At 34.6% G+C, this 62,434-nt stretch overlaps 4 protein-coding genes across 4 annotated transcripts; 2 read left to right on the plus strand and 2 right to left on the minus strand.

Moving 5' to 3' along the window:
* Positions 1-28,883: 28,883 nt before the first annotated feature.
* On the plus strand, positions 28,884-34,963 carry LOC115725446 (uncharacterized). The gene is made up of 2 exons (XM_061106245.1): positions 28,884-29,015; positions 33,110-34,963. The coding sequence occupies exons 1-2, from the start codon at positions 28,884-28,886 to the stop codon at positions 34,961-34,963; spliced, it is 1,986 nt and encodes a 661-aa protein (XP_060962228.1).
* A 16,942-nt stretch (positions 34,964-51,905) lies between these two features.
* On the plus strand, positions 51,906-53,522 carry LOC115702648 (UPF0496 protein At1g20180). The gene is made up of 2 exons (XM_030630067.2): positions 51,906-52,097; positions 52,232-53,522. The coding sequence occupies exons 1-2, from the start codon at positions 52,049-52,051 to the stop codon at positions 53,338-53,340; spliced, it is 1,158 nt and encodes a 385-aa protein (XP_030485927.1). The 5' UTR covers positions 51,906-52,048; the 3' UTR covers positions 53,341-53,522.
* Positions 53,032-55,887, minus strand: LOC115723416 (uncharacterized). The gene is made up of 6 exons (XM_030652905.2): positions 55,641-55,887; positions 55,487-55,535; positions 55,260-55,386; positions 55,095-55,165; positions 54,922-54,994; positions 53,032-54,123 (listed from the first exon to the last, which is right to left on the minus strand). The coding sequence occupies exons 1-6, from the start codon at positions 55,819-55,821 to the stop codon at positions 54,010-54,012; spliced, it is 615 nt and encodes a 204-aa protein (XP_030508765.1). The 5' UTR covers positions 55,822-55,887; the 3' UTR covers positions 53,032-54,009.
* A 2,194-nt stretch (positions 55,888-58,081) lies between these two features.
* On the minus strand, positions 58,082-60,432 carry LOC115723402 (peroxidase 64). Its single transcript, XM_030652880.2, has 4 exons — positions 60,006-60,432; positions 59,719-59,907; positions 58,915-59,077; positions 58,082-58,826 (listed from the first exon to the last, which is right to left on the minus strand). The coding sequence occupies exons 1-4, from the start codon at positions 60,213-60,215 to the stop codon at positions 58,429-58,431; spliced, it is 960 nt and encodes a 319-aa protein (XP_030508740.1). The 5' UTR covers positions 60,216-60,432; the 3' UTR covers positions 58,082-58,428.
* Positions 60,433-62,434: the final 2,002 nt, after the last annotated feature.

A 62,434-nucleotide genomic window follows, 5' to 3' on the forward strand; every position in this document is an offset into this window, starting at 1 on the left:
CCTTGTGGGATTACTTGTGGAGCTTCTCTTACAAGGTGTTACTTATATCTTCTTTTGCCAGTATGTTGATGACCCGACCAGATGCTTCATGGATCATCTGTAGCTTATGAATGTTAGCTCCATATGGGACCTGCTAGGCACACTTCTGTCCGGAAGATTCTTGTCATGTTAAATAGTTGGCTGAATTATGCCACGTGTAAGTGTCAAGTCAGATGTGTAAACTTTGGGATAGCAAGTATGTTGAGGGAATGTCAAAGTAATGGGTGTTTGCCCAAAAATGTGATTTGCTTTTTGTTGTGCGTCTTTCCAAGGCTTGACACAGGGGATAAGCCGCTAGATTTTTTGAGATTCTTGTTAGAGTTGTGCCACATAGGATGGTTCCCAAACATTCATTTTGTATCCTTCCCTAATGACCCCTAAAGGTATCCATCTTCATCCCTTTGGGTACTTGTTGACAGAATAAGTTTTGGCCTTATAGATCTACACGTTCAACTTAGTCATTGTGGACAGTGGTGGAATCTGGACTCTTTGTCCAACTCTGCTCATGGACCGAGCGGTCACTCCACCTTGGCTTAATGAATGGGCATGTTAAGCTAAATGGGGAGATCTGAATTTACACGTGAGGCGGTAGATAGTAGTTGATAAATAAATACAAATTAAATACTTTTCACCCTTTTTACTTTAATGATTAAAAAACTATAATGTAAATATAAATTATTATATAAAAGAAAAAGAAATTCTATGATTTATTAACCAAAAAAAGGTCAAAGATAATTAATTTACATCAATTTATAAACTAACATCCACCACTTCACTCATTTCATAATAAAATTGAATAAAATGTGATGGAACTATATTAGTGTAAAAACTATATTTTGAAAGGTATTATTAACAAGCCATACATTATAAGGGGCACAACTTGATAATATAAAAAAATTAAGGTAAACAATACTAATTATTGTTAGAGAAATTGAGAATCGCAAAGGATTCTCTTAATAGTGGCTCTATCATAAAGCCAATAGCCATGGCCATTGGTATTGTGTATCTTGGGGCTTGAAGCTGAAAAAATCTAGATTTTTAGGGCTCGTTTGGTACGTCGTATTGTATTGTGTTGGATTGTATTATACTGTTACTACAAAAAATTACCCTATGTCGGCGGTTAAAAACCCATGACATAGACCTATCTCGGCGGTTCACAGCTGCCGAGAATCTGACCGTCAACATAGATGTGTTGATCTATCTCGGTGGTTTTTAACCGCCAAGATAGAGTACCCTATCTCGGCGGTTCATAACCGTCGAGTTAGGCTATCCTATGTTTAGTATTAACTTGTATTAAAAGATTGTGTGAAGTTGTAATATATTTTCAATAACCTTGACCCCAACATCGACTCCAGGTCAGGTCAGGTTTGGGTCGCGGTTCAAAGTTTAGGTCTGGTTCTTAGGTTCGGGGTTAGGGATCTGGGTTTGGGTCCCAAGTCCCAGGTTTGAGTCCCGAGTTTGAGTCTCGGGTCATGGTTAGGGTCAGGGTCAGGGTCCTAGTTCGGGTTTGAGTCTGGGTCTAGGTCTGAGTTTAGGTCCTAAATCTCGGGTTCGACTTAGAGATTGAGATTGGTCCCGAATCTTTTGTAAATATTATAATACAAGCTAATACATACCATTTATTATGTATTAAATAATAAAATTTATATTGTATTAAAAATTTTAGTTGTAATAATTAATTTAATACATTACTTTATTTAAATATAATATTATTTATTATTTAAGGCTTATTTGTATCACAGGTCCCTAAACTATACATGTTTTGGCAAGTTGGTCCTCAGACTTTATTTTTTGGTAAATTAGTCTCCAAATTATATAAGTTTTGGCAAATTGGTCTCCAAACTTTATATTTTGGTAAATTAATCCCCAAACTTTTATTTTTTTAGCAACATTAAGTTCCCGCTATTAAATATTGATATTTTTATTATTTATTTTACTTACTTTAATTTATGTTTTTGTGTTAAATTCAAATAATTTTATTTTTTTAATTTTAATATTTTGAGAAAAATAATTATATTAATATTTTTAATACTTTAATTTATTATATTCATATACATATATAATAAGAAAAAAAAAGATAAATACTGGCACATATAATAGCTAGACAGAATTTTAGCCCCTCACATTTTTATATTTTAGCATTATATATATTTTATTATTGATTTATGAATATGTGGTATTATAATTTTAATAAGAAAAAGAACAATTGAAAATACTTAAATAATAATGTATTTTTTTTTTTATTTTTTATAAACTACTAAAGTAAATTATATTTTAAAATTTATTTTTAACTTATGTTTCGCGACAAACCTATGAAAATTTACCATCGTAGATACAAAATTTAAATAATCAATAAATATATATAATTAAAAAATTATTAAAATTATAATACCACATATTCATAAATCAACAATAAAATATAGTATAAATGCTGAAAGATAAAAATGTGAGGGGCTAAAATTCTTTCTAGCTATTATATGTATCCGCTAGTATTTATTTATTTTTTCTTATTATTAATGTATATGAATATAATAAATTAAAGTATTGAAATATTAGTGTTAATATAATAAATAAAAAATATTAATATAATTATTTTTCTTAAAGTATTAAAATTAAAAAAATTAAATTATTTGAATTTAACACAAAAACATAAATTAAAGTAAGTAAAATAAATAATAAAAATGTCAATATCTAATAGTGGGAACTTAATGTTGCTAAAGAAATAAAAATTTGGGGATCAATTTACCAGAATATAAAATTTGGGGACCAACTTGCCAAAACTTATATAGTTTAGAGAGTAATTTGCCAAAAAATAAAGTTTGAGGACCAACTTGCCAAAACATGTATAATTTAGGTACATGCGGTACAAATAAGCCATTATTTAAGGAAAATTTACATAATATATTAATTTTTGCTTTACATAAATACTGTCAGGTGGTATTTTTTTTTTTTTTTTTTTTCATTTTTACTGTGTATATTGATTAAGTTTTATACAACAACCTTTTCCTAAACCTTTTTATATATATTTTTGATAGTGACATGAGGTGTCACTTTTAATGAAGTTTCAATTTTTTTTAAAATATTTTTTAATATGATTTATTTTTTTTAATTTTTTTTACTTAAAATTAATAATGATAAAGATGAAAATATATATAAAATTTTGATTTGATTGATGTTGTCACATTGTGACAAGTTTTTTATTTATTTATTTTTATTTTTTTTTAACTTAAAATTAAAGATGATAAAAATGAGAGTCAAAAAGTGTTTCATTTTACTTTTTGATTGTATTTCCTATTCTTTTTCTCTCCATGTTCTTCTTCTTCATGGGTATCTTTTTTTTTTTTTTTCAAAATCCATACACTTATCATATTTTTTCTCAGTATCTTCTTCCTTAAGTTCTCTTACTCTCTCCATTAACATATAAATTTTTTATTTTATTTCTTGTTCAGTTATTCTTCTTTATCTTCTTCTCATTTTCTTAGTTTTTCTAATTTTAAGTCACACTTTTAGGGGAAAATAAGAGTGTGTTTTTTTTTTTTTTTTAATTTTGATTTTCTAGATCTGTTCTTGCAAATATAGCTAATGTTGCATTTGGTGTTGAGGCTGTGCAGAAGATGGTTAGTTTTTTTAGTCATTTTTTCTTTTCTTTTGTTTTTTTTTTAATTTATTTTAGTGTTGTTTTACGGTTGTTTTGCCATAATTTATTTATTTGACGTAAATTTCATTGCTCTTACTCCATCTCGTCAGAATTAATGGTTGTTTTTCAAGTGTTCTCATGTTGATGTGATGGTTTTATACGTGTTTGTGGTAGATGGAGGCTATAAATATAATTTATTTCTTCCTTCTCTATGACTGTTTCTGTGTTTTTTTATTCTTATATATTCTCCTATAAATACATTTGACAAGCTTATTGGCAAATTTTTTTTGAGGAGTGTGGTTTTTTTATATATATTTTTAAGTGGTTATATCTCCTTTATTGTTTTACATTTGTTTTTGTGTTGTTTTAGTAGTTATTTTATTTTGATTTTCTAGGAATGGGCTTGCAAATGTAGCCGCTATTATATTTAGTATTGAAGCTGTGCAGAAAATGGTTAGCTTTTTTTTTTTAATCATTTTTTTCTTTTGTTTCTTTAATTTGTTTTAGTGTTGTTTTACAGTTGTTTTGTCATGATTATTTATTTGATGTCGATTTCTCTATTTTTGTTCCATCTTGTCAGTATTAATGGGTTTTCTTTAAGTGTTCTCGTATTGCTGGGTAGGTCTGTCTGTGGGTGTGGAAGATAGAGGCTTGGTATGTGATTTTTGGCATCTACAGTATAAAAGACAAAAAAATGGCAAAAACAGTATAAATGTAATTTTTGTCATGTGACAGTATAAATGTAAACATTTACTAAAATTACAGTATTTTTATAAGTTTCCTTATTTAATACAATATAATCTTTATACATGGCTTCGTAAACAATGTTTTAATTATTTATCCAACTTTTACAAAATTTCTGTATTATTCCATATTTATGCAAACCAGTTGATAACAAAAAAGCCCAAATAACTATATTGATGCAGAGTAAAAGATGTATGGTTGGTCCACCATGAGTCATCGCGCGTGGCTCCATTACCACTTATGTTAATCTGGGCTTTAGTCCATTTTGACTTTCCCCATTTCAGCCAACTAGACTCACAAACTCAAGCCGATTTTGATAACAACATATTTAGAAAAAGAGTCACAATTCTTTTCCATCATACAAAAGTTGTCTAAAACATTCATATATAAGAAACCCAATAAAATAAATGGTGCCAGTACTCTTATAAGTTATAATATTCTTATTGGTATAATTTAATAAAAATTATAAAAAATCACTAACCAATTATAAGACGTCATGTCATAAAGGTGTTAGACATCTTAGTGCCTCATATCAATACTCTTTATATAAAAATAAAGAAAATTTACAAAAGTACTCCAAATTAAACTTTTTTTAAAAAATATTTTTATGGGGTTAGAATTATAAGGAGTTCATTCCTTAATTAATTTTAATGTTGTGATCGTATTTATGTGTTGAAACTAATTTAATTTTTTCCATTAGTCTTGTCTTTTGACATGGTTCTTTAGTCTTGTCTTTTGACATGGTTCTTTAGTCTTGTCTTTTGACATGGTTTTTTAGTCTTTTCCTTTTAATTTTTTCTGGTTCGAGTCTTGTCTTTTGGCATGGGTTGTGTAGCTTAGAATTATCATGGTGCTATAGAAGCATTCAAGAAGGAGAAGATTGGATGTGTTCAACTCGAAACTGCTGAGATAATAGGCATTAAAGAAGCATTGAGTTGGATTGCAACTCATTCGTGAGATAGAGTCATGTTGGAAACATATAACTTGGTGTCTGTCTAAGCGATTTAGAGCGGTATTTTGTGCCTTCACAATTTGTGTTTTGTAAAATGATCTGCAAATAGGTTGACTTATTGCTTGGCAAGAAACTCTTATTTCTCTACAGGTTGTGTGCTTCAGTTGGAGGACTATTCCTTTGAAGTGCGTTCTATTATTTTGAACGAATATATTAATTAATAGAGCTTATGATTTTTATTAAAAAAAAAAAATTATAAAAAAAGTATATATTTTTACAGATTCTTTATGTATACATTTACGGATCATTATTTTTAGGTATTAACAATGTAAAAATAATGAAAATATAAAATCCATAATAATATATAAAAGAAAATTGTAGATTCATAAAAAATATACATCAAGAACGCTAACGCAATTGGCTCTCTCATGCGCAAAAAAAACATAATTATTTTTTTTTTAAAAAAAAACATTGAAAAGGCTAAAATAATTATTGAACATTGTTAAAATTGGACCTATATGGGGTACCATGAAATAATCTCTATAATTAATTTAGAAATCACTTTTATTTTCAAAGACGAAATTATAAAACTTATATTATAAAAGTTCATTGCAAAATGAAAACTTCAAAGAAAAAAGAAAAATGGATTGTTAAAATTCAAGTATTAAGTACATCTTCTGCATAAATAAAGAAAAAAAAAAAGAAAAAACTTATACATCAGGCATAAATATCCTCAAAATTGTACATGATAGGACCTCATTCGTCTCTATAAATAGAAATTATTTAGGTACCGTTTGGTAATACTTTTGTTTTTTAATTTTTTAATCACAAAATAAAAGTAAAATTTTTGTTTTTAAAAAGTTTATTTTTGAAAAACAAAAATGCCTTCTGTAACCACTTTTGTTTTTCAATTTTAAAAACAGAAAACAAAAGTGTGTTCTGTAAAGTTAATTTTTATTTTTATTTTTTGATTTTATTTAAGTCGGGTCTAGGTCTAGGGTCGGATTCGGGTTCAAGTTAGAAGCCGGGTTCAGTGCCAGGCCCGTGGGGAGGGGATTTGGGTCCGGGTCTAGTCGTAATTCTAAAAGATTGATTAAGAAAAAAAAACTGTTTAAAAAAATATTGAAAGTGATTTTTTTTTGTTTTAAAATTTTGATTTCTAATTATAAAATTGAAAAGTAAAAACAGTTTTAAAGAACATATTTTTGAAAAATATTTTTACTTTTCTACTTTTAAAAACAGAAAACTAATTAAAAAAGTGGGCTACCTTAATATTCGAAAGCACTCAGTGAACTGGAATTAGTAGCAGGGGATAGTAAATCTAACTTAGTGGAAACTCGACCCGAAGCCTGTAACGGTGACCATTTCATCCAATTATTATGCCTTCTCACCTTGTCACCCTGCAAAAATTTCAACAGTGTTGTGTTAGACCATGCCAAGACTAGAAAGAAATGATCAGCAATTCTGAGTAGTTTAGGTGGAACAAAATAGACTTGGACTTCCAAAACTGAAGAAGCTTTTAGGGAGTTCAGTATTAACTGCATATTCTTAAATTTTTTCATCTGCAAGACCGAAGAGCATTTGATATGATAGGGAGAAAAATAAAAGTAGTTTTACAAAGATATTTGCACCATACACAACCAATACAATATCATAGACAAAGACAAGATATCGATTTGGCTCTCTTCAAACACTTAAAGTAAACTACAACATTAGCCATCCTAAAAATTGAAAATTCTCTAGTTTCATTTTTAAAATTATTGACACATTAATAAGTACTGGCATTCTTTCTTTTCACCACCACTAACTTGTCAATAAGGACATATACCACATTCAACATCGTGATTATTTTATTATTCGATGTTTAGATGTATTAGAGTTCTTTAGTTTCTCTTACTCAAGTGGTCAATTGGGTCGTTCTATTTTAAGCAAATCATATCTTGAACCAGAAACAATGAATATATGTTTGTAGTATTTATGTGAAGAGAGGCAATAATTAAAATAATGCATAATTGAAATCCATCAACTGTTTGGAGAAATAAACAAACAAACAAAAAACAGCTACGTAGAATATATTAATGTAAGAGGACAAAGAAAAAAATTGTAACCAAAGAAAATTGCCAACACAAAAGAAGTATGGCATCAACAAACCAAATAGAGAAGTACAACTTCCTACAGAAATTCAGAGAAACCATTTCTCCACTCCATACTCAACAATACTTGTGAACTGTATCCCAAAAAGCTCAATCGCAATCAAACAAAATAAATATTCATATCTCAAAAATAATTATATGTGTTATGGGGCTAGCATAAATGATGGGGAGGGTAGTCTAGTCTAGTGTAGGAAAAAGAAAAATCACAAACAAGCAAGTCATTGAATTCATCTAAGATAATTTATTTCCTCCATGTTAAGGTAGAGAAAGTAGATGCTTAATCTACTCCCTAGCTACTATAAAAGAGTATACATTAGGAAAGTTAGCAATCATCGAGATTTTAACCCAGCTCTGATCATCCATGTTTGACCTTAAAAATTGGTCTTTGACTAAGTTAGCATCGCTGCAACATTGATAAATTAGCAGTCAAATTGAGGGTAAGAAAAAGAAAATTAATAAACTATCTATATAAGAAGTGAACAAAAAAGGGTACCTAAAATAGTAATTAACTTGTTTGATAATTTGATTGGACATATCTGCAATAGGACTGTACATATTTGACGGTGGCTGAGGTGGAAAGCATACTCTGCAAAGTATTATTAGAACCGTAACTACTGTTATGTTTAAACTCACAATACTGAACACGAACTGATAATTTGTTACAAAAAATACATGCTCACCAGCAGGCAATGACAATGACAATGGCAATGGGATGGAAACGTTGATAAGAGCAGGGACTCTAGGTGGGAACGGGGGAGGCCCCATATGTGTATTAAAAATATTTTAACAGGATTTAGATTTACTACCAAGTATGTTTTATTAACATCCTAATATGAATTCTAAAACAATAAAATAAACACATAAGAGTTTAAGAAAACCTTACATTGGGTGCAGCGGAATATAATGACTCATTCCATTCAGATCTCTAGCCCTTGATTCCTTTCTGTAGCAGAGCATTATCAAGATCTGAATCTAGATCTCTTTCTCTCTTTCTTTGATGCTGATTTTCCACAGTTTTACATACTATGATTGAGGTACCACTTGATGTGTGTGTGGGCACTACTCTATCACTCAAGGGAATTTCGAAATTAGAAGAGAAGAAAAGAGAGAGGCGCGGCTAGGCTTTTTCTGAAAGAAACAAATGTGCAAAGTCATGAGTTTCCTGAAGCCAACACTTTCTATTTATAGAATGCCCTCTAGATTTAGGTTAGAATTGTATGACATTAAAATAATGGAAAAATAAAAGAGGAAATTACACTCTATACCTTTTTTATATTGTCCTCTTTTATTTTTACCCTCTTTTTTAAAGTCTATCATTTTTACCTCATTTTTTAAACATTGTACCAATTTTGCCCCTGTCACTTTAAGATACTCTCCATGTGACTCTCTTATGCCAGGGTATTTTGGGCACAATACATATAAAAAGAGGTATGTTTCAAATAAATATAAAATTAGAGGCAAATTTGATTAATTGATTAATAAAAGGGGTATTTTTCAACTTACCCCAAAATAAAATGGTAAAAGGCTTTGCATAGTGGGCGGCCATTTAAGGAAATTTGGCCTCACTTTGCAACTTTCCTATTTTGTTATTTCTCATTCCCATTTTCTCAAAAATGCCAATTTTCAAATTTAACCTTTTAAATGCCAATTCTAATTATTTAATAACTTAAAACTAATTATTAAATAATATTGTCATTTAATATATTTTTATTAATTTAGACATATAAAGTATCTTAATTAATAAATAAACCTAGAATCTCTTTTCTTTACAATTTCGCCATTGCTTAGTGAAAATTCATAAAGTAGACATAGTCTAACTTTAGAATTATAATTGATTAATTAAAATCAATTAATTGAGTCTTACAAGCAGTATGGTCTCAACTAGTATGGGGACCATGGGTCTATATAACCGAGCTTCCAATAAGTCGAACTGAATTTACCAAGTAAATTCCCTAACTTATTAATTCCTTATTGAATCCACACTTAGAACTTGGAATTGCACTCTCAGTCATATAGAACGCTCTATATGTTCCACGATATAGATACGTCATTAGTTATCCATTGTTATAATCCTAATTTGATCAATGATCCTCTATATAGATGATTTACACTGTAAAGGGATTAAATTACCGTAACACCCTACAATGTATTTTATCCTTAAAACACTTAACCCTGTATAAATGATATTTCAGCTAAGTGAAATGAGTACTCCACCATTTATTTTCGTTTGGTTAAGCTCGAAGGAAATCATCCTTTACTTTCTATTCGCCAGATAGAAGCTATAGATTCCATATTTATGTTAGCGCTCCCCCTCAATTGCACTTCCGTGTTCCCAAAATGTAGGTATCACCCTGACCCAAAAGTAGGCTTAACTAACAAATCAAAGAACACGAATAACACTCTTGAGATTGAACCTAATCATATCAGGATTAAGATCATTTGATCTAGGATCAACATGTGATATTGAATTGAATAGATATTACGGTAAATTTTAATATATCTAATCAAAGTTCAATATCGGTCCCTTTCGATGTATACTCCATACATCCGATACTGGTAAACTTTGCCAATATCCTGGAAATGACATAACACTTTTCTAAGGTGTAAGAATACCTATCGCTGATTATACCATGTCAGTATAAATCCAGTGTTCTGACAAATCAGGGAATAAACTTTCGAACATATAATTAAGATTATATTCCACTGTGCTGACAACACTATAATCATTAACAAATTCATATGTTCTGGACTTAAATTGAAATGGGTTTTATTTAGGGCACAAAACCCAACAAACTCCCACTTGCACTAATATAAAACAAAATGTGCATTTCAAATAATCTCAACACCTAGATATACAAATCAAGTGTAATAGTAGTAAACTCCTCGTAATAGGATCTGATAGGTTGAATTAAACACAACCTCTTCTCCACCATTACTCTTCCTTAATCACAAAATCCTTGATAATGTGAAATTCCTCTCTATATGTCTACTCTCTTGGGATACTGGATTCTATACTTTTGGCAACTACTTTTTGGTTATTCAGGAAGTAACACTAGTAGTTAAGGCAAGTTGGAACGGTGCCACAAATGTATAGAACTTTTCTTAGACTGAATAAGTACCTTTCCTGCAACTTTAACATTCAGTCTCTTTCTGGTAGACTAAGAGACTTCAGATAGGTTTTTACACTTCTCCAAAATTACTACTCCACCCCCAGAGTAATCACCATTTTATCAGCAGACTTTCTAGCACAAAGGCAAGTCTTGAAATCTGATGTGGTATAGTCTAAGAGTTTTAAACACACCCTTATTGACTAACATATAGTTCCTCTTCTTAATCTTAAAATTTACTTGATTGTCTTCCAATGTTCCTCTCCTGGATTAATCTGATACCTACTCATTACTCCCACTCAACAGCAGGTGTCTGGTCTAGGGCATACTAAAGCATATCCGAGACCTCTCACTGTTGATTTAAGAAATTCTTCCATGGCTTTATCTTTTCTGGAATAGTTGAGACTTTTCCTTAGATAAATAAAATCTATGCTTAGAAGTTGTGAAGCTTCTATAGATTGCCATTGGAAAGAAAATGCTTCAGCATCTTACTAAAGTATTACTAAAGTAAGTTGCTTGCATTAGAGTAAGTAATTACCAGGTATACCACAAGCCATAGGTTTAGATAAACTCAAACCTATAATACTAGGAACAGGAAGTTTTTTTAAGTCCATTGAATAGACTTTTTAACGAAAATTTCCTTTTATGTCCTTGTAATAGAAAACTTTAGGTTACTCCATGTGAATGGATTAAACCATACTTCTCTTGGCTTTCTTCTTAGTTTCTTATCTTGACAATCCATTACTTTTTTAAACTCACAATGGATTTTAATCACTACTGTCTTCCAAGTCATAAGAAGGTGAGTACTTAGAAACTCTCCCACTACGACAAGGTACCGTGAATTGTGTCTAAGAAAACTAAATGGTATTATCTTCTTCGGTTGTGTCAAGACAACAGAGGCAGTGGGATCATCATGTAAAATAAGATGATAGAACACTTTTAGAATCAAGAAAAAATATCTTCTTTATTTGCTACTTTATTTTCAGACTTAGTCATTCTCTTAGAAAAGTAGTATTTGTTTAAACAAACACTTTCTTATCTATTGACTATGGGATGTTCCACCCCTAATCACTTAGAATAGCTAACAAACATGCAAACCAAGGTTAACAGTTCTAGCTTTTCTTAAGATTTTGATTAGGTCATCCATGAATCTAGTAATGATTTACATTAAGTATACAACCATTGCATCATTCTGAAATTGTATTACCATAGAAGGATTTAGACAACGACCGACTAGTAACTAATCATCAATATGCAAATCGAATTTCTGGGGAGGTAAGTTTGGATATAATTCAAAATCAATTTAATGATCTTTGAACTGCATATCTACTAACTATTTCTCTACCCCTATCAGTTCGCAAGATCTTTAACCACTTACCTTAATGGTTTTCACCATTGCTAGAAATTCATGAAATTTTTCAAACATTTCAAATTTCTTTTGCATAAGGTAAAATCTAGAGTGATCGTTTTAAGAATACAACGAAAGCTCATATCCACCCCTGAATGTACATCCATCTACGAATGAGATGATTATACTTTCAGTGGATATAGACATATTAACTCTTTCCAGAGAATGATCTTGTCAAAACCACTATGAACAAGATACAAATGCCATAGATTTAAATAAAAATGTGGTTGTATCTTTTGATGACTTAGGTTTAGTCACATCAAAGAGTTCTTAGAATAATGCAAGTGGATTCTGGTCACAGAATACTAAACTCATACAGTTTGAATCCATTGAAAGAAAATGGTTATTAAACACTTGTGAAAGTGTAACTGTATAATGAGTAATTCTTTCTTGGACCACCACTACTAATTTAACTCTAAGTTGATTTGCCGATACAAGTAGGAGATTTCTAAGATTGAGGATATATATCAATTCGCGATAGAATTTCGGGAATATAATCATATGCGTCATTTAATTTCTTAAGAGAAAATATAGAATGACATGAAATGATTTATAGACTATTCATCCAATGATATGTTATTGAGCTAATTCGAAATGAATAAGCTAAGAGGAATTAGGATAATTTTGTTTTAAATAAGAATCCAACGATGCTTCGAGAGTCAAAGTAATCTTATTTATACAATCTTCTTGTTTTATATTGTAAATACTAGTTTGAGGTGTCATCAATTAATGAACAACTAGATGTTGCATTTACAATATTTATATTTCGAGATCTAACACTATTATGTTTGTCTAATGGTAAAAATCCATTAGGGATTTATCTCATTAGAACAACAAACCAAGTTAGACCAACAATGAAAATTCAAAATTAAACTACAATTTAATAACAGAAAATAACATGGTTCAATATAAATTCATACACAATTCAGAAATTATTAAACATATAGCAAGTAGGAATGACAAGTGAAAATACTAAAACATACAATCCTAAATAATTTCCAAGGTCTTCAACAAACTGATATCAGTGTCCTGTTTAGGCGAGAGTCAAAGCTACCATCCATTGAATAGAGTTGTCAGCTCATCTAAAATGATAAACATTCTAGCAACCTTTTATTCGATCAAGATTGGAATCCAGCGTTGTCCCGTTTAGGTGAGAGTCAAGGCTATTCTATCTTATGAGCTTCCACCATTATTTCATACTCTTGCAAGTCTTATACAGTCGCCACCATTAGGGTGATCAATACTATATAAAAAGTTTACAAAAATACTTATCTTTCGAGATTAAACGGTGCTAACTTGCTAATGAACGTTCCTCCATTAGTAAGGATTACTCACTAAAACAATAGCTATGTAAAACCAACAATGGAGATCGAATATCCTAATAATAATAAAGCTCATTATTTAATGAAAGTTGTATTTTCTTCTAATATTTATTTTAATCAATTTATTTTAAATATATATTTATTTAATTAAAATTTCCAATTTAGAATAAAAAAATTCTAAATATAAATTTTAATTTAATATTTATAAATCATACTTAGATGGATATGAAAATAACGTGAATTATTTCCATCTTAGTAATAATTTCCAATAAATATTTAAAAAATTATTCAATTTAAGTTGTTTCAAAATTAATTTAAATTACTTTACAACTCAAATTTAATTTTCTATAAATATATATTGCATTTCGAAAAATGAAGTGTATAAGAATACTATTTTCGAAAATTCTTTAAAATAAAATGAAAATAAATCCTGGAAAAATTATCTTAATTTTATGTTGGCCCAAAATTAATTAAAATTAATTTACAACAAAAATATAATTTTTCTATTTAATTAAATAAAAAAATTTCAAATATTTAAGTATCATGATGAAAATCAACTTAAATATTAATTTTCTATTTAATTAAATACACTAGAAAAATACTTCAAGCAAAACAGATAATATCTATCTAGACTTTTATTGACTAATTAATTCAATTTCTAATTATAATATATTTTAGTTCATTTATTTTAATTAATCATTAAATGAAAAAATCATTGATTTAAGTTGGTCCAAAATTAAAATAATTTTCAACTTTAATCTATTTTTCAAATAAAAATTCGAAATTTCTGCATTAAAGAAATACAATTTCGAAATTGTGGGAAAAAGATTAATAAAATAAAATAAAATATATTTTGAAAATTATTCAAACTTAAGTTATTCTGAATTAAGATTCCAAACTTAAAATAATTTCCAATTTTAATTAAATAACATGAAAATAAAAATATTTAAGTATCATGATGAAAATTAACTTAGATATTGAAATTTTTAATTTAATTAAATGTATTAAATTCAAGAAATAAATAATTAAGTATAGAAGAAACTTAATTTTTAATTCTAGTTTAATACTAGGAAAATATACTATATTTAGATTGTACCAAAATTAATTATTAAACAATTAATTTCACAATCAATGACATTTTCCTATTTAATATTAGAAATAATAACTAGTATAGAAATAACTATCTAGAATATATATCATTAACTAAGTATTTTTCTAAAATTAACTTTAGAATATTAAAATGAAAAATAAATTTCATATATTTTAAAAGTTATTTATGTTGCTAATTCAATTTTAATTAGGTTATACTAATATAATTAACCTAATACAATTATTTAAATAAGGCAAATAGACCTTCACAATTGGGGTAGTTCATGTGAGGGGGAGCTGGGTTCAGTATGTCGTACCCACTTCTATTGGCCCCCAACTCTCACATAAGGCCCAAAAGAGAGGAATTTAACCTTTAAATAAACAATTGTTATTCATTGAATAAGCCCAAATCTAATTGGGCCTAAATAAAATTACTTATGCCAATTTTTATTTTAGCAACCTAGTCCATTTACTTAGTAAAACTTAAATGGGCTTCCTATATGCATCTAAGCCCAATAGCAAACATATAGGCTCACACAGGTCAAATGATTTGGATGGGCCCTATCATGTTACTATGTTTACACAGATGAAAGAAGTACAAAAATTACCTGTTACAAATTATTCAAAAATTACCTGTAGCAGAGCATTATCAAGATCTGAATCTGGATCTCTTTCTCTCCTTCTTTGATGCTGATTTTCCACAGTCTTACATACTATGATTGAGGTACCACTTGATGTGTGTGGGCACTACTCTATCACTCAAGGGAATTTCGAAATTAGAAGAGAAGAAAAGAGAGAGAGGGGAGGCTAGGCTTTTTCTGAAAGAAACAAATGTGCAAAGTCATGAGTTTCCTGAAGCCAACACTTTCTATTTATAGAATGCCCTCGAGGTTTAGGTTAGAATTGTATGACATTAAAATAATAGAAAAATAAAATGACAAAAGGCTTTGCATAGTGGGCGGCCATTTAAGGAAATTGGGCCTCACTTTGCAACTTTCCCATTTTGTTATTTCTCATTCCCATGTTCTCAAAAATGCCAATTTTCAAATTTAACCTTTTAAATGTCAATTCTATTATTTAATAACTTAAAAATAATTATTAAATAATATTGTCATTTAATATATTTTTATTAATTTAGACATATAAAGTATCTTAATTAATAAATAAACCTAGAATCTCTTTTCTTTACAGTTTCGCCCTTGCTTAGTGAAAATTCATAAAGTAGACATAGTCTAACTTTAGAATTATAATTGATTAATTAAAATCAATTAACTGAGTCTTACAAGCAGTATGGTCTCAACTAGTATGGGGACCATGGGTCTATATAACCGAGCTTCCATTAAGTCGAACCGAATTTACCAAGTAAATTCCCTAACTTATTAATTCCTTATTGAATCCACACTTAGAACTTGGAATTGCACTCTCAGTCATATAGAACGCTCTATATGTTCCACGATATAAATACGTCATTAGTTATCCATTGTTATAATCCTAATTTGATCAATGATCCTCTATATAGATGATATACACTGTAAAGGGATTAAATTACCGTAACACCCTACAATGTATTTTATCCTTAAAACATTTAACCCTGTATAAATGATATTTCAGCTAAGTGAAATGAGTACTCCACCATTTATTTTCGTTTGGTTAAGCTCGAAGGAAATCATCCTTTACTTTCTATTCGCCAGATAGAAGCTATAGATTCCATATTTATGTTAGCGCTCCCACTCAATTGCACTACCGTGTTCCCAAAATGTAGGTATCACCCTGACCCAAAAGTAGGCTTAACTAACAAATCAAAGAGCACGAATAACACTCTTGAGATTGAACCTAATCATATCAGGATTAAGATCATTTGATCTATGATCAACAAATGATATTGAATTGAATAGATATTACGGTAAATTTTAATATATCTAATCAAAGTTCAATATCGGTCCCTTCCGATGTATACTCCATACATCCGATACTGGTAAACTTTGCCAATATCCTGGAAAGGACATAACACTTTTCCAAGGTGTAAGAATACCTATCGCTGATGATACCATGTCAGTCTAAATCCAGTGTTCTGATAAATCAGGGAATAAACTTTCGAACATATTATTAAGATTATATTCCACTGTGTTAACAACACTATAATCATTAACAAATTCATATGTTCTGGACTTAAATGGAATTCATACATTATATATATAATCATGAAATAAATCATGTGAACCATGCAACATAAAATGTTATTTCTGATCTTTATTAATAAGTAAATCTGATTATATTGAAATGGGTTTTATTTAGGGCACAAAACCCAACAATGTGCTCTCTGTGGCTTCTGCTGCATGTGTGGATTCCTTGAATTTGTGAAATTTCCACGACCCTAATCATGCCTGCCGCCATGGTGATTCTGGAACGAACCATCATAGTGGTTGGAACCAAAATTTCCTCTCCTACCAAAGTTCTGATTGAGAAACAAACCCTCATGTAGGTCTGTTGTTGAAGAAAGGCTCTCTTACGGACTGGTCAGACATTATACCCTAAGAGGAGAAAACTGATCCCGAGTAGAACGAGTACAACCGTGGTTGTTGCGGCGGCGGAGGATGATGATACGAATAGTGGCTATTTGTAGGGCCACCCCAAGCGCCACCGCCGCTGCCCCCGCCACCACCGCCGCATTTAGCAGATCTTTGCCGAAACGGTGTTTGACCCATATTTGGATTGGGGCTATCCTGTCTTCTGAATGAAGTTTGAGACTGTATTTAGTCGGTACCTATCATCAAATACATAAGAGGAACATGCATAATAACTAATCAGATTTCTATTTCTAAATCTAAATCGTTCTTCGAATCAAAAAGCACAAATTTTTCCTTTCTAAATTAAAGTCATTGTTTATCGAAAATTCTTCCAACAAAAAAATAAACAAAAGCAAAACTTGAGAATTGGAGATCGATCCACCAGTGACAGGCTTAGAATGTGAGTTTTCTGGATCAGTTGATGACTTCGATGTATGCGAAGGCTTGGGTAAGGTAGGCCAAGGACCATCGGTCATGACAGGGGAGGCATCAACGACGCTGTTTGGAACCTTATTCCTAGCCTTCTTCTTTGACTTCACTGTAATGTTGCTATCCCCATTAGAGTTCCTGACTAAGAGATGATCATTCGTCGTCGTTAACAGCGGTGAGAAACAAGACTCAAGAAAAACCGTCTCCTCTGAAGACGAAGATTGATGAGCTAGTTGGGTGGATTCAGACTCACCTTGAACGATTTTAGGCCAGGGAAGAGGATTTCCTCCCTCCAAATGGGGAGTGTCGCCGGGGTTTTCAGTCGAGATTCCTCTCTCTTAGGAAAATTATAAGAAGATGAAGAAGAAGTACACTCTTAACTCAAACTCCTCTCTCTCTCTCTCATATTCATACCACTCTCATTTTTTGATTTATGGGTTTGGTTTAGGTAGGCATTTAAAGATTTTTCATTTATAATGATACCTTATCTCATTTACATATAAACCATTCCTACTTAAAACTATTTACATTTTAAACTAAAATAAAAATTTGTCCTATTTTATTGGAAATATAGGGTAAATTCCATTTCAAAAAAAAAAATTATATACGGTAAATTCGTAAATCTATAATACATCCTAAAAGAAAAAATTTAAGGAAATTTGATTTTCACAACAAAAATTTTTAAAGACATCCCATTTTAATAATTTTTATTTTATATAAAATTTATATCTTTAATTGTATTAAGTTTTTTTTTAATTTTTTTCTTCTAATTCATATTCTTAAAAATATACCTATCAAATAAAAATAAATTATATTTTAAATATTATGAAGAAAAAAATTAACTAAAAAATTACATGAAATTTTTTTAGAAAAAAATAAAAATATATATACTTGAGTTAGAAAAATTTATGAAAATGAATTTAAAATAAGTATTGAAATTAACATAAAATAATGTGATGAAAAAATTAAAAAAAAAATTAAGAGTAATTTTTAAAAATTATTGTAGTTTATATTTTTTTTAAAATAATAAGGTGTATTTATCATTTTATGGGGTGCAAATAGATTTCTCCAAAAATTATATTTACATTACACTTTATTATTAAAAAAATTTAAACTTAAATAATTTTTAAAAATTACTTTTAATATTTTTTTAAATATTTTCTTCACATTAATTTCAATACTTATTTTAATTTATTTATATATATATATTTTTTCTAAATCATGTATTTTTTTTTTATTTTTCTTTGAAAATTTCATGTAATTTTTATTTTAAATTTTTGTCATTACATTTAATATATAGTTTATTTTTGTGTCATATTTTTAAGAATGTGAATTGAAAGAAAAAAAAATTAAAAAGAACTTAATGGAGTGCTTTTATAAATTTTTAGAATGTAAATAAAATTCTCAACAAAAAAATATATTGAGAACAAAAATAGTATACATGCTAAAAGAGTTATTTTGATACATTCTCTGTTTGTTACTGTATCTAAGATTTTTTTAGTATAATTCTTTTTTTTTTTTTCAAAAGTGCATGTTTTACACTTTTTTAAGATTATTTATAAATTTTTAAATATTTACAATAATTAAGTGTCAAAAATAAAATTCAAACAAGTTTTTTAAAAAGAACTAAAATAGTTTACAGTTATAATATTTTTTTGTGTATAATTTTTTCTTTTCTTTATATATGTGGTAAAAAAATTTATAGATGATTATAAATAACTACAAGATACACATTATAAAAAAAAAATACACTAAAAAATTCTTTTGAATCTCAAAATAAATAAGAAGTATATCAAAACAACTCTTTTAGGATGTGTATTATAAATTTTTCATAAAATATACGTTAAATTAGTAATTTTTCCTCCCAAACTTTGACATATACCAAATCATGCCCCCTGAATTTTTTTTGCCGTTAAAAATTCCCCCTAAACTATTGAGATTTTTAGATTTAAGGACTTTTGTCTAATTTCATTCAATTTTACTGTTTCAGTGATTGTTTATGTACTAAACCATGCTCCGTAGACTTTGATATCTACCAAATCATGCCTATCAAACTTTGATATGTACTAAATCATACCCCTGAACTTTCATTCATGTTAGAATTTTTTTTACTAAAATTAGACAAAAGTCCTTAATTTTAACAATCTTAATAGTTCAAGGGGAATTTTTAACGGCCAAAAAAGTTAAGTAGACATGATTTAGTACATGTCAAAGTTCAGGGGAAAAACTGCTAATTAGCCTAAAAAAAAATAAAAAAAATAATTTTTTTTGTGGAAAAATGAAATATTTTTCTCAGACAAAAATCTTACAAAATAGAGTAATTTAAGGCATAAATAACTAATTTTAACTATCGGTTGCAAATAAATACCTATGTTTAATTATTGACAATATTAATACTTAAGTTATATTTTTAGAACTTTCGTAGGTACTACTTTACACTTAACGACCACTTACCTACATAAGTTCTACAAATATAAGTATTATTATCGTTAAAAATTAAATATAAATATATATCTTTAACAGAAAATTAAACTTAATTATTTATACCACAAATTACTTTACATTATATTAATATCGGTAAAATTTTGCTTCCCTGTAACCCCGGCCTTGTCTGTTAACTTATATTATTCCTCACTAAGATACAAACAAATTCATTTAGAAAAGTAAACAAAAAATACAAACATAATTGTTTAGTATAAGCCATAAGGGCCTTCCAATAACCAGTTTACTTGTATAAAAATGTAATTATTTAATGTAAATAATTTTTTTTCATTAAAATTAATGATATCTTAAAAATTAAAATTATATTTTAGAAAAGAACATAACTCAGTATTTTAAAAAAATAAATTATATTTACACCCTCAAATATTCAATTACATATTTAATTTATTGTAAAATGATCAAAATAAATATCTTTATTTTTTTTTGTTTTTTTAAATAAGTACACCCTCACAACAACTTATTAAAAATCAATTTGTTAATTCTTTTAAAAAACAAACTATTCGTTCGAAATTCGAAAATTCTAAAATCATTCATAACAAAATTTTGATATTTTATCACTGAGGAATCAATACAAAAATAAATTCATTATATGTATAATCTTCAAACAGTAGAGATTTTATTTTTGTTTGAGCTTTATTCTGTGATACTGAATGGATATGCATGCCTTTATTTTATAGATGGTTGAGACACTCGATTTGGTGAACGCAGAAAACTTAAAGTGTGCTGTGAAGTCCTCCCGTTCTTTGAGGGTAAAAAAAGAAAATCATAAATGAGAAGTTTTGGAGTGTACTAAATAATACTCTTAGGAGGTGCCGCCACCAATTATGGAGTGCCGTGTCGTTAATCATGTGTGATTTTGATCACCGCGTCAAAAAAATAAAATAAAATAATACTCTTAGGACTCATTTGGTACGTAGGACTGAATTAGATTAGACAGACTAATTTGTCCAATCCAGTATTTGGGCATGTTAAAAGTCTGGATAACTAATTCAGCTAATCTCATCTGGGATTATTTATGTCATCCAGTAGGGTGAGATAAATAATCTCATGCAGGTGAGATTTTTTTATCGTTTTTTTAATTTTAATTTTATTAATATATTTTAAATTTAATAAGAATTTGAATGAAAGAATTATTATTAATTTATTTATAATTTTTTTTTATTGAAAACTTATTCATTAAAATTAGTAAAAATGTATAATTTTAAATTATTATACATAAATTTTCAAAATTTAAAATATTATTCATTAAACAATAGTTACTTAAATTGATTCTAAGAGAAACAATATGACAATAAAATTATATATTATTTTTAAATTAATTAAAAATTTATATAAATATTTTAAAAAAATTAATATTTATATTAAATTAGTGTTTAACGTAAACAATTTTATATTATTCATGTATTTTTATTTTACTATTTTAATTATTTATTAAATAAAAAATATGATAAACTATTTTATTATATATTTATATAATATATACTTGATTATATAGGATATATTATTTTATTTTATAATTTTATTTTTTTATTTTTATTTTTTTCTAAGAATTATTCATTTTTATTTATTTATTATTATATATTTTTATTTCAATTTAAGTTTTATTTTCTAAAAGGAAATAAATAAAGTAGTCCAGTCTATTCTTAAACCAAACACAAGATTACTTTCAGCATAATTCCAGTTAGTTCAATAGTCTAATCCTACGTACCAAATAGACCCTTTTAATAAATAAAATAAGATGGGATTATAATAAATAATATTTAATTGAAGTCAATTTAGTAATGATGTGTAGTAATAACTTTGGGGTGTAAATATAACTACACCTTATAGAAATAGTTTAGGGACTCCACCAAAAAATTCGGAGGCATAATTTAAAAATGGTAATAATTTAGAAGGATAAATTTTAAGGAAAATGCAATTTTATTATGCAAATTAGCTATTAAAATAGCTTCCAAACTAGTCGGGACAACACCCTTATTAGGATTAGCAATGAGCCGTCTGATTCTTTTAACAAATTTAAATGAAATAGGAACTGAATAAATAGATTGTAAAAGATGATTATAATCTATAAAATCAAACCAAAAGGAGAGATAATCTACTCATTGCTTTTAAGGGCCTATCCACCAATTGACAGTTAGTTTCCACCACCACTATAGCAGTAGCAGCTGCATTTTCCATTTAATTTTAATTCAACTAAGAACCTCTTTCAAAGACAAAGCTTTAGCAACATGAGAATCCAACTGTCCAAATTTCTTGACAGACTTCAATAAACTCACCATGACTATCTGAGCAATCCATCCAACTCTAAAGCTATTCCCAGCTTCAAAAATAGCGACATCGCAGATAACCTTTATCTCACCACTAAGTTTTGTCCAATGCTCATTTGAAAGAGCACCATTAACAGGTGTTGTTGAGACCAAAGTCTCTTCTTGTTGAGCAATCCTCCAGTGATCGATGTAAGTAATTGTAACCGAAACCACACCATCCATAGTTGAGCTCTTATTGTTCCATACCACATCATTTTGGGCATGCCAAACTCCCCAAAGAATCATAGCTAACTTAGCTATTAAATTTCAAACCAACTACGAAACTCAGCTCCTCTCCTTCAGCCCGGACCTCAATCCAATCAGCCCTGTAAACGGGCATCTTATCATGCTATGAAAAATTAACTCATCTTCAACTCTACAAACTGGACAAATGCTATTCACTTTGGCATGTTTAAATTGCAACAAAGTAAGAGTTGGAAGACAATTAGAAAGGGCTCCTCCATATAAAATTCATCATTTTAGGAGGCAATATTTAGAATGGCTCTCCATATAAAATAAAAATATATTTAAAAGGTTATCATCTCAAAAGAAATTACTACATTCTATAAAAAAAATACTGCAGTATTTAAATTTCTATGAATAATGTATATTATTGTTTTCAAATTTATTTATAAAATTTACATAATAAGTATAAATTTCTATCCCTTAAGTTTTTACTTGATATTTTTATAGCTATTGAATTCAATTAGAGCTGATAAAAAACTATTTGTATGTTGCCAATAATGTTTAAATTATATAAATATATATTATAGGTTAAACAATGTTGTAAAATATGATGAATTTATACCAATTTCATATTTACTTTGTATATGCACTTTCCAATGTAGGACAATTTCATTACTCCAGCAATTATTAACGTTCAAGAATTAAAATATTTAGAGGCAAAATTCAAGAAGAAATGGTTGAAGGTTGAGATCAAAATGAATTTTTTTATGCCTCAAAATGCAAAATTCAGGCTTATCTGCATTAAGCAGATATTGTAATAATTAGCCACCCTTTGAAAGTAAGGGTGGAGAGGAAAAATAGCACCTTGCTCAGTTGAATAAACCAGTAGCACGGAGGTTGTTCAACCTCTTAATTGGTAGCCTGGACGGAGGGGATTGTCATAGAGACGGAGGCTTGTTAAATTTCTTAGGGACAGGCATGGCTTCCGAAAATTCCTCCTCGGTATAGTCCACCCCAACCTCAAGTTACCGTCCAGAAGGCAACAAAGGCTCCACGTAAGTATTATAACCCCCATCGATATCAGGGGATCCGACCTCCTCCATTTCCTTTTCAACTTCCTCTTAGGAAGCTTCCTGTACTTCTGGATCATTTTCTACTTCAGTCGCCATCACTTGCCCAATATCAGGATCTGTTGCTGGAACTGCTCGAGTAGTTTGTTTTGTGCGAGCCAATTCTTTCTTAGTCGGAAGAGTGGGTTTGGACATGAGTTTGGAAACAGAATTAGCTAACTCTGTCAGGTCGAACTGCCTTCTAAGCTAAGTAGGACACCCAGTAGGTACGGTATTTTGAACGTCTGACCAGACTATATAAGTCCACGAAGCTGGAAGGAATTGCTTCCAACTTCTATTCAGCTCCTAAATATGTCGATCATAGTTGTCACCACCGACCTGGTCGGGATAGCAGTGGTGTTGAAATTTAGACTCCGAAGAGTCACCCGATGATACTTCCTCAGAAAGTTCAGAAGAAATTGAAAGCTCGCTTGAGGATGAAGACGAGCTATCTTCACAAAGTGTTGGATGATCCTGAAAGAGTAGTTTAAGCAGGTTGTTGTCTACTTGATGGTCACCTCCCCAGAATTCAGTTGGGTTCATCTACAAAAGATGAAGCATATAAAGGCGAAACACCAAGCAACTCAGAAATTTCTTTTTGAAGAAAAATATTCCCGATACTTTGACCAGAGAAAAAATTGGATCTAGTTAAAAAGATTTCATCTTCATAATGAAATTTTGAAGAAAAATAATTTTTAGGGTTTTAAAAACCTAGTTTCCTATAATACTTAAAACTGGGGAAAACGACTAAAAGACGGAGTGCGCAAAAAGCCCAAACCAAATTAACCCTTAACAGACGACATTAATTAAACTATAGTCAATCAGGATAGAAAATCAAGATCCCACGACGATGAACATTTAACTAACCCAAAAACTCACAGAATACAGGCATAGAAATTGCATGTAAAAATTTATGCAAGAAAAGGGAGAGGATACTTACTTAGTGGTTCGACTTGGCATTTTGAAGAAGAAATCTTTGAGAAATTGGTCCATGCAGCAAAAGATTCGAGAAAAAGCTTCAAGAACTCGAGGAATGCTTTTTTTTTTTTTTGCTCTAAAAGTTTGAAAATACTAAAATTTCAAATGGGGCTCCTTTGAAGTATTTATAGGCAAATAAGAGAGTGAGAAAGATTTTTTAGGTGATGAAGTTCGAAATGATTGTGCTTTTCTCCTAAAAATTCAAAGGTCTCACTTCATTTGAAAAACTGGATGGAGAAGTGTGTAATCGTCAGACACATCCCCCAATGCATGGTGTTCGAAGTAAAAATCATTTTGGCAGGAGATTTAAAAGGACGTAAAGTGGATATTCTTCGTGTAGGCACGACGCCTTGCTAGACAGACCATGTGAATGCATACACGTGTCGCATAGCCATGCAAGGATTGAAGTTAAGAAGTCTTTGTACTACAAGATGTTCCCATGAAAACTTGAGGGCAAATGTTATCCCAAAAATTTCTCGAGTGATCACGTGGCAACAGGGATAGTGACATGTGGCATCCCATTATATAACTGTTCGGAGTATAACTTTTTTAAAATGTTTTAAACAAAGTGTTGCCCCTGATTTTGCCCAAAATACGTGGGCCAACCAAAGGATGACACGTAGATGGAAAGGGTCCAGCGTTTGAATAAATCAGCTAAGTCTCCTTAAGCGAAGGATTAACCTTAGACATGCCTCCCGGAGAAGGCATGTAAGCCTCACATGCTCCCGGAGAGCAAGGCTACAACAAAGCATCTCCGGGAGGTGTCAGATCCTACCTGATCAGTCACCTCGCATTTAATGTCGCATGTGAGGAGGCGTATTGGAACTGCCATATGTCTTAAAGTCTGACGGCATAACACCCTCTCTGCTGCTACTACGCTATGATTAATGAGCCTAGTGACGGCTACTTTATGAGGAATCACGTCAGTAAAAAAGGATAAAGGACTACATCCATAAAACCCCTACAAGCCTAGGGATTAGACCATGCATTGCCTATGATATATTCGTTGGGAATGTGTGACTTTACTGATAGTTACAGAAATACATGTACCTTAATTCTAGGGATCTCCCCACAAAAAACACTATAAATACCCCCCAAACTCATTAAAGAGGGGTCGAGAATTCTGGGTTTCATAAGAACTAGAAGATGAAAAATCCACCAAGAACATTCTCTGTAATAAATACTATCATAAATACACTGACTCGTGGACTAAGGCTCATTAACGTCCCAACCACGTAAAAATCCCTCTCTTAATTCCTTATAGCTCTCTTATTATTATTATATTGGTTGCCGAAAACCTCGGTCAACATTTTGGTACTTTCATTGAGAGCTGAAGGAAGCGTCTGAAAGTAGACACTACATTACAACAAAATAAAAATGGTGGAGACTCGAAGCACACGTCAACCTCGCCCTCTTCAAGATGCTCAAGATCCAAATGATGAGGACGTGGCCTCAAGAGCAAATGTGAGCTCTGAAGAAGAAGAAGGAACACCAGACGACGAATACGAAGGAAACTTCAATAAGTACGCCTACGACGAAGGCAACTACTCAGAGGTTGTACTCTTAAGGCAGAAGGCTGCCGACCATGAGGCTGAAATCGCAGCCCAAAAAGAGCAAAACCAAAAAATACAAGAGGTGATGCTGGCCATGCAAAAAGCCATGGAAGCGGCAGGAATCCACTTGCATCCTAAAGCCATCCCTGCTGGACTTGGAAAGGAACCAGAGGAATCCTCGCCAAGTACCCACAAGCAGAAGTCTAGGGAACCAAGCCCTATAAGGTATCCCGTCGAAGGGAACCAAAAGAAAAACCCTACTTCCACTCCTGGGAAAAAGAAAAAGGTGCAGGATCCGCGAAAGGTCCGCTCAGATTTCCCGAAAGGGAAAGGTCCGCAGAGGGGCAAACTCCAAAAAGGGAGTCTTGGCCCTCAGGATCGAGAGGACCGAAAGAGCGTTTCTGTACACCAAGAGCCCGGAGGGAGAGGAAGAAGGGCCAGAAATGTCCTCCCATTGATCTGAGAAATCAGATTAACGGGAACCAAGGTGATCTCCGGGATCACCTAGAACAAAAGAAATACGGACCCACGGTCTCCACGGGAACGTTGAACGAAGGAATCATGGCAGAACTTGCCATACTCCGAAAAGACATCGCCCGAGTCTCCCGAAGACAGAAAGGCGACGACTCCGACTCTGACTGTGAAAGACCGGGAGCCATGTGCAAAGCATATCCTGGAGGCGGAGCTCCCCAAAAATTTTAAAATGCCCGAGATGGCAGCTTATACCGGGAACTCTGATCCAAGCGATCACCTGTCACGGTTCAACCGAGTCATGACAGTCATGAGGGTCAGCAATGACGCCAAGTGTTTGTGCTTCCTGCTTACTCTAAGCGGATCCGCGGAAGAGTGGTTCAAGAAACTGGAACCAGGATCCGTGGATTGCTGGAATAAGTTGCAAACCAGCTTCCGGAGACAATTTGTCGCCGCAAGAAAAGTCAATCTGGAGGTCAGGGCCTTGACTAACATCAAGCAGATGCCCACGGAGACATTGAAAAATTTGATAAAGAGGTTCAAGGAAGAAGCCTCAAAAACTAAGAAAGTTGACGACAGACAACAACTCGCTCTTCTTCAAGCGGGCATCCGTACAAGGACTCCATTCTGGAACGAGTTACAGCAAGAAGGGGTTTCCAACCTTCAAGATTTCCAGAAGAGAGTCCAGAAACATATCAACCTGGAAGAGGCCCAAATAGTGGCCTGTGGGGGATACTATCCCACCGGGATAGCGGGATATATGCCCGGAGCCTAGCTCTCAGGTACTGTGCCAGCAGCAGCTCCACCGATGAGCGGCATACAGTTTTCTGCTACTCCCGGGTATAGTCAAGGCCAGGCCTTGGCCCCCGCATCTTCCCATTTCGGGAATCCCTCGGGGATAAATGGACAAGCCCCCTCGCACTCCGCTCCGGCCGCAAGTTTAGCGGGTCCTTCTCATGGCTCTCGGAGCAAAAGGTCCTCCAAAGGCAGCAACCGGACGGAGGATAAGCGGTAGAAAAGGGGGTACACCCCCCAATATACCCAATACACGGAGTTAACGGACTCCCAGGAACGTGTATATTTTGCTACTAGGCAAAATACGCACTAACGGAGACCGCCTCCTTTGTACAAAGATAGCTCCCGGAGGGACCCCAATAATAGATGCGAATACCACAATGACATTGGGCACAACACTAATGAATGCAAAAATCTCAAGGATGAGATCGAAAACTTGATCCGGTTGGGGCACCTCTACGAGTGGATCAAGAACCAGTTGCCCCATCTTAACCCAGGTCAGGCGGCTGGAGCTTTGCCTCAAGGAGCGCCAGGGGGTGTAGCAGGAGCATTGGCTCCAGTGTCTCCCCCCTGAGATGCCCAGCATATTCCCAGTCTGCCACCAAAACCCAGCGGGAGAGTGGCTATGATCTCGGGAGGACCCCACATCGGAGGGACTACCCGCAAGGAGCTCAAACGGTACACAGGGGTCGTGAAACACGATGAGGTCTGGGAGGTTACTCAACTTCCAGCTCAAAGGCCCCGGCTAATGGATCAGCCCATTACATTCACGGAAGAAGACGCTAAAACAGTACGTTTTCCTCACCATGACCTTTGGTCATAGAGACTCCCATTGCCAATAAGATCGTGCCCAGAGTCTTTATCGACAACGGGAGTTCCGTGAATCTACTATTCAAAGAGGCCTTCGCCGCAATAGGCCTAACGGACCGAGACCTTTCACCAAGTGGTTCCCAACTCACAGGGTTCAATGGAACAACACTTATCCCTATGGGAAAAGTGAGGCTCCCAGTCACCTTGTGCCCGGACACACCCCAAAGCAGTTTCAAGTATTGCACGTTTGTGGTGGTGGACTGCCCAACAACTTATAACGCGATCCTCGGCCGACCGGCCTTGGTAGATTTTGGCGCAGTCACGTCAATACGGCACTTATGCCTGAAATTCCCCACCCAAGAGGCCAGGATAGGGACCGTGAGGGGAAACCAAGGGGAGGCTAGGCAGTGCTATAACGTTGCTGCCCACCTACCCGTCTTGGTGGTCCGAGAAATTATTGAGCCAGAAATGGCGGAAGAAGATGAGTTGGATCCCCGTGTGGGATCTGAAAAAATTGTAGAACCAATGGAGGACGTCGAGGAAGTGTCGGTGTGCGACCTCGACTCCACCAAAGTCCTCCAGCTAAGAAAGAGCCTAGAACCGGAGGAAAAAGAAAAAATAATAAAGACACTGAGGGGCGCCATTGACATTTTTGCATGGTGCCAAGAAGACATGACCGGCATAAGTCCCCACGTCATCACCCATGTCCTCAATGTCAACCCGGACATGCCACCGGTCCAGCAGAAGAGACGTCCCCTCGACTCAGTGAAGGCTGAAGCCTTAGAAAAGGAGGTGCACAAACTAATAACGAGTGGCATGATTCGAGATGTCTACTACCCGGAATGGCTAGCCATTCCGGTACTGGTGCCAAAGCCCAACGGGACCTGGCGGGTTTGTATAGACTTCACTGATCTAAACAAAGCCTGCCCAAAGGATTGTTTCCCTTTGCCAAGGATCGACCAGATGGTGGACGCCACCTCCGAATTCAAACTACTGTCCTTCATGGACGCGTACGCCAGTTACAACCAAATTAAAATGCACGTAGCGGATCAAGAGTGCACTAGCTTCAGGACCGATAAGGGGGTATACTGCTACCTAGTCATGCATTTCGGACTGAAAAATGCTGGTGCAACTTATCAAAGAATGGTGAACCAGATGTTCAAAGGCCTCCTGGGGCAAAATATGGAGGTATACGTGGACGACATGCTAGTCAAGTCAAAAGCATGCACTAGCCACGCGGACGACTTAGAAGAATGCTTTGAAGTGGTCCGGAGATACGGAATGAAACTCAACCCGAAGAAGTGCACTTTCGGGGTTAAGTCAGGGAAGTTCCTGGGCTTCATTGTCAGTCAGAGGGGAATTGAGGCAAATCCGAAAAAAATTCAAGCTCTCCTGAGCATGCATCCCCAAAGAAACAGAAAGATGTGCAAAGCCTAACCGGAAAGGTTGCTGCCCTGAGCCGTTTTATCTCCCGGTACACAGACAAATGCTTTCCCTTCTTCAGCATCTTGAAGAAGTGTCAGAAATTTGAATGGTCCGACGAGTGCGAGGAGGCATTCAAAAAACTAAAAGAACACATGGCCAAGCCACCAATCCTATCAAAGCCCGTTCTCGGAGAAGACTTGTTCCTATACTTGGCCGTCTCCGAGAATGCAGTTAGCGCGGCCTTAGTTCGGGAAGAGGAGAAAACTCAGCATCCCGTGTACTATGTCAGCAAGCGCATTATAGGGGCGGAGATGCGATACCCAGTAATTGAAAAACTAGTTTTTTGTCTCCTGATGGCCTGAGAAAGTTAAGACACTACTTCCAAGCTCACCCAATTAAGGTATTGACCAACCACCCACTCCGGCAAGTACTACAAAAGCCAGAGGCATCCGGAAGGCTCCTCAAATGGGCAATGGAGTTAAGCCAAATTGACCTGCATTACATTCCACGCATTTCCATAAAAGGACAAGCGCGGACTTCGACTCCAAGCAGCCCTACGGTTTAACTTCTCAGCCTCTAACAATGAGGCCGAATATGAAGCCTTGATAGCGGGGCTGAGATTAGCAAAAACTGTGGGGGCTAAAAGAGTAGAAGTATACAGCGATTCCCAACTGGCACTACAAGAAAGCCTAATCTTACCGGCGCAGTTGACCAATTGCGCCGGCAAAAGTTGTCAGCATAAATGAGATGCTGAATTTGGGATTAGATTCAGTTATAACTTTTACCGGCGCATTTCAGCATAAAAGATGAACAATGAACTGCCAAATGGCGCGAATACATGTCCACTTCTGTAAGGCTTTTACGGCGCAAAATTGCGCCGGTAAAAGTTTCCCAAATTTTGATGGGAATCTTGACCGCCCTCGTGAAAATTTGGGGGGAAATAATCCGCGTGGAAATTGGTGGTAGGTGAGATTACTCTTACCGGCGCATTAATGCGCCGGTAAAAGTGGTAAGCGAAATGGTGCGTTTGGGTTTAGGGTTATATGAACACTTTTACTGGCGCAATTCAATGCGCCGGTAAAAGTGTTCATATATCCCCTTCGACGAGCAGACCCCATTTCTGGTTTTTTTTTTTCTGAAATTTTTTTTTCTCTCAAAAAATCCCTCCTTCATCCCTCTCTTTCAATCTCACTCATTCTCACTCAATCTCACTAATCTCTATCAATCTCACTCATTTCTCTCAAAAATTTTGTTTTTTTTTTTGGAAAAAAATTCCCCACCGCCGGCAGCCACCCACCACCGTCCGTCGGGCACCACCACCGGCCGCCAGTAGCCTCCACCCCACACCACCCAAAGCCCCACCTCCTGTTATTTGTGGAAGGTATTTTTTAATTTTTTAATTTTATTTTTTTTTTGAAAAGTTTATATATAGGTATGGATTAGTGTAAATGTGTATGTGTATGTGTTTATTAGTGTATATATGTATATGTATATATATGTATTTATGTATGTGTATGTATGTATGTATATGTGTATGTGGATGTGGATGTATATATGTGTATATATGTATGTATGTGTATATGGGTGTATGTATATATATGTATATGTGTATGTGGATGTATATATGTATATATATGTATATATGTATATGTGTATGTGTATGTGGGTGTATGTATATATATGTATATGTGTATATATATTTATGTGAGAGTATATATGTGTTTATGTGTGTATATGTATGTGTATGTGTTTATGTGTGTGTGTGTGTGTATGTATGTGTATGTGTATATATATGTAAGTTTAAGTATAAGTGTATGTTTATATATTTATGTGTGTATATGTATGTTGATATTTTAATTATTGGGTTTTATTTTTATGAAATTAGGTCCCGTTTACCGGCCCGAAGCACCGCTTCCTGCTTGTTGTTGTCATTTTTGGACTGCTTCAGGTTTGTTTTTTTTTTCTTTATATTAGTAATAAATTTAATAGATTTGTTATAAGTTAGGATGCCTATACATGTTAGTGAAGTATGTTCTGTGATAAAATACTGCAGTCTGATCGGTGGTGTGATTTATTATTTTTCATATGTTGTTATCGAAAGTTTGTTTGTGCTATATTCATAGGTTTTAAAAATTTTGGGTCTACGCTTTTTAAGCCGTTATGCTGCCCAAATTTTGGTAGATAGTTATGTAATGTAATTTTTAATTTAAATAAATTAAATAAAAATTTGTTAAATAATGTATATCATAAAATGTCAAAAGTATGCAAAAAAAAATATATTTGAAATTTTTAAACTTTATAATATTTAATTTAAATAGATAAAATAGAAAAATATAAATTAGTATATATTAAAAAATATAATAAGTAATCAAAATATTTGTTTTAGTAATCTTTAATTTAAATTAATATATATTATAAAATATAATAAGTAATTAATTTTTTTTTTATTTTAAAAAATTTGTAATCTTTAATTTAAATAAATAATATTAAAACATTAGTATATATTATAAAATATAATAGGTAATCAATTTTTTTTTATTTTTAAAAATTTGTAATCTTTAATTTAATTGAATAAATGTGAAAATTATAAATTACTAATTATTGTTTAATTTTAAAAAGTAAGTAAGTGATATTATGAACTTTAAAAAGGTTGTAATTTTTAAGTTTAATAAATAAAATAGAAAATTATAAATGAATATTTATTACAAAATTGAAAATGTAAGCAAATGATATTTTGAAGATTAAAAAGTTTGTAATTTATAATTTAAATAAATAAAATAAAAAATTAGAAATTAATATTTATTATAAAATTTAAAATGTAATGAAGTGATATTTATAAATTTTAAATATTTATACTTATAATTTACAAAAAAAAAAAATTAAAATTTAAAGTAATTATAGTAAGAATTTAATCTAATTATCATAAAGTAAGTGTAATTATAAAGTAAGTACAAATGAGCATAAGATATTAAAATAGCATAAAATTAAATTTTTATTATCTTTTCTTGATCTCTTTGGTTATACACCAAAGATAGGATAGTAAAATTGTATTTGTATTTGTATTATCACATAGTGATAATTTTTTTTTTTATTTTACACATGCACGAAATACCTTAGACCCGTTTGGAGAGGCTGAGTGAGTAAGGACTCTTAAATACGCTTCTCCAAATTATCCAAGTCTGTTTGTCCGCATGGATAGTTTGGGCTTGTTTTATACTTATAGTATGATCTATTGCTTATTTGATTATTTCATTAGTAGATATTTTGGTACGTCTTCTTACACGTTCTTGTAAGTCGGCAAACTTAATTATTACAAGTTTGCTAACTTATAAGAACTGTGGGGAGGTGCTGCCGAAATTTTTACAAAAATGAAATAATCTTAAGAGCGTAGATTGTACTATATGTATATTACAAACCTGAATGGGATAGGTTCTTTACCCTTTCAGTAATGGAGTGAGAAGGTGGATTAGGACACTTGCACATTTTCTTGTTTTTTTTTTAAATTGTTTTTGTTAATTACTTCATAGTGGAAGATGCCTACCAACCGAAGTTGGATGAAGGCACACTGGCGCTCTGCAGAGTTTCGAAGTGGCGTTGATGAGTTCGTTGCGGTAGCAACGAACCACGTGAATTCTGACGGATTAGCTCGATGCCCATGCATGCGGTGTTTGAATGTGAATTTCCACACACCTGCAACTATAAGGGTTCATTTATTTCTCAGCGGGATCCAACCTTTGTACAACCCCTGGTATTTCTACGGGGAGACTTTCTCTCAGCCCGCAGTTGAACTTCCAGAAAATGACGAAGAGGAAATGGCAGATGTGTTGGTAGACATGTTAAGAGGGGACCCTGGGTTTAACGAATCTGCTAACACGACTGATTCTTTCCATGAACCCCCTATCAACGACAACAATAAGTTTGATGACTTGTTTAAGGAGATGGAGGCTGAGTTATATCCAGGTTGCAAAAAATCAGCCCTCAATGAACTGGTAAAGCTTATGCACTGCAAGGTTTTGAATGGGTGGAGTAACCACTCTTTCGATATGTTGTTGTCCATCTTGATTGATCTATTTCCAGAGGGGACAAAATTACCGAAGTCGCATTATGAGTCGAAGATGCGATTGCGCAATCTAGGTTTGGGTTACGACTCAATAGATGTGTGCAAGTATAATTGTGCTATTTTCTGGAAGGAGAATGAGAAGAAGGAGTTTTTCCCTGTATGTGGCAAATCACGATGGGTGAAAAGAAAGGGTAAGGGGAAAAAATTTCCTCACAAAGTTATGCGTTACTTCCCACTCACACCTAGACTAAAACGATTATATTGCTCAAGACACACTGCAGAGGATATGCGTTGGCATTACTCGCAGAGACCAAAAGAAGACGGTGTGCTTAGGCATCCTGCGGATGCTGAAGAATGGAAGCAGTTTGACCGCCTTCATCCGTCTTTTGCTGTTGAACCTAGAAATGTTAGACTGGGATTGGCGACTGACGGTTTTAATCCATTTGGCAACATGAGCAACTCTTACAGCCTGTGGCCAGTTATTTGTGTCCCATATAATTTGCCACCGTGGAAGTGTATGAGTGCTGAATCGTTGTTGTTGACCTTATTAATTCTAGGTCCATCATCTCATGGGAAAGACATAGATGTATTCATGAGACCATTAATTGATGAACTGAAACAGTTGTGGGAGATGGGTGTTGAAACACGAGATGCCTACAACGGAACTGTGTTTTCAATGCGTGCGGTAGTGTTGTGGACAATAAATGATTTTCCTGCTTATGCTCTAATGTCTGGTTGGAGCACAAAAGGGTATATGGCGTGTCCCACTTGCAATGAACATACTCCTTCCATTGGCCTAAATAGTAAGATTGGATATGTTGGCCACAGACGCTTTCTCGAAATGAGTGATCCGAGAAGGAGAAGAAAAAAGTACAATGGTAAGACTGAGAAGAGAGCACCACCTCCTGCATTGACGGGGGATGATATTTTAACTCAATTAGACCAAATTCCATTGACTTTGCCTGGAAAACACAAACAGTTCGGGGGTGTGAAACGGAAGCGTTCTAGTGAAGAGCTCAATTGGTCTAAAAAAAGTATTTTTTTTGAGCTTGAGTACTGGAAGTCAAAGTCATTACGACATAATCTTGATGTAATGCACATTGAGAAAAATGTGTGTGACAGCTTAGTAGGTTCTCTTCTAAATATCGACGGGAAGTCAAAGGATACCGACAAGGCGAGAATGGATTTGCAAGACTTGCAAATACAACGAGAGTTGTGGTTGTATGAAGACCGGAATGGGAAGTGGAAAAAGCCTCCAGCTAGTTACACACTTAGTGTTCAAGAACGGATTGAATTTGCAGACTTCATAAAGTCTGTATGATTTCCGGACGGTTTTGCAGCAAACTTAGACAAAAATGTAAATTTGGATACGGGCAAGATTTCCGGGCTCAAATCACATGATTGTCATGTTTTGTTACAATGTTTACTACCGGCAGGTATTCGTAAGTTCTTGAAAAAAGAAATTCGGGACACAATCATTGAGCTCTGTGTGTATTTCAAACAATTATGCTCAAGAACACTTAATGTTTCAGATTTAGAAAAAATGCAAAAAAATATTCTAACTATTTTGTGCAAGTTAGAAACAATTTTTCCACTGGCTTTCTTCGACATAATGGTTCACGTAGTTATGCATCTCCCTAAAGAAGCTATACTAGGTGGACCAGTGCAGTACAGGTGGATGTATCCCATTGAGCGGTCAATGTCTGTGTACAAGCAATATGTCAGGAATCGTGCCCGTCCGGAAGGCTCTATTGCTGAATCTTTTGTGGTTAGTGAGGCATTAACCTTTTGCTCAATGTACTTTCGAGAAGTCGAAACTCGATTCAACCGTCCTGACCGAAACAATGACATTGTCCAAAACATGCCAACTCGACAGTTTTCTGTATTCAAGCATGTTGGCCGACCCCTCGGTATGAGGACAGTCGACACCTTACCCATGCAAAGCAAGCGTAAGGCAGAGTGGTACATTTTGAACAATTGCACAGAGGTTGAGCCGTATATCAAGTAAGTATAAATTCCAAAAACACAAACACACAATAGTCGACTTCATCTAAAAAATTCTTAACTTACTAAGTGCATTATATTATATAGTGAGCACAAGGAGTTGCTTCAAGCAAGGGGTGTAGGTAATATTGAAAAAGTGCAAGAGACTGAGTTCCCTGAATGGTTCAAAACTCGAGTAAGTCTTGTTGCCTCTCAATACTCTTAATCTTGTTCTCAATAACTGTTCAACTTTTCTCAATTTAATATTTTTCCTGATATGTAGATTAATGAACTACGGTTGAGCAACCAGGGTGCACTGTCAGATGAGTTGTATGCTATCACTAACCCAGCGAATGCAACAATTTATTTTTATCCAGGGTGCATAGTGAACGGTATTAAATTTTTGGTCAAGGAAAGGGATGATAACCGCAAAACACAAAATAGCGGTGTTATGGTCCCCGGTGAAGATGGACAAAATTTTTACAGCACACTTGAAAAAATTATGGAGTTCACTTATTTAAAAGACTGCAGTGTTCTCTTATTTTTGTGTAAGTGGTTTGACACTAACGGGAGTAGAATTGATAGTGACGGTGTTATTACTAGCATTTGCGTCAACCGACAGTGGTACCAAAATGAACCGTTTATACTTGCATCGCAAGCAAAATTGATCTACTACATTCCTGATTTGAAGAACGGTAAAGACTGGCTGATTGTAAATGAGTACATATCGCGAAATGTTTGGGACTTCCCAGACACGGATGGGGAGACACCCTTTGTACAGGAAAACAATTCAGCTGAAACCGAGTTCGTTGTTCAACTTCCACAGTTGGATGATGTTGACTATGTTCGCCATGATGTCGACCCAACTGAAGTTGCAAACATCCATTGTGTGAATTCACAGCCTCAACAATTAGATGATTTCATTGTGGATGATGACAACGAGGGTCTAAATACCGAAGAAGACAACTCCTTAGAATTAGAGAGTGACAGTGATGATAATGCTGTATATGTAACTGATGATGAGGATGATGAATTGTAATTAAAATAGTGTTTTAAATAAAATAAAATTACAACCCTTCTTCTTTAATATGTTTGCAATATGTTAGTTTATTTTATTTAAAAAATATGTGTTGTATATGTAGTATGTCTACACCAAGTGGCAACAGTTCGAAAAAGAAAGAGGTCAGAGGTAAATACAAGGGCAAGAATGTTGAGGAGGAGCTCTCCAAAACACAATTTGCCAAGTTACAGATTGAGGTGCACGCAGAGACTAGCACCCCCGTTGGCAAGAACAGAAAAAAAATTCAATAATATGGCGAAATGGATGACTCGGATGTCTATCCCCATTAATAAATTCAAATGGGAAGATGTCAGTAGAGCTGACATCAATGCACTCTGGGATAGACTTGAGGTATGTCTTAATAATTTTTTTAATTTCTAAATTACTATACTCTTACTAAATTGTAATTAATGTATTAATTTGTAACTTTTTGCAGACCAAGTTTGTCCTCCCACGAGATAACCCTACATTCGTAGACTACGGTGAGTACGAGATGTCAAAGGGTTTACGTGACTAGAGGGCAGACTGCAAGAAAAAGTGGATACAAAACATTGAGGAGCTTGGATAGGAGAGGGCCGACATGTCACCTCCTGAGGGAGTAACTCAAGAGGTGTGGAGTGACTGCATCGCTTATTGGAGCACAGACAAACAAAAGGTACATTTTTAAAAATTTTTAATTTTAGTAATGTTTAATTTATATATTCAATAATAAATAATTAATTGTTAGAAAAATTATTAATTTCAGGCGAGAGCAGCGAAAAATAAAGAAAGTCGGGGTAAGATGAAATTTCTAGGAGGCTGGGGCTCCAAGCCTATTGTTTCACATGTTGTCGAGGGGGTAAGTTTATATTTAACTATCATTCATTTAAATTTTTCTAGTAAAATAACAATACTAATATATTTTCTCTTGAAAATAGGCTAACCCCGACACAGGAGAACTGCCAACTGCAATGGAAACTTTTCAAAAGTTTCACCATAAAGGCAACAATTGGCGCAACGAGTTCGCGCAACAAGCTTACGTAAGTTTACGTTTTAATTCAATTTTTATTTATTTCTTTCAATTTATTTTGTATTAAAATTAACCATTTAACTTATTTGTTTGTTTTAGGAGCAAATAGTTGAAATAGCGGCAACTCAACCAACGCCCACTGAAGATGAGCCCGAAGAGCCTGCAGTCGATCCTACACAGTACCCCCGAGACTTACCTGTTATGACGCAAGTACTCGGGGTACGATCTCGGCATCTTAGAGGCTTTGGCCATCTCCCCAGACTGAAGGGAGTTGGGGCCAAAAGAGCACCTGCCACGCATCCTTCAGCCCCATCGACTGTTACAATGGAATAGTACGAGGCTTTACAGAAAAAAGTGGAGGAAGCGGAGCAGACAACTCAACATACGAGGCAGCAGTATGAGACACAACAACTCTACCTCAGACGATTCCAAGATCAGTTTGAGTATCTTTCTCGAGCTGTGCCGGGTTTCAACTGTTGGAATTTATTTTACCAGGATCTTAGATCTACTCACAAGTATGTTTATTAACATCCTAAATATGAACTTTCTAAAACGATAAATTAAACACATATAAAGTTTAGGAAACCTTACATTGGGTGCAGCGGAATATAATGACTCCTTCCGTTCAGATATCTAGCCCTTGATTCCTTTCTGTAGCAGAGCATTATCAATATCTGAACCTGGATCTCTTTCTCTGAATCTTTGATGCTGAAACTCCTTTGCTGATGATCTTTCTTCACGATCTTCCTCACTATGATTGAGGTATCACTTGATGTGTGTGGGAACTACTCATACACTAAGGATTTCGAAATTATCAAGGAAGAAGAGAGAGAGTGGTCAGCTAAAGATAGGGAGAGAGAAGGCTCAATTTTTCTGAATAGAAAAAGTCAGAAGAAAAGTGTAATTTTCCTGAAGCCTTCACTATCTATTTATAGCATTCCTACTAGGGTTAGATTTGAATTATATGGCATTAAAATAATGAAAAAATCAGTTTAAATTTCCTACAAAAGTGGCTGGCCCTAAACTTAGTGGATTGGGCCTTGCTTTTTGCAATTTTGCAATTTTAACACATTTTGTATCTGATTTTCTCAAAAATGCCAATTTCCTAATTCAACCATTTAAATGCCAATTCTAACTATTTAATAACTATAAATAATTATTAAATAATATTGTCATTTATCATATTTATTAATTGAACCATACAAAGTATCATAATTAACAAATATGCCCCTATAAACTCTTTCTTTACAATTTCGCCCTTACTTAGTGAAAAATTCACAAATAGACATAGTCTAATTTGAGAATTATAATTGATTAATCAAAACCAATTACATGAGTCTTACAAGCAATATTATCTCAACTAGTGGGGGGACCATGGGTCTATATAACCGAGCTTCCAATAAGTAGATCAAGAATTTAGCACTAAAATTCACTAACTTATTAATTCTTCGTTGAATCCACACATAGAACTTAGAATTGCACTCTCAGTATATAGAATGCTCTATATGTTCCACCATATAGACACATCATTAGTTATCCATTGTTACAATCCTAATGTGATCAATGATCCTCTATATGAATGATCTACACTGTAAAGGGATTAAATTACCGTTACACCCTACAATGTATTTATTCCTTAAAACACTTGACCCCGTATAAATGATATTTCAGCTAATGTGAAATGAGTACTCCACCATTTATGTTCGTTTGGTCAAGCTCGAAGGAGATCATCCTTTGCTTACTATTTGCCAGATAGAAGCTATAGATTCCATGTTTATGCTAGCGCTCCCACTCAATTGCACTACCGTGTTCCCAAAATGTACGTATCACCCTGACCTAAAAGTAGGCTTAACTAACAAATCAAAGAACACGAATAGCCTTTCAAGATTGAGCCTAATCATATCAGGATTAAGATCATTTGATCTAGGATCAACTAGGCGATATTGACTTGAATAGATATTACGGTAAGTTTAATAAATCTAAGTCAAAGCTCAATATCGGTCCCTTCCGATGCATACTCCATGCATCCAACCTGAGCTTTACTTTAACCAATGCTCTGGAAAGAACATAGTATTTCTCCAAATACAAGTAAACTCTTGTTGTAGATTATCATATCAGTAAAACCCTATGTCTGATAAATCTAGGAAACTTTATTCACATAGTCATGTTTACTTTCCAATGTGTTGACGACACAATAAACAGGATCAAGTATGTGAAAAGGGTTTCAGATGAATTTATACATTATGTACATATAATCATGAAATAAATCATGTGAACCATGCAACATTAAATGTTATTTCTGATCTATATTAATAAGTAAATCTGATTATATTGAAATGAGTTTTATTTAGGGCATAAAACCCAACATCAACTTGCCTCCCATGTATCTTCCACCATTGCCCACTCCTGGTGCTGGATCGTCGGCTGCTCCTGGTGCTGGATCGTCATCGTAGCCTCCCGAGACTGAGAGAAACAATGATGACGACATTACCCGCATATAGAACTATACTTTTTTTATTATCCGGTTCGAACATTTAACATTTTTTTTATAACTTATTTTAGTAGAACATAATATAATTAATGTTGGTTTATCTTTTAATGTAAATTATGTTGGGTTTTTTTGTTAATATAATATTATAATTATTTAAAAAAATTTAATTAATTAATATTATAATTAATTAATTTTTTTTTTAAAAAATAAAAATTAATACTTTTGCCGGTGCAATAGTGCGCCGGTAAAAAGTGGCTAAGACTATTGGCGCCAATCTGACGGTTGGCGCCAATAGTTTTACCAGCACCCTATTGCGCCGGCAAAAACTTATCAAAGCAGGTTCAAAGCGGATAAGGGCATTTTTTAACACCGGCGCTTATTTTTTACTGGCGTAATTTCTCACCGATAAAAGGAAGTTTTACCGGCGCAGTTAGTCTACGCGCCGGTAAAAAGTCCTTTACCGACCAAGATTCCCAGATAAGCTTTGCCGACGCACAACTGCGCCGGCAAAGCTTTACTGACGCAATTAGGGTACTTTTTCCGGCGCAATAATGCGCCGGCAAAAGCGGGTTTTCTTGTAGTATGGTAGTGAACCAGGTGTCGGGAGAATATCAGACACGTGGAGAAAGAATGGCCGCGTATGTAGCAATAGTCCGGGAACTGCTCCACGAGTTCGCGGACTATAAAGTGGAAAGAATCCCCAGGGAAAAGAATGCTCACGCGGACTGTCTGGCTAAGTTAGCTTCAGACAGGGAAATCGAGAAACTGGGGGTGGTACCTGTGGAACGCTTGGCAGAGCCAAGCATCAAAGTAAAAGAGGCCGTAATAACGGTTGGGCAAGAACCCAGCTGGGTGGTCCCCATCATCGAATACATAACAAAAGGTGAGTTGCCCCAAGAGAAGGCACTGTCCAGAAGGATTCAGTATCAAGCTCACCGTTATGTGATGATGGACAAAATTCTCTACCGAAGAGGACTCAGCATGCCTTATTTAAGGTGTGTATCGGACCCTGAAGCTAAGCAAATCATGCTAGAGGTCCATGAAGGGTTCTATGGAGATCATACAGGAGGACCAAGTCTCTCAAAGAAAATATTGAGACAAGGGTACTTCTGGCCAACAATGAAAAAAGATTGCATAGACTATGTCCAGAAATGTGATTCGTGCCAAAGGTTCGCGAACATACCGAGAGCTCCTCCCAATGAGATTACCCTGATGACTAGTCCCTGGCCCTTTGCGGTCTGGGGAATAGATCTTATTGGGTCCCTGCCAACAGGAAAGGGAGGAGTAAAGTATGCAATAGTAGAAGTGGACTACTTCACCAAATGGACGGAGGCTGAGCCAATGAAGACTATGACTGCTAATAAAGCACTAGACTTTGTTATTAAAAACATAGTGTGTCGATATGGCTTACCTCACAAAATAGTCTCTGACAATGGAAAGCAATTCGATTGCAAAGAGTTCACTAACTTCTGCAACCAACACAGAGTCGTGAAAAGCTTCTCCGTAGTGGTAAGGCCGCAAACAAACGGACAAGCAGAATCAGTCAACAAAATCCTAAAGGTCACCCTAAAGAAAAAGCTGCTGGCCTACAAAAACAATTGGCCTGAAGAACTGCCAAGAGTGTTATGGGCCTACCGGACGACCCCAAGAACTACGACCGGCCACTCGCCTTTTTCAATGGCGTACGGTTGTGAAGCAATGGTCCCGGTAGAAACGTTATTCCCGTCCCACAGGAGAACAACTTATGATCCAGCTACAAACCAAGCTTTATTATTGGAAGCGTTGGATCAGGTTGAAGAGCTCCAGGACGAGTCTCAAATACGAATGGCAGCTTATCAAAAGACGGTGACTAAATATTTTAACTCTAAAGTTAAAAATAGAAAATTCACTATTGGGGATATGGTCTTAAGAAGAGTCTTCCCAGCCACTCAAGAACCTGGAGTGGGGGTACTTGGGCCAAATTGGGAAGGGCCATATGAAATTGAGGATGAGATCGGCTCCGAAACCTATAAGCTAAAAAGGATGGACGGAACCATTGTGCCAAAGGCTTGGAATGCCAATCATCTCCGGAAGTATTACCAATAGTCCAAATATGTAAACTTAAGCTTTGTTTAAAGAATTTGTACCGTCAAAGTGTATGCAACCTCTAAATTTTAAATAAAACTGAGTGCCTTAAAAACAAAGTTTTCATGCCACTCAGGGGGGTACTAAGGCATACCACACGAACAGATGTAAAACAGGCCGAAAGTAAAAACAAAGTCAAAAAGAATACGTATCAAAGTAAACATATGTATTTAAAACATCCTGGCCCAAAGGGCAGGTCCAAAAAAAATATATATGTAACATACAAAGGGCCTGGGGACGGGCCATAATAATTGTCTCTCCTTAGAAAACAAACGGCTAAATTAAGATTGTCTCAAAGAAAATAAAAATGGTTGTAAATAAAAAAAAAAGAGATATGATTACAAAGAAATGGTTGGACTCCGTAGCCTAATCAATGCGAGGAGGAAGACGAGGGCCCCGACGTGCTTCAAGCATAGCATCAAGTTTTTTCTTCTTCTCCCGGAATTTGGCAAGGGCCTCTTCAGGCTTGGGATAGAAGTCAAGCTTAATACTTTGGCCATTTGACTGCCCGGCCATGTAGACACCATCGTCGAAGCGCTTAACGCAGTGCTTGCAGGAGACGGGGGTCAGGAGCTCATCTCTTTTAGCCTTCTTCAAGGCCTGGTCTCTGAAGTCCCTCAGCTCCTTCAACTCCACTGTCAGGTTGGCCTTAGACTGTAAGTCCGCCTGGTGCAACTTCTCTAAGAATTTCACCTTGGCATCCATTTCGTCCATGGCTTCCCTGGCCTCCCGAAGCTCGCGCCTAGCCATAGCCATGGCCTCACCCTCCGCCTTGAGCGCCTCCTGGTGCCTCGCCTATACTTCAGCCTCCCTCTGCTTGGCCTCCTCTCGAAGCTTTGCCTCTGCAAGGGCCTCCCTCCGTTGAGCCTCCTCCTAGAATGCCCGCCTTTCGGAAGACAAGTCCCGAAGGATTCTCATGGCCTCGTCTATGCCCCCGAATTCGGACATGACAAAGCCATGATCAATCAAAGCCTTGGAGAGGCGGCCGGTCTCAGCAGTAATCTGAAAAAGGAGGCAAGTGTGAGATCAGATGCCTTAGACAAAATATTAAGAGATGGAATAAATTACGAAGTACTCACCGCGGCCATGGCAGAGCTTATGTCTTGGACCTGGTACATAGAGTTCAAGGAGGCGCAAGCAGCATATCTCTTAGGTGGGAATTCCGTCAGGTGGGAGACGAACTAGCTAGTCATCTCCGAGGCAAACGGAGCCAAGGTGGGCCCAACGAAGCGGTTGAACCAGTCCGTCCGGATTCCGGAAGGCTTCCTCCTGGAGAGTATTCTGCTGCTCCTCCCGAAGGATTTTCTTCAAGGCCTCCACCTCAGCATGCCCCCGACTTACTCGTCAAGGGCGTAAATGTGTTTGGCCACCCGAAGATTCTGCCTCTCCTCATCAGCATGAACCGGAGTCAACACTCTGCCATGAGGCACAATGTATTCCTCCGCCTCGGAGGGAATCCCAGAGTCATGGCTCGGGGCTGGAGTGTTTACCCTGCGGGTCCGCTTAGAGGACTCCACCTCTACATCTTGCCCGTTCGCTTACGCTCAAGGGCGACCGGGTCCTCCACTTCACCTTCTTCAACTTCCTCCTCCTCATCCACCAAGACGATGGTGCCCGAAGGGGCATTGGAGGAGGACCTCCCACGAGTAACCAACTGGGAGGCAGCCGGAGGTGGGGAAGCATCAGGACTGTAGGCTTCAGCGAGAGTTGCCAAGAGTTCATCCCTGGGCCTGGCTGCTGCAACAAAGGAGATAAGTGTCAGGACATCCATGAAAAAAGCATACACTTAGCAAAAAGCAATAAAACTAGTCCTACCCTGACTCTCTAATTTGGTCCTAGCAAAGTCTCGAATCATGATGTTGGCGTCATCATCCCCGAGAAAGCTGTTAGAGGGAAAGTACCAACTAGAGGATAAATGAGCTGAATAATCCAAGAGAATAGGCGCCGGAGGTCCAGAACCCATCCGGTACCTACCTAGATAATGGCCTAAGTGGGAGAAATAATATTCCTTGGCATGATTCCCCCACCGGGTGGAAGGCATCCTAAACCTACGGAGACGCTCATCGAACCCTATAGGCCTAAGCCTGGTATACCCATGGACAGGACGAACATAATGTATTGTTAAGGGGGACTTACCAGAACCCGAAGTGCTGGCCTCGGGAGCCCCAATATTTGGTACTGGGACCACAGGCTTAGGTCTAGGGGTCCTCCGCTCCGACAGAGCTCCGATACGAAGGGCCCTTCCGGCGGTTGTCTGGGCCTTGATATGAGCCAGCTCCTGTTCCCTCTTGAAGAGGTACTTCTGGTACTTGTTCTCCGCCATGGCAATGATGTCGTCCCGAAACACCTTCTCTACGGCCGGAGCCCTCACGTTCGGGCAGATGACTTTGGAGAGATTGAAGTCATCCACCGATTAGTGCCCCAAGATCAACTTGGCCTTCCGAAAGTGCTATGTTATGACCAACTCCCCGACATCGAGGGCCTTCTTGTCGTACGTGGCAAAGGTCTTGGCCCGTTGAAGAAATATTTGAGTAGGCTCGGTCCGCAGGTAAGGATGGATCCTAATACACTCCGTGAGAAGCTCCGGGTGATCCATGGCCTGGAAACCGGAGGAGAAGAAGAAGCGGTGATGATATTCCTTCACGTGCTTCTGGTAGTTGTAAGGGACCGGGCCCTCATTCAAAGGATGGGCCCGGAGGCCGTAAAAACCGTCTTTAAGTTTATCTCCCTTTTCAGGGATGGAAACGAGTTCGTAAAAGTACAAAATTTCTGCCGGACTGGGCAAGCCCCAGCTCCGGGCAGCATAAAAAATAAACAAGCCTGACAGCAGGCGGTAGGCTTTGGGAATAAGTTGATACGGCGCAAGGCCAACAAATACAAGGAAATTAATAAAGTAATCTTGGAGAGGGAGCATGGCCCCGACCATCAGGTGTGTCTGGCTCCAGGCTCTGAAGCCCCCATAATTATGGTTGGGCGTCTCCTCATCCCGAGGCAGTCGGTGGTAGGTCCCGGAGGTAGAGGGTTTGATGCCTGCCACCACCACGATCTTCTCCAGCTGGTGAGCTCAGGTCAGGGTAGACTGAAGCTCAGCTGCTTCCCACCCGTTGGCACGGGACTTGTACCCTTCCTGGGCTACAGGACCCTTCATGACCTCCTCCAGGGTGGCCAAACGTACTTCTCCCTTCTTTGAGGACTTGGACCCGGATGCGGAAGTGGACATTTTTTTGTTCTGAAAAAGATTGAAAAAATCCAGCAGTTAGGCCCCAAACCAAACCCTAATTTAAGAAGGGAATGTGGGTCCCCTAACCGCTGGAAAGAGGCCCCCTCCGGACACTTGCCATAAAAGAAAGCCTCAATAGGTTTTCCTTGACAAGAGTCGGGTCCAAGAATCCCACAGATAGTGACATTGCAAAAAAGTAAAGAGAGAAAGGGAAAAAAGGGTAAAACCGAAAAGACGAGGTCTGCTCTAAACCCTAAAGTGTCATTACGTGGGATGAAGATGGTTTCTCGACAAAAACATAGTTAAAAGAAGTAATCTAAACGCAAAAGAGGAGGAATCTAACACATCATACATAAACTCAAACAAAAATATTCCCAGAAGTTCAGACATCCAACCCAGAAATCATAAAGTGTGTTATATAAACAAACAGTAAGCAAGAGTACTAGACATGAAGAACTTACATGAAGTGTGGAGACTGGGTGTTGGTGTTGATCGCCGGTAAAATGTAGACTGACAACGGTGAAGGAATAAGAGCAGGAAATCTATGGTGTTTGAAGTTTCTTTTCTCTCTAGAAAACTCTGAAGAAATTTGGTGAAATGTTGAAAGTAACCAAATGAAGTAAGAAGGCTGGCTTTTATAGGCCAGAACCTGCGTGAGACAGCTGTGATCAGCCACCATCGAACGGTTAGGATGACGATCGATTCGAATTCTACAGATCCAACGGTTGGATTAAATCGTCATCAAGGCGGTAGAAAACATTTGGGTACCCGTCTGACACCCATTTAATGCGCCGTGTCAATAAATGGACAAGAAACGAATCGACGCCTGCAAAAAGTGAATAACTGCAGTAATGATGGTCATTATTACACCACCACGTGCCCAAAGCACGTGCCAGGAAGCTGATAAGGCAACCGGAAGCATCTAAGCAAGCCTTGTTCATCTCATTACTAAACAAGGCTTGAAAGGTAAATGTTCCCCCTGATTTTGCCCAAAATACGTGGGCCAACCGGAGGATGACACGTAGATGGAAAGGGTCCAACGTTTGAATAAATCAGCTAAGTCTCCTTAAGCGCAGGATTAACCTTAGACATGCCTCCTGGAGAAGGAAGGTAAGCCTCACATGCTCCCGGAGAGCAAGGCTACAACAAAGCATCTCCGGGAGGTGTCAGATCCTACCTGAACAGTCACCTCGCATTTAATGCCGCATGGGAGGAGGCGTATTGGAACTGCCATATGTCTTAAAGTCTGACGGTACAACCCCCTCTCTGCTGCTACTACGCTATAATTAATGAGCCTAGTGACGGCTACTTTATGAGGAATCACGTCAGTCAAAAAGGATAAAGGACTACATCCATAAAATCCTTACAAGCCTAGGGATTAGACCATGCATTACCTATGATATATTCATTGGGAATGTGTGGCTTTACTGATAGTTACAGAAATATATGTACCTTAATTCTAGGGATCTCCCCACAAAAAACACTACAAATACCCCCCAAACTCATTAAAGAGGGGTCGAGAATTCTGGGTTTCATAAGAACTAGAAGAGGAAAAATCCACCAAGAACATTCTCTGTAATAAATACTATCATAAATACACTGACTCGTGGACTAAGGCTCATTAACGCCCCAACCACGTAAAAATCCCTCTCTTAATTCCTTATAGCTCTCTTATTATTATTATTATATTGGTTGCCGAAAACCTCGGTCAACACAAAGAAAACAAAATACAATTTTTTTTGTTTATGAAAAATTAAATTTTGTTTGATAAGTGTTTTTGTTTTTTGATTATAAAATTAAAAAATAAAAATGTGTTTTGTAATATTTATTTATGTTATTTTTATTTTATTGCGAAGATAGAAACTGGGTCGTGGGCGGGGGGTTTGGGGTTCAGGTGCATGTCCAGGCTCGGACATGGGGTATGGGGTCCAAGATCAGGCTAGGGTCGGGGGTCGGGGTCGTATTTAGGCTTTTGGTTCGAATTCGAGTCAGGGATAAAGTCATGGAATGATGGTCGGGAGCTCAGGTCTTGGTCGAGACTAGGGTATTAGGTCCAAGTCCAAGCCCGAGGCTAGGGTCTGAATCCATGGTAAGGGGTATTGGGTCCGGGTCCTAGCCTAGGGTTGGGGTGGGTCCAAGTCCAGGTTAGGGTCTTAGGGTCGAATCCAAGTTAAGATCTAGATGGCTCTAGGCCAATTGCTAGGGCTCGAGTCTTGGTTCGGGTCGGGGCCGGGTATTGGGTTCGGGTCCAGCACAGGGCTAGGGTTCGAATCTGGGGTATGGAGTTAAGGCCTGGGGCTAGGTTCAAAGGTCCAAGTCTAGGTCGAGGCCAGGGTATGGGGTCTGGAGTCGAGGTCAGGGTCAGGATTGAGTTATGGGGTCCGAGGTCTCTAGGCCAGAGGTTTTGGGGTCCAAGGTTTGGGTTGGGACCTGGGGTCAGGATCCAATCAGGGGTGCAAGTACGGGTCTGAGATCAAGTTCGGGATCGTGGTCCATTACGGGTGCAGGTATAAGGTCAAGGTCGGGGTTGGGGTCAAAATAAGAATCTAGTGTACAAAATAACACTCCCTAATTAAATGAAGTAAATATTAATGAATGAGAATACAAAATACACTAAAAAAATTAGTAAATTTAATAAAATTTTAAAAAGTAAAAATAAAAACTACATGTGAAAATATTAACTTAAAAAGATATTTCTGAACTTATTCAATTAATATGAAAATACCTCTAGTAAAAGGTAGGTTTATTGAACAAAACCAAGAGGGATTTGTCAAAGGCAGGTTTATTGCACACAACATCATGATATGTTAGATAGAGTAAGTTGTACAGTCAAAGAAATGGTGAAACATAGAGTATATAGCATATGGCCGAAACAGGTTGGGGCAAAGGACTTGGATTGGTTTGGAAACTTATAGTTGTAACAATAATTTTTTGAAAATAGATGTACAATGTACAAAGCAGATGTTTCATATGTGAGGTCCCTTTGATTGGGATGCTCTTTGATTGTAAATATGGATTATTGGAGTAATGAAATTAAAGCTGATTCATAAAAAAAAAAAATCATGATATGTCAAGATCTAATCATGCATTATGAGAGGAAGTCGACAAAGCCAAACTGCATGATCAAGCTTGACCTTCAGAAGGCCTATGATACAATCGAATGGAACTTCATAGAGGAAATGATGGTAGCCTTTCAATTTTCTCAAAAATTCATTAGCCTTGTTATGACATGTGTTAGGGGCTCCAAAGTTCTCACTTATGTTTAATGGCACTATGCATGGATTCTTTGAATCCAAAAGAGGGCTATTGTGTCTCCTAATTTGTTATTTGTTCTTAGAATGGAGTACCTGTCCAGAATTATGCAGAGAACTGGCTCCAAATAAGGCTTCCAGTTTCATAAAAGATGTGGTGAGTTGAGGTTAAACCACTTAAGTTTTGTAGATGATGTGTTGTTGTTTTGTAAAAGGGATTTTAAAAAGTGTCTATTATATGTTGCAAGGCCTGAAGTTGTTCTCATGTACCTCTAGCTTGCATCCTAATCCTACAAAGTCTGCAATCTATTGTAGTGGTATGAAATATGGAGAGATTCAACGTATACTTGATGTTTTTGGCTTCTGTAAACAAGAAGTTTCATTCAAATACTTGGAGTTTCCTATTTGTGCAAAAAGGATCTTTGGTTAGGAATGTAAAGTGTTGGTTGAGAAAATGACCTCTCAAATAAAGACTTGGAGTTCAAGGAATCTCTCCTTTGCAGGGAGAGCAGGGCTTATTGATTCAGTTATGATGTCGATACACTCATACTGGAGCCAAATTATGGTGCAACCTAAGAAGGTAGTCAATAAAATTGAAGCAATATGCAGAGTTTATTTGTGGAAATAACATGTCACTCAGGGGTCGGGTCCAATATCTTGGGAATTAGTTTGTCAAGCAAAAATAGCTAGAGGGAATAGACATTAAGATGATAGCATAATGGAATAGAGCTGCTATATTCAAATATGTATGAACTATTGCTAATATTGCTAATAGGTAAGAAAACTTGTGGGTTAAATGTATACACATTGTATACATTAGAAGTGAAGATTGGTGGGCCTATATGGTCCCAAATTCAAGTGAGCTGGTATTAGAAACAAATGGTGACAGTCAAGGATGAAATTAAAAATCTGATGGATATCTAGTAATTTACTCATAGTAAGTACCAAGTCTCTCTTAGTTACAAACTATTTTGTCCTTCTTAAAACAGAGTACATTGTAGCCATGAAGTTTGGAGGAGATTCAACACTCCCAAACACAATTTCATCATGTGGATAGCGGTTCAAAACAAGTTGAGGATAAGAGATTGACTACATAAGTTTGGAATCATTAATGATCCTGTTTGTTTATTGTGTAATCAGTAGGAAGAAATAACTGATCATTAATTTGTTCTTTGATTGTTCTTTCTCCTTTTCTTGATTGCTAAAAGTAAAAGAATGGTTGCATTGGAAGGCCTATACCGATTCTGCAACCAGACTTGCAAGGTGGATCGAGAGAGCTAAATGAAGTAAGTCTAAGAAGCAGTTATTATCTGCAGTCTTGGCTAGCTTGATTTATCATATTTCAAAGAGCAGAAACGATGAACTATGAAATTCCAAGTGTGAAGATGTAGATAGATTTATTAATAGAGTCAAGGATTCTGTGAAATAGAGAATTAGTTTTGCCTGGCCCTTTGATTGACTCAGTGGTACTCTTTGTAATTACTATACAGTTGTATAGAGTTGAGTGAGGACTTCTAGATATGAAAATGTTCTTTGTAAATTGATTTTTTTGGAGTAATGTAAATACAAGCTCATTCATATAAAAAAAAAATAATAATAAAAAAAACCTCTAGTATAGATATTAAAATCAGTCCCTCTAGCTTATTAAAATTAGAATATGTACATGTATACATAAATTAATATTGAGACGTGGAAAACAGCTAATAACAATTTGTTGGTATGGACGTAAACACTAGGGTTGTTCATCCGATTCAATCCGCACTTTTTTGGTCAAACAACATCCGATCCGCACTAAGTGTGGATTTCATTTTTTGGATCCAATCTAATCCGAACAATAGCTCAAATCCAATCCAATCCAATCCAATCCGCAAAAGTGCGGATTGGATCAGTTACTTTGGATTGGTTACTTTTTAATATTAAATTATTTAATATTTATGAAAAAAATAATTTTTTTTTCACATAACTAGGAACAAAATAAAACAAATTATAGTTATTTTATGTCTCCAACAACACATTAAATTAATAAAATAACAAATAACAAATTTAAAGGAAGAAAAAAAATTGTATATATAAAAAAATATTTAATTTTATTTTAAATTGTATGTAGAAAAAAATATATATAAGAATAGAATATACATTTTATCTATAAAATTTTACAATATAATTGTATTATATGTATTAGACTTTTAAATTATTTTTCTCTTTACATTAAAATGTTATTTGTATATATAATTTTTTAATTTTGTTATAAATATGTGTGGATTGGATTGGATCGGTTACTTTTACATGTCAATTAACATCCAATCCGCACAATTGCGAATTTTGAATTTTCTAATCCAATCCAATCCGTACAAGTGCAAATATCCGCACTTTGCGAATTAGATTGGATTGGATCGTGTAGATTGGATTGAATCGACTATTTTATAAACATCCCTAGTAAACACATTACATTATTAATACACTAACTTGATCGATCTTCATTAAACCATATAGTAGTTCCAATACCAAAGAAAAAACGTGTCTGCAAGCATACTTATTATTTATATTTAGTTTTGGACTAAACAAGTCGTGTAAAGCTAAATCAATCATTGTGATAAGATAATCTTTTGGGTAAAATATCAATTAATTACCTGAAAAATAAACAAGCGAGGAAATAGGAGAGAAAAACAGTTAGGCCATTTTCTCATAATAGATCGATGAGATGAGGATGAGGATGAACTTTTTCAGTTTTTTTTTCTTCAAATTAATAATAATTATTAGCACAAATAATAAATACAATATAGCATATAGTACACATCACCCGCCATATAACGTTTGTTTGTAAAATTCCTTCTTTAACATAATTTATGCTCGCATGCAACTGTAACATGTATATATATTATATATATTTGAAAAATGCAAGGCCATTTACATTACACGTAGAAATTAAAATACACACCGTGTGAGAGACGTTAACGTGTGCCAAAAGTCAGAAACTATAATGTGGCCTTTGCTGCTTAATAATATGCCAACTGGACTACTTGCTTCTGCGTTTTCTGTTAACTCCTCCTCAAGCCTAAAATATACAAATCACACAACTCCATCTCTCTCTCTCTCTATATATATATATACTACCATAACCGGATTCTTATTATTAATTTGGTCTACTTTGGGTGAAAAATTCTTTGTTACACCTAAGCTTATTTAATTTGTGTTATTATATATATATATATTTATATATATATATATATATTTATATACTTTTGATATCTAATTGAACTGAATCATCATGAAAAAGGCTCTGTGGAACAAGCTCAAATCTCCGTTTACAAATACAGGTATATATATATATATATGTGATATATTATATTATCAAGCAAATAATAAATAATTTAGTTAGAAATGTTTGATTTTGATATGTTTATGTTTACAAATTAATTGATAATAATATATTGTTGTGATGATGAATCAGGTGGGAGATCATCGATATCACGGGTAGAGAGTAGTAATGTGAATAATATTAATAATAATATCAACAGGTTAAGTGTTAATGAGGAGTACACCAACGCTTTCCGAACAAGTTCTTATGAAGAAATACGGGGAAGATTAAAAACGTCAAACACTAATACTTCATTATCATCATCAACATCCTCCTCTTCTCCATTTTATTTGGATAATCTATCTGAGTATTTATTAGAACCAAGGCCGGAAATACTAAAGAAGATGATGGAGAGCTTGAAATTTCACCACCTTTTGATTGAATACTTCGACGCAAGCTTACAAGCATGTCAAACATGCGAATTGCTTCTAAGAACAATTCATCAAACTCGTTTGGATTATCGGAAAATCAAAAAGGTGATTAAGATGAGCAAAAGGGTATTACTACTAACAATCCATGATTATGATTATGATCATGATCATCACGGCCAACATTATTGTCGAGCCATATTCAGAGAGCTCGCTTCGATTGCATTGCTTAGAAACCATTTGACAATTATAAGCCCTCTTCAATATCGTGAGATTCGGGAAAGTTACATGGTTTTGCTCCGTAAACTAACGTCCAAACACAAGAAGATCAAAAGGAGAGAAAAGGTCATTAAGATTTGCAAGAAAGTTGGAGGAGTTGGCCTTGTGATATCCCATACTTTGCTCTTGGTTGCCTTGTTAGTATTTGCATTACATGGCATATTTGGTCTTGTGGCTGTTCCTGCTGCAATGGGGTGCTCTTCAATTCAATTGGGTAAGAAGAGAAAGTTGGATTCAAGGGTGACCGGAGGTGGGGTTGGTGAGCAGCTTGATGTGGCTGCAAAAGGGGTTTTTATATTGATCAATGATTTTGATACGATGAGTCAGATGGTGAGAAGGTTACAAAATGAGGTGGAGCACAAGAAATCTGTGGCTGATATATGCGTGAGGAGTAACAAGTTTGAGCTTTTGAAGGAGGTTGTCAAGGAGTTTCAAGCTCAGGATTCTAGCTTTTTGGAGCAACTAGAAGAGCTTGAACACCACATATACCTTTGTTTACTAACCATAAACCGGTCCAGAAGGCTAGTAATTCAAGAAATTATAGCTAGTCAATAATGAATGAGACAAGCTGAATGAATGGACTTATTAGGCCTCTTTGATTTCATGTCCTGTACGGTAAAACTGTCCAAATAAGTCTTACGATTGATTTCTTATTTTTTATTGTTTTAATGACATGAGTATATGATAGAAGTTATTTCACTACAATCTACTATTTATACAACATTTTCTCGATACTCTATCTCAACAGTTGACCCTTCTCCTAATTTACAAATTTTTATTGGTGCAATGCCACACCTTTAGACAATTAGACCTTTGCTTTGCGTTACATTATAATAAATTTAGTCATTATTTTGTAACTTTAATAATACAAAGAAAATGATTACTTATCTTCATAAACAATTAAAATAAAATACTTTCATCTGTTAGAATATGTATAGAAAAAAGTACATCAACAGCATAACAAAAGGATAATGACAATATATACTTATGGCTTTCGTTTGACTAAATTTCTAAGCCAATAGGATGCGGGAGCAAAGTTTCACTTATAGATTTTCTTAAAGAGAATTGCTACAAGACACCATGCCAACTACATCACCATATTTTAAATGCAATTGACCAAGAGGTTCTACTTATTCTACTTTCTTTAAATTAGAATATATGATGAAACTCAATACTAAACTACATTATTAGCGGATGCCCTTTATTAGCATTTCTCGTTTTGGACTAGCAAATTTCTCTAAGTTTTTTATACTCCTCGGAACCCATTAAAGAATCCTTGATCTTGAGCCAATCTGCTGGTCTTGGCATGATAATGCCAATATAGCCCTCTCTATCTGCCTGAAAAGGAAAGCAAAAGACAAGTGTGAGAGTATAACGAACCCCAAACAATCCAGCATATAAGGAAATTGACTTATTAAACCCAATATAGATTAAAGATCAAACCCTCCAATTATCAATGTGAAAAAGCTATGTAATCTAAATCCTTCATCTACAAGTGACAGACAGTGTATTACATATCACAGTTTCTCAGTCTTCCATTATCATAAATGAAAATTACCCAAGACAAAATAATCTTAAACAGAACAAGAATTTGGACTTTATTTAGAAACTCGCTTCAACAGAAAATATGGTAATAGTAGCATGTTAACACATTCTCTTGTACACTCGGAGCAATAGTACGAATTAGCTTGATTTTTATTGGGAACAGAAGAATGTTAGCTTATGGAAACTCATTATCTTTGTCTGATATATTAGTCCCATCCATATTAAGAAGCAGAGGTGAACAAAATAAGTCATTTATTTTAATATAGTTGTGTTACCTCTATAGAATATTAGTTTCTACTTCGGTCATGGCATGCTAATAAGTTAAACATGATCAATTGGATCTTAAGCAACTCACTTTCAGAATACCAGGAATCCTCAATAAAACACTTCATTCACCATTAGATGATAAAGATAGTTAAATCATGCAAGAAATTAGTACAACACCACAAGAAGAGGGAAATACATAATGGGATATAACAGTCAACTATTTCCTTTCTCACGAATCACAATGGCATACTTAAACTTGAATTACAACAGTCAACACAGAGGAATTAAATTAAAAGAATATAAGTAAGGGATTGAATTGATTACCAACGAATTAAGCAAGTGTGGCTGCTTGATTAATTTGTCATTTACTTCCAGTAATGAGCCTTTCACGCAACACCTGCCAAAAGTCCCCATCCACACAATGTAAGAGATACAAAACAAAACAAGCATCGAGCCAACATTGGTGATAACGATACCAAATAAAAAGAAGCTTCTACCTCACAATGTAAGAGTTGTTCTTGGTGAAAACTTTAAAGAGAGCCGAATTTGGCTCTAAAGGTTGAGCATTCTGCATACCAACAATTTTCACATTCATTAAACAGTCCCCTATTCGTTATGGCCAAAATTGAAATAACAAAAATCAGAGAGAAAAAAACAAAGACCTTCTTCCGTTTTCCAGTGACTTTGATCTCACTTCGATTAGATTTCCCAACATTAAAATCAACGGCTGTGATACCTCCTTCGTCCTTAAAAGCCACATGCGTCGTAGCCAAACCAATCACACACAATCTTTTTTTTTTTTAATAACATAACAATCATAAAAATTCAATAAAAAAATTTACTAAAAAGAACAATACTTTATAATTGTAAAATTTAAAGGGGAGTTTACCCATTTGCGTGACGATAAACGTACTGATCGTGTCCTGGCTTCAAAAAATCTGGAAGAAGAAAGCAAAACAAAATAATGTCAGAATTAAGGGCTTTAGAAAAAGCGTTTTTGGGTTTAAAGAACAGTTATGGTGGTAAGTCTTAGGGAGGGAAACCTGGAGCGAAATAGGAAATAAAGTTTGATTGAACAGCGGATGGAGGAGTATGAGGAAGGTCCCTAAAGTCAGGGAGTAGAAGCTTGTAAATATCACCTTCTTCTTCTTGGTTTGTGGTGGCGGTTTCATGGTCCTTCACAACTGCAGAATCTGGTTGAGCTGACTGCTTTTCAAACTCCATTGTCGAACTCGAACTCGAATTTTTTGTGATGCTGATGCTGATACCTACGCACACGTAGATATCCAAAACAGGTTAATTTCACTTTAGTCCTTATGTTTACTTTTATCTCCTTTTGACCCTTGCTAATTTAGATGAAATGCTATTTTTTGTAAAAGATTATATTTTTACATTTAAATTTTTTTTTTTTTTATATATTTTTACAATTTTCTATAGAAATAACACGAAAATAATAAAAAAAAAATTACATAAAAGTAACAAAAAAATAACATCCAAACAAAAATAACAACAAAAAAATAACATACCGATAACAAAAAATCAACAATAAAGTAATAAGAGTACAACATAAAAAAATCTTATTTTTTGTAAATAAAATCATAAAAATTGTAAAAATATTTAAAATTTCGTACAACATATTTTTGTAATTTTTTATTGTTTTTGTGTATTTATGAAATGATCCCTTTTAATTTTATACATTTATGAGACCCATATCTCAATGGTTTTTGCTCAAGGTGAAGCAGCTAGACTTAATTTTTTTTTAATAAAAATGTTTTAAATTTATTTTTTGAAAATATTATTTTTTTTTATATATTTTTACTATTATTTATTAAAAAATATAATTATTATTTAAAAAAAAAATACTTAATTTATTTTAAGAAATTATCTCATATACTATTTTTTAACTTTTTTTAAAAAAATTTATAGTTTGAGTTGCTCCGATATTTTCTATGTGAGTTGCTATATGTAGATTTTGATTACAATTTAGGTTGTTTTGTTAGTTATAGGAGATACTATGTGAAATTTCGTAAAAATACAAAAAAAAAATGTTTTGAAGAGTAAAAATAAAAAAATACGAAATGATATTTTTCTGTTGTTTCAAAACAATGTTATTTTGACGTTATTTTTTCATTGAAAAAAACAAGTGAAAACCTGTAAAAAGAATCTGTAGACTAAATCAAAAGGTTCGTAAAATTGTAAAAAAAAAACCAATTTTAGGTGTATTGTGTATTTTCTTTAAAACCAAATATGGTAGTAAATTTGTTTAATATGAAAACAAATGTCATATTAATATTACTATTATTAGCCTAATTAGGATTTTTGTCCCCTGATCTTTGACATGTACCAAATCATGCCCCCTGAACTTTTAAGGTCGTTAAAAATACCCCCTAAACTATTGAGATTGTTGGAATATTTAAGGACTTTTTTCTAATTTTAGTAAAAAAGTCTAGCATGGATGAAAGTTCAGGGGCCATAATTTAGTACATATCAAAGTTCAAGACGCATGATTTGGTAGATATCAAAATCTGGGGAGCATGGTTTAGTACATAAGCAATCATTGAAATAGTAAAATTGAATGAAATTAGACAAAAATCTTTAAATCCAACAATTTCAATAGTTCATGGGGCATTTTCAACAACCTTAAAAGTTCAAGGGCCGTGATTTGGTACATGTCAAAGTTTAGGGGGCAAAAATCCTAATTAGCCTTATTATTATTATAATTATTATTATTATTATTATTATTATTATTATTATTATTATTATTATTATTATTATTATTATTATTATTATTATTATTATTATGACAAATCATATTAAACTAATATGTTATATTTGGATCCAACTAACAATACTCCAAACCTATAATTTTTTTTACTTATTTACCTTATAACTTTTTATAATTTTAATTAATTATTTTTTAATTTTAAATTTATATATTAATTTTATTTTCTACTCAACAATAATTATAGCTAAAAGAGTACAAAATATTCAAGTTATTTAATCTTAAAATAATCAATACAATCAACAATATAATCATAGTGTAAGTGGTAAAATTCTCTTATATCAACTACAATGTTTATATTGATTATTATAAGTTGAACATGTTATAATTTTCTATAAGTATGATTATTGTTTTAAAATAAATTTAATAAAACTATATTTTTATGTAAATTTAAAATTAAAAAATATATATAATTAAAATAAAATTTTTAGTAGATATAAAATAAAAAGTAAAAAAAAATTATGGTTTAGAGTTAGATTTGGAGTTTTGTTACCTAAATCTATACAAGATTAATTATAAAAAAATAAATATATTAATTATAGTGTAGTTTTCAAGAGTTAATTTGAACCATTAGATTAAATCAAATATTATAAATTATTATTTCTATTGATAGGTATTTTACCCAATACCTATTCTAATAGTCCCCATAAATAAATATATATATCGATCGAGATCCATAGAACAAAGAAAAAGTACTAGAAATTTTATGATCAAACTGGAATAACCCCAATCAAAGTTATAATTAATTGAAAAAATTGAGCTACACTTACACGTAGTACACCAAACTGGATTCCCAAAACTTTGATTTTAATTTGTTACCGTACGTTCACTTTAATTATAACGGTAACAAACTAAAGCAAAGTGATACAACAATAATAATTACAATATATAATCCCACACAAACAAACAAAAAACTCAAACTTACTAATCATTACATGCATCTTAATTGGTTTGGTTCATCTTATCACTCCTCTTCTTCAATTATTAAACGATCGATTGATGGAGAAATTTATAATAATATATTGAAAGAAAAAAAACTAATTAATTAATTAATTAACGACCTTGCAGTTGAGCCTAATTTCTTGGCCACTACCATGGATGCTACTCATCTTGATCATCGACTCAACGAAGGCTTTATCGAAGTCTTGTTTAGAAGCAGCGAATTTGGAGACTAAGGCCTTAGTTGGTGGGGTGGTGAGTAGAGATTGGTCTGAAGAGAAAATACTCTTGCCTTGCAGAAGTAGTTTGTAGTAGGCATTGTCGAATATTGTCGACGTGGAATCCAAGGTGGTCCCCGCATTCTTCACTTTGTTGTGAGCTGGACAAATATTTCTCAGGCTCGCCCCAAACGACGACTGAAGTGTGGGGTCAACGTCCACGCTGGCATTGAATTTGTGGAGTCTGTTCTGGAACGATGAGCAGTGGGCGAATCCTAGTGTGTGCCCTCCTATAATAATTATATGATCATAATGCTACGTACGTAATAGATTATTATATATGTATAAAAAGCTCTATATATGTGTATATATTCATACCTGAGAGAGCAACTAAATCTTTAAGGGAAAGGCCTCGTTGAGCAAAGTTTTGTTGGAGTTGAGAGATATTGAAGGTGGGAGCTGGTAATTGTCTGGTCTCACTTGCCTTTGATATTCTCCCATCTTTTCTGCCTTTTGGTACCTTCCAAGTAGGACCCCCAGACTAACGAAAACACCACACCAAAAACCTTATTAATAATGGTAAACTAACAAAACAATAACAACAAAAATAAACATTCTAATATATTAAATTATTAACATTTCCACACAATTCAATCTCTTGTTTAATAAACATTCTATCTAAGAACTTACTCACCTGTCTCTAGGAGGCCATTTTTTTACTAATTACTCGTCAATTAATTTATGAGTAATTGGTGAAAATAACGATTAAAGTTTTCGAAAAGTGTTTTCAAGGGGTAGAAAATAGTAGCTCTCTTAAAAGTTAAAAGAATATATAAAGTACAATACGTACTGTGTTACTCGGTATTTAAATTATTTTTTCTTTTTTGTATATTTTACAAAATAATTTTCTAGACAAGATGTGAAGAATCCAATGAGGTGTAAATTAAAATTTTAATTATAATTAATGACACGTGTCCATATGTAAGCTTTTTTTTTTTTTTGGTAGATTAATTGAAGCTCTCTCAAGATTAATGCCTCGAACATATTTTATTTTGAGCTTAGCAATACTTTAATTATACAGTCCTGATAGCAATTCTGTTTCTATCATGTACAATTCAAAAGTAGTTGTTCCATATATGTAATTTATATATATATGTGTGTGTTAAAATTAAAGGTAAGTACCAGAGCAACGGCATCACGAGCAGCAAGAGATAATATATCAGCACAAGAAACGACACCAGGACACATAGCTTCAACAGCTTTCTTAGCATTGTCAATGACATAAAACGCATGCAATGAAATGTTAGGAGGCCCATCTTTCTCTGCTTTGTGTTTTTTCGTTGAATCTAGCAACACTGACGCATCACACCCCTAATAATATAAAACCAAAAATTATATATAATTTAATTTCATAATTAATAATAAAAGAAATTACACAATAAAACGACAAAAAGGCAAAATTTACGTACTCTGATGAAGCAGTCGTGAAAGTGCATGCGGAGCAGAGCAGCCGGAACTGTTTTGTCGTTTGACATGGCTTTCTTTACAGCGTTGGCAACCACATACTCTACATGTGGACACGTGTCGTCGTAGTAATTCAAGCTCAGTGAATTCACGGCAGATGAGATTGAAAGTGTGAGAAGAGCAAAAACTAGTAGTGAATAAGCTAGGGTTGCCATGGTTTTATCTTTTCTTTCTTTTTATTAAGTTGATATTTATATATGTGTGTGTGTGTGTGTTTGAAAGTGTGAGAATTACTTGGAATGGGAAGCGGTATATATAGCAGAAAAAAGTCAAGAGATTAGAGACTTAGGAGAGTCGTTGAAGGGATCGATGATCAATATTGTGGTTGTTAATACATTTGGTGATAAAGAAGAACACACCACACCACCAATTTAGTGGAGTAGTATTCTTAAAGCAATTCTCATCATATAAACTAAATTAGTCGAGTCGTATTAGTTCTTTATTTGTCGTTTTTTAACATGATATAATAATGATTAGAGCATTGCTAGTGTGGCGCGTGTTGCGATTAGACCCCATAATGATTTGTATCAAATTTATTTAAATACAATATTTTAATTATAAATAATTTTTTTTTATTAAAAGTCATATTTAATCACAAAAAAAAATATACTGTAACTAAAAAATTGTTATTAAAAATAATTATTGTAATAAATAACTACACACCACGGATTTCGGCTTAGTATTTCTCTAATGATTATCACAGTAAATGATAATAAAATTGCTAATAGTACCACCGTGAGATCATATAACTGATGACTATATTTTTTTTAAGGGTATTTACAAAATGATTTGATCTAGATTTTTATATTTTTTTGAACCAAACTAGTATAACAGTTTTTTAAATATTAGAAATTAGACAAATAAATTTTTCAAACCAAACCATTAAGAACGGTTTGGTTTGGTTCGAAACTACGGTTTAAGTGGAATTTATAATTATTCATATTTTTTAAGTAATTAGAAATTTTTCAATGCTCAACTGCTAAGGTTAGCCACGTGGTTCTCACGCTACACGTTTGAAATCAAACACATCAAAGGAAAAACAAATGTGATCTCTGATTTCCTCTCTCGACCAGGCAAACCTATTATAAATATGATCAATTCACACACAAAAAATCCAATCCCATTAATCTACATGGCCAACTTATCGCTTATCATCCCTACATTTCCCAGTGATGCTAAAACCATTGTCAAAAGCAAAAACCCTAGGGTTAAAGCAATTCAAAGAGCCCTGGAAGTTCATTCCACTCTCGTCAGGGGTTATGGAAAGATCATATCCGAAGAATTTGGCTTCTACCCAGACTACCCTTTTGCCAAGCTGTTACACATGAAAAACAACATATTCATGCCAAAAAAGATGACTGATCTGTATTGGTACTTGGCAAGTTCATACACTATTGCGGTTGAAATCCACACGATAGGGCTCCGGACATCAGTTCGTAGCTATATCCAACGCCTTGACCTCAGGCCAGCCTACCAACATCCAATGGCTATGTTGCAATGGTTCAAAACATTGCCCGAATGGGACACACTCCTTACACAAGAGTAGGAAAAGGTGCGTAACAAAAGACCCGTGGGACTCAATTGCCCAGCCACTGAAAACATGGCAAACCCATTGCGCTGCTTCACAATTTTGCTACTCAGGCTACATGTCAATCCGGATATGTCATTTACAGCAAGTGTCAAAATACACAAGTCAAGCGAACACCCACTCGTCGTGATAGGTAGCTCAGAAGCAAGACAGCTGGAAAAATACCTATTTGCCATTAACATGGTAATTCCAGACGCCATCTGGCCAAAACCTGACGAAGACGCACCATGGGAATATTATCCACCAGAGTATCTCCAACGACTAGAAGAAGATATGAATCATTATAAAAAACACTATGCTGAAGAAAACGAGGTTGACTGGAATGATCCAATCTTCCAAGATTCGCAATTCCCAGACACTGCCTGTAACTGTCCATTCTCACTCAATGACCTTGATGAAGAAATATGTAGGGGACTGTCTATTTCTCCACCTGTCAACAACGAGCCCATTGCATCAACAAGTGGCAACAAAAGAGCAAATACTTCATCAGCGTGGCAAGAGGACGATAGTGACACTGAAGACTACATGAATCTCAGTCCCTCACATGAGCCCATTAACAAAAGTTGGTAAAACTCCTGAACCACTGCAAAAGATACCCACCTGTATTTGTGACGTGTTTGTTTTATGTCAATAATGAAGTAAGGCATGTGACTCCTGAAAAGGTCAGTCCATTGTTTAGTGTGCCTTCACTAGTGACTACTCACAAGACTGAAAGGGATTCCCTCCAACAGCAAAATGACAACCAGCGACAAAGAATCAATCAGACAACAGAGATTCTCTGGACAT

Source organism: Cannabis sativa, chromosome X, assembly GCF_029168945.1.
Source record: "Cannabis sativa cultivar Pink pepper isolate KNU-18-1 chromosome X, ASM2916894v1, whole genome shotgun sequence".
Lineage (NCBI taxonomy): Eukaryota > Viridiplantae > Streptophyta > Magnoliopsida > Rosales > Cannabaceae > Cannabis > Cannabis sativa.

Coding starts and splice junctions, on each gene's coding strand:
- LOC115723402 (XM_030652880.2), bottom strand. CDS start 60,215: ATGGCAACCCTAGCTTATTCACTACTAGTTTTTGCTCTTCTCACACTT. Junction 59,908..60,005: donor TTCACGACTGCTTCATCAGA/GTACGTAAATTT, acceptor TTATATTATTAG/GGGTGTGATGCGTCAGTGTT. Junction 58,827..58,914: donor AGATTTAGTTGCTCTCTCAG/GTATGAATATAT, acceptor TAATTATTATAG/GAGGGCACACACTAGGATTC.
- LOC115723416 (XM_030652905.2), bottom strand. CDS start 55,821: ATGGAGTTTGAAAAGCAGTCAGCTCAACCAGATTCTGCAGTTGTGAAG. Junction 55,536..55,640: donor TATTTCCTATTTCGCTCCAG/GTTTCCCTCCCT, acceptor TTCTTCTTCCAG/ATTTTTTGAAGCCAGGACAC. Junction 55,166..55,259: donor TCACTGGAAAACGGAAGAAG/GTCTTTGTTTTT, acceptor GTTGGTATGCAG/AATGCTCAACCTTTAGAGCC.
- LOC115725446 (XM_061106245.1), top strand. CDS start 28,884: ATGCCACCGGTCCAGCAGAAGAGACGTCCCCTCGACTCAGTGAAGGCT. Junction 29,016..33,109: donor CGGAATGGCTAGCCATTCCG/GTACTGGTGCCA, acceptor ATTACTTCATAG/TGGAAGATGCCTACCAACCG.
- LOC115702648 (XM_030630067.2), top strand. CDS start 52,049: ATGAAAAAGGCTCTGTGGAACAAGCTCAAATCTCCGTTTACAAATACA. Junction 52,098..52,231: donor ATCTCCGTTTACAAATACAG/GTATATATATAT, acceptor ATGATGAATCAG/GTGGGAGATCATCGATATCA.